The sequence below is a fragment of the Pongo abelii genome, chromosome 9, assembly GCF_028885655.2.
Source record: "Pongo abelii isolate AG06213 chromosome 9, NHGRI_mPonAbe1-v2.0_pri, whole genome shotgun sequence".
Lineage (NCBI taxonomy): Eukaryota > Metazoa > Chordata > Mammalia > Primates > Hominidae > Pongo > Pongo abelii.
This window is the reverse complement of record NC_071994.2, coordinates 131,460,570-131,532,658: the sequence shown is the minus strand read 5'-3', so window position 1 is coordinate 131,532,658 and position 72,089 is coordinate 131,460,570. Positions and strand designations below refer to the sequence as shown.

Here is a 72,089-nt window from a genome sequence, read left to right as displayed (position 1 = left end):
CTGAGGCAGCTAAAGGACAGCATTTAGAGGCTACAGTTTGTTTTTGAGAGGATGAAATGTTCAAAAACGGACTGTGGTGAAGTTTGCACCTATTGGTGATTATGCTGAAAGTCTACTGAATTTTACATTTTAAATGGGTGAACATGTGATATATAAAATATATCTCAATAAAGCTGATAAGGGGAAGAATGATAGGAAATGTTGCAGGGGAAAGAGACTTATGTTTAGGTAAGGCCTCATTGAAGAGGAGACCTTTAGGGAAAAAGATGAAGAGGAGGAGTGAGATATTTAGATATCTCTGAGAAGAGTATCCCAAGTGTAAAAATCCTGAAATATGAAGTAAAGACTGTTACAAATTATCTGTGTTTGTAAACTGACTTTAGTTTTACCTTCTATGTCTGTGTTTAATGTGCAGCATATCCAATTAACAACACTGTTTGGGTGATATTCATTCCCAGACTAGAAATGAATTGCATTGTTTTAGTTGCTAAGGAAAAAAAATAATGAACTAAATGCACATGATCTTTATCCAATAAGGAGAAAGGCACTATTTAAATGTAGTGGAAATTTGTTGGATGCCTCCTTAGCAACCATTCCTTACTTTCCCATTACCAGAGCTCCCAGTCACTGTTTAGAAATCCGTTTGGTTCTGGGTAATTCGACCATACCTCCAGATCCACAGACGTACCCTATGACCTGGGATAAGCCAAGCAATACAATCTATTCCCTGTACACAAGAGCAGGTAACAAGGTGGAGATGTAATTTAAGTTGTTTAAAGAAAGTGAATCTCTGGATATTTGCTGGTAATGACTGGCAAAGGCTCACTATTATGCAGAGCCAAGCAACAAAAAAAATGCAGCCCCAGCACCTATTGGCAGTCATTATAAGACCTCCAGAAAAGCCAGTCTTAGGATAAAGCCAATAATGCTGAAGGCAAAAAAAAGTCAGGTCCTCATTAGCGGCTGAATCGAGCTACATTTAAAGCCAGTATTATCTTTGGAAATATACTTACATGAATAACAAATTAGTTTTGTGTATAAGCCACCATTAGTTGGCTTTTTCAACATGTGCAACCAAAAGAAGAATAACAGTTTCAGAATTTTGTGCCAGGAGTGGGGCATTATAATTAACAGAGAAGTGTGAAATGGATCTAGTCAAAGAGGTAGGATTGAAAGCAATAGGAAACCTTGTATCCTAGTCTGGAAAGTATACAATTCTTGTTATATAGAATCAAAGCAACTAGTTAAACTGTGAACTATTGTTTCTTGGCATTTAATCTTTGCTTTCCAAGGCTGTAGTATTGGTTATTTAGTAAAAAGTAAAACTGTATTGGAGAGTGCTGGCTACATTTTGCAGAATTGTGGGCTTCTGGGATATCTGAATGCATAAAAGAAAGAAAATATGACCTTCTGAAAGAGGCTCTTTCTGCCTGTCAACTACAATATAAATTTATTGAGAATATAGTAATTTGAAGACTTGCAGGCTAGATGAATGTAAATTCTATGCCTCAAAGACAGAAAAATAAACCCAAGGTGGAAATAATATTGAGATTTCTGAGTCTTCAGGTCTCCCCCAAATGCCTCTTATTTGCTTTATCTCATGAGGAAGACAGTTCCACCCATGTGAAGGTACAGCAAAGATGCATTTTGGGGGCAAGGCAAATATAGTCAGTGCCTTGGCCACTGAGGCCATTGTCGAGAGATAGAAGTATCCAGGTTTGTCTTGAAACTCAGAACTATGAATTTGGAATGTATGTGGCTTTAGCTGCTGGATTACAGATCCATATAGAAACTACTTTATTTGAAGGGAGTTGTGAGATGGCTTATCATGGAACTATATAACAGCAAGAGCTAACTAATACACTTTTATTTTCATTTTTCTCATCTTCTGTTCAATAATTTATGTTCCAAGTATGAGAAACTACAAATCTGTTCATTGACTTTCTCTTGACTGTAACTATGGAGGCTCATGTGAAGGTCCTTTTAGAGGAAACCCTATTGTTCTTTTTCCCCCACTAAAATTATCTAAAAGAAGGAGAAGTATTATTAACGTGTAATTCTAAAAACATATTTAGAAATTCCATAGAATCATTGTTGATTATTTTATTTAAAACATGCAAGAAGTATTTTTGTTCACCCACTTGACTGTAAGCTCCTTAAAGCAAGGTTGTGCTTTGTGTGTGACCTTCTTTCCACATTCCTATTCCTGTTATATCAATTTCAACACTATAAAATCAACTGCAATCTTCTCATAATAATGCTAAGTTATATAATTGAATAAACACAGTTGGACAAGTGACTGAGAATTGACGATTAGAAGGGATAAAGGAGTTAACTTCTGTTGAGCACCTGCTATGCTAGATACACGGCACATTTAAACACCAATCCTGAAAGGTATTATCTTTCCGATTTTACAGAGGAAAAAACTGAGCATCAGAGAAATCAAGTATGTTTCATATTCAATGGCAGACTTATGTTTTTAATGTGAATTCATCCAGCTTCAATGCCAAAAAAATGTGCATTTTGCTATAGGTATAAATACATTGGGGTTGTGATGATCTATGAGTCTCTGCTTTGATACTGCCTCTGAGATTAAACATCCTTATACATGTTGATGCTTCAATCGCTATTTTTTTCTGTTTTTTTTCTAAACTTGTATAGCAATTATAACAAGAAGGCAATTACTTTTCACCCTGGGGAATAGATATTGGCACTAATCATGCAAATTAATTCTAAAGGTCAGATGAGAGTGTCAATGTGGGTCAGTACAAGCTGTAAAGCAAACATTTTGGCACTGGAAGAGGCAAATAAATTAGTGTTAGAGAATAGAGTCTAAAAAGAAATCTGAAGGTACATGAGAAATTAATATGTGATAAATGTGTCTCAAAATCACTGGGAAATATATTAAATAATGTTGGAGATATTGGAAATAAATTTAGAAAAATATATCCTTAGGTTTTGATATTAAATGCTATACATAAAGGAAATTCTGGTTGGTTTATAATTTAAATTAAAAAATCTATAAACATAAATAAAAAAATACAATACATTTTTAATCTTGGATAGAAGGCAAAGGGGAAGACAATCTTCCTGCATATATGATATTCTTATATCTATTTTCCTATTATTCATCTATCTATCTATCTACCTGCCTACACATGCACACATTAACATTTGTATGTGTTGCATCTATATTCATATTTGAAATTGGATTATTGGTGGCTTATTTTTTGTGTGTATTTGTACCATTTTTTAAGATAAAGTTAAATCTATTCTTCATCTATTTGCTCTTAAAAATTTTATTGTTTAAAATATAACAGTTATACATATTTTGGGGGATAGATGGTATTTTGATACATGTATAAATTGTGTGATGATCAAATCAGGGTAATTGGGAAACCCATCACACCAGACATTCATCTTTGTTGCAATGTGGATAGACCTGGAGGTCATTATGTTAGAGAAAAAAGCCAGGCACAGAAAGACACATACTGCATGTTCTCTTTCATGTGGAAGCTGACAAAAATGGATCTCATGGAGGTGCTGAGTAGAATGGCGGTTACCAGAGGCTGGGAAGGTTATAGAAGGGGAATGAAGAGAAGTCGGTTAATGAGTGCAAAAATACAGTTAGTCAGAAGCAATATGTTCTAATGCTCTATAGTACAGTAGGGAGACAATAGTTAACAATAGTTTCTTGTATATAAATTATCTGTAATATAATTGTATTTGAATTGAAATATTCTCAACATAAACCTATATTTTTAAATGAACAAAAGTCATCAACAATATTCAGTCTGTGAACAGGTACCATGTCTTTATGTGCAGCTATTAAAAGTGGCCATATATGGAGCCTCCTTTTGGACTGAGGTGATATTTTCCACAAACTGAAAAAGAACAGATGGCCCCGGCTTTCCTGCAGCAATTGAGCCCATTTCTGGACACACCAAGGGTGTTCCTCTGCCCACCTTGTTCTGTGTTCTCCATCTACCATCCCCGCAGACATAGCCGGAGTGGGATTCGCCAGCGCAGAACCTGACAATGTGCTTCTCATCAGTTAAAACTCGTGCAACGGCTTCTTTTCCGTCTCTCTCCTTCCCCATTCTCTACTCACGTTTTCTCTGACTTGGCACTTTCATGCATAAAACACTGTAATAGTAAGCTCAAGCTTAGTATACCAAATCTGTTTCTAAGAAGTGTTGAAGCTCAGTTGGGTGGGTTTATAAGCCATTTCTGAAAATCCAAATCTTGGGGCTTAGAATGTATTCATTCTGTCTGAAGAGAGTTCATTTACCCCTTCTTCCCTTTTTCTCTGTCATTAGCCTTCCTTCCTCTAGCCCAGCCCCCCTCCCTATGTCCTGTTTCTCTTCACCACCTCTGCCCCCACTACTCTGCATACACAGAAATAGAAAAAGATGATTGTATTCACGTGGCCGGCATAGTCTGTTATTTCTACTGTGCAAAAGTCAGGAGTGAGAGATTGGAGTCCAGCAGATCAGAGGATGCACAGAGAGAAGACGGTGACGGACTCATATTTCTGGACAATGGAAGTGGGAGATGGAGAATAAGAGGCATAGCACAGCAGACAGGAGACAGTTTTGGTTTGGATTTAGGTCAGGATTTAGGCATTTCACACAAATGGGAAAGGGAAGACATTCTAACAAAAAGGATTCATTTAGATCAGGATTTGATCTTTTGGGTTGAGAATCAAACGAGTCAAACTGTAGTGGCTGCCTGAAGGGATAAAGGGAGATGCAAATAAAAGCACTTTACTCATTCCTGCCACTGAAATGTGGTATTACTGTTTTTTCCCCATTGAGCTCCTGTTTATTTCCTCTCAGGTGAACCTCTTGCGCTACCTCTTATCCAATGATTGTCAGCTTCTTCAGGCTGGAAGTGTCATGTCAATCAGAAATAAATGGGGGTGGATGAAAGAAGAATTTGAAGCAGAGTTGTTTTAAGCTTTACTTAAGCCGGACAATGTCCGAATCACTGTGATTTTTTTTTTTCAGAAGAGGAAATCTCAGCAATAAGTGGAAAAGGTACAGCAGTACTAAACAGGAAGGTTTCTTGTTATCTTTTCTAATGAGTTTCTTTGATCCCTGGCTATGCTCTTTCCCGCTAAAACCTGCTACTCTGAAGGAACATGAGCTGTTGCATTTACCTCCTTGTTGTCCCATGGCTTCACGGCCTGCAGTGGATGGAGCTAATTTCATTTCTTTCTTCTCAATGCTAGGGATGATTTCTATTATGTACTTCTTGTGAAGTCTTATGCCCTGATGGATATCATGTATTTTCAGAAGTCTTCTGGGAACATAATTCCATATCCTACTGATGTTGCTGATACAAACAGAAGGCAGGGAGATACTGGGTAGATGAGGGCAGTTCCCCAGCAAAGCCTCAAGCCTGGAAACCTACGGCCCTAAATGGGAACAGGCATTCCTGTTTCTGCACCCAAATGTTGCCTTTTGGCCTGCCACGCCCCCCTATCCTGTACCCACATAAACTCCAAACCCCAGGCTCCACGAGCAGAAGAGCAGAGGAACAGAAGAGTGGCAAGACAAAGAAGGAGAGAAGAAGCATCTGAATATCAAGAGGAGTTCAGCTGGGGGCAGTTGGAGAGAAGATCAGCCGCAGACTGGCTGAACTCCAGGTGAAGATCATCTTCCCACTCCATTCCCTTTCATCCCACTGAGAGCCATCTCCATCTGGCAATAAAATCCCCCACATTTACCATCCTTCAATTTGTCTGTGTGACCTGATTCTTCCTGATTGCCAGACAAGAACCCGGGTACCAAGAGGGGGGCACTGAGCTGGTTAACGTTTAAGGTGTCTGTGGACGTCAGAGCTAAAAGGAGCACTGTAACAAGCCCATCGAGGTTTCAGGAGTTGCAGGTACTCTCCCCAGACGCTACTGTGGGGCTGGAGCCCAAAAGTGCTCATCCGGGCTCCTGTGCCTGCCTGTCTGAATGGTCCCCCTCCTGTAAGGGGTTTGAGCATGTGATGGCCAAACAGATAAGCCACACCCCTCTAGCACTTCCTGAGGGGGGTCAGAGAACTCTCCCATCTCATTGCTTCCTGTTCAGGAGATCTTCCATATGTAATTTGAATTCTACATTTTTGGAGTAAGCGCAGATCATCTTAATTTTGCTTTTGCTCTAGAATATCTTCCGTTTCCTATTTATGTGAGGAAACATTATAGCGGAATGTCCACATTCTAGACCTAAAGTATCTCCTAGCTGGTATGCCACAGTGGCTCATTTTCAAGAAGCTGAGTTACAGATAGGAAAAATATTGCCTGACTATTACACCTTTCTCGTAAAATCTAAGCATACCCTGCCTGGCCCTGTTTTTGTGGGAATGCAGCAGCTCATATGAATATCATTAGAAAAATAATAAACTGTCCCTACATCCCTTTCACTCTCATGGCATTAAGCAAGACCAGGCCTTGATTATAAGGCACGGGGGCTTTTGTCCAAGGAGCAAATTAAGTAAGTGACCCTTTCAAGGAAAAAGAGGAATACAGTAGTACTCAATGACATCACAGTTTCTGAGAGCAGCCTGTGATCAAAAGTAAAGGTGGATTTTGAGGAAAAAATGATGCAATGAATGTGTGAATAAAAGTAGTCAGAAATTTGATCTAAGGTTTCAGATAGTAAATCAAAATAATTTGAGTCTCTACATGATCTCCTCTGTCTCTGTCTCTCTCTTGCAGTTGGAATTAGATACTTGGATTTCATTAGTTATTTTATTTTCTTGTTTACTCTGTGGCCTTTCCCTGTAGCAGGACAACTCAAGCTATTCAAAGAAGAAGAAGTCAAATAAATCAAATTCCTTAAGTCACAGCTTAGAGATACTTGCTTGTTCCTATAGAACTTGAATCTCCAGAAAGATCTGGGATAATTTAAATGTGAGAGTAAGAGAGATTTAGAACTTTGCAACCATAAAACTTATATTTGACTGAAGATATGGGCCAGTGGATACAACTTCCTGAGGAATATAAATATGTCAAATATGCAAAAGAATATTTGATCACCCATGACTGGGGGAAAGCTACTAAGTGACTCTGTCAGGCCACACTGTTGACTTATTTAAAAAAGGAGGAGGCTGAAAATATGAAAGACACCTTTAGAATTAAGTGAGAGTCAAGAAAATACAACAAGAGAGGAATGTATTCTCAACCACTGACTCCCATAGCACACAGACTTTGGAGTCAAAGGGCTGAGGGCTGTGTGACCTTCTCATAGTTGTTAACTGTTCTGAGCCTTCGCTAACATGATTGAGAATGAAAATCATCATAGACTAGTTTCAGTGTATTGTTGGTGCCCCAAAGCAACAGAATTCTAGGTGTACACAGGCTGCTAGATGTGCCCAAGTGTGAGCATGCTGGAAGTTAGAAAGCTGATGAAACATTTTAATCTGAGCTTTGTGCCTTGAATGAGCTCTGTGTTCCTCCTGGTAGCGTACTTTAACTTAGGAATCAAAATAGAGCTTTGAACCATTCTCTTTATAAACTGTCCTCCCAACTTCCATCCCCTGCAGTTCTCACACACACTGAGGCCAGCTTTGGCCCACTGTGCCTTTCCCAGGCTTCAGGAGCCCAAGAGACACTAAAACCTGGATTTGTTGGAGTCGTCTATCCTGCAATTTCCCCAAACATGTACTGAATAAAGAACCCTAAAACTAGTTTTCAAGGGCTATTTGTTCTGTCTTCCCCCAATCTCTTTATACTTAAATTATGACTGAAGTCAGCTCCAAAGCACTTAAGTGCCAGTGATTTTGCTATTCGTATGCTATGTTTCTATTGACTTTAAAACTAATCTGATCATTCAAAAAGCTGCCAAACCCAGCCCGGAGGAATAAAGAAATAAGAGGCAACCTTTAAATAGGGGAGGGTGGGCATCCATGGCTGCCGGCTAAGAGAGCACTTCCCACAGGTGTGACTATATTAAAGCCATATTTCACTTTAATGGGAAAAGACTGGAGGGGAATTGGGAGAAGGTGACCCCTCCTGACGCACGGGATTCCATTTGGGCTAATAAAAGACCACTTAGCTATGAGAGCTCATTACAATTAAATTGTCTCTAAACAGTTGCTTGCTTGGTAAACTTCAAGAGTGGAACAGCTGGGGCATATGTAGGTTGGGGAGCTGAGGTCTGTCCCTGCCCTGGAGCCAGCAGTGGATTTCAGGGGCCCTTGTAAATCTAACTGCATAGGAGGTGCTGTTGAATGTCCTTGTAGTCCTTTTCTCTCAGCAGAGGACTCCCAGCCAAGTACCAAATCTGCCCCAAACCTAATATAAACTTCTTCATTTCTCATGCTACCCTACTCTAGTTTGGTTTCAAGATAATATTACCCTTGTTAAATGATTTGGGGATAGTTCCCTCCTTTTCTATTTCCTGATACAATTTATAAAATAGAGACCATTTATTATTGGATAGTTAAATTGAACTTGCTATAAAACCTTAACACAGTGACTTTGCTTGTAGACTTTTATTTTTAATGTAAAATTGGAAAAGTTTTGATATATGTGTATACTTGTGAGGCCATGACCACGATTAAGATAGTGAAAGCGTCTGTAATCTCCCCAAATTTGCCCTCGTCCCTTTGTAATTTATCTTTCTGGCTTCTCAAATCTCTACCCTAACCGAGGCCCCAGAAAACCGTTAATCTATTTTCTATCATAGTTTGCATTTCAATTATACATGCATTATAGACTTTATGTTATGTTTTCATTTGTCTGTTTAAACAACCAATTATCTTTTAAAAATCTTTAAGTAATAAAAAATTGAATATATTTACCTATGTAATTAGGATTAAATAGTATTCTATTGCTTTGGTTTATCCATATATCCATATGCTATCATTTTTCATCTGCCTTAAGGACTTTTTGTAACATTTCTTATAGTTTAGGTCTTTTTGTGATGCATTATTTTAACTTGTAATGATACATTACATTACAATGATACAATACATTGTATCATTTTTAAAGATAATTTTCTAGACACAACATTCTAGGTTTAGAGTATTTTATTTCACTACTTAAAGGATGTTGCTATACTATCTCCATGCTTGCATTGTTTCAGACAATAAATCTGCTGTCAACCTTATGTTTTATGTAATGTTCCTTTTGCTTCAGGCTCCTTTTAAGATTTTCTCTTTATCACTAGTATTGATCAATTGGATTATGATAAGTCTTGGTGTAGTTTTCTAAATAATCCTTGTGCTTGAGATTGATTATGCTTCTTAGATTTGTGGATTTGTAGTTTTCCTCAAAATTTGAAATGTTATGACTATTATTTTTAAAATATTTTTTTCTGTCACTATCTTTCTTATTCAGGAATTTAAGATACATGTGTTAGCTTACTTGAAACTGTTTCAGAGCTCACCGATGCTTTTTTCATCTTTTAAATTATTATTTTTTCTTTTATGTGAATCACTTGGATATTTATAACGTCTTCAGGTTTACTTATCTTGATATTTAATCTGTGTTAATCTCATTCAGTGTATTTTTCAATTGATACATAATATTTGTACATATTTGTTGTTCCCTTTTACCTGAGTCCTCACCAGCATCTGTCGTTTTTCAGTCTTTTCAATAGCCATTCTAACTGAGTTAGGGTGATATCTCCTTGTGGTTTTGATTTGCATTTCCCTGACGATTAGTGATGTTGAGCATTTTTTTCATATACCTGTTGGCCATTTGTATGTCTTCTTTTGGAAAATGTCTATTCAGGACCTTTGCCCACTTTTTAATGGGATTATTTATTTTATTTATTTATTTATTACTATTGACTTATTTTAGTCCCTTGTCAGATGAATAATTTGCAAATATTTTCTCCTACTCAATACATTGTCTATTCACTTGCTGATTATTTTCTTTTCTGTGCAGAAGCTTCGTCATTTAAAATAGTCTTATCTGCCAAATTTTTTTTGTTGCTTATGTTTTTGAGGTCTTAACCATAAAATATTTGCCTAGATAAAAGTCCTGAAGTGTTTCCTCTATGTTTTCTTCTAGTTTTATAATTTCAGATATTACATTTATCTTTAATCCACTTTGAGTCCATTGTTTTATATGGTGAGAGATAGCAGTCCAGTTTCATTCTTCTGCAGATGAATATCCAATTTTCCTGGCACCATTTACGGAAGACGGTTTTTTTCCCCAATGTATGTTCTTGGCGAGTTTGTCAAAAGTTAGTTAGCTGTAAGCAAATATGTGGATTTATTTATGGGTTCTCTATTGTGTTCCATTGGTCTATGTGTCTGTTTTTGTATCAGTATCATGTTGATACAAACTATGCGAAGTTACTACAGTTTTGTGATAAATTTTGAAGTCAGGTAGTGTGATATCTCCAGTTTTGTTATTTTTGCTTAGGATTGCTTTGGGCATTGAAAATCTTTTTTGGTTTGCTGCAAATTTTAGGATTTTCTTCTGGTTCATGAAAAATGACATTGGTATTTTGATAGGGATTACATTAAATCCATAGATTGCTTTGGTTAGTTTGGTTATTTTAACAATATTAATTCTTCTGATCCATAAGCATGGAATGTCTTTCCATTTGTGTGTGTCCTATCCATTTTTTTTTAAATTAGCATTTTGTAGTTTTCCTTGCAGAAATCTTTCACCTCTTCGGTTAAATTTATTACTATGTTTGTTTGTTGTTTTTTGGCAGCTACTGTAAACGGCACTGTGTTCCTGGTTTCTTTCTCAGATAGTTCATTATTGGTATAACGGAAATGCTACTGATTTTTGTATGTTGGTTTTGTATCCTATAACTTTAATGAATTTGTTTATCAGGTCTAAGTGTGTTTTGGTGGAGTCTTTAGTTTTTTTCTAGATCATCCTGAGACTTGAGATACTTGTGAACAGTTTGATCCTTTTATTTCTTGCTTTGGAGATTTGTTGGGTAGGAAAAGAAAAGCATTTATTTAGCCTAGGCCTAGTTATGTTCCACTACTGAGGTAAGACTTTCTGAGACTTTTACCTAATGCCCTATAAATTATAAGGTTTTTCTCTCTGGTCGGAACAATCCAGGCAGTGTTACCACACAGTGAGAATGTGAGCTACTGTTTCTTCTCATCATTTTGGATGCTCTTTCTCCTGTGTCATGTAATTTCCTCATACACATATACTGATGAGTGCTCTGTTGAATAATCAAGGATAATTTTCTGCTTGTCTCTAGTTTTCTCTCTGTGTGGCTCCCTCCTCTCTGGTATTCTGTCCTGGGAAGTCCAGCCATATTGATAATCCCAGATTTTCAGTTCTGTCTTCTCAACTCAGGAGTTTTTCAGTCTTCATCTGGATTGCCTCTTCCTGAATTAAATCCTGGACAGACTCTCGAAAGAGTAAGGTGGGAAGGTCTTAGGCTTCAGCTCATTGCTGTCCTAGATCCCTCTGACAGATCACAATCTTTTGTTGCCTGATATTCAATTGTTTCTGATATTTTGTTTTATTTTTGTTTGTTTGCTTCAGGTGGCTAGGCAAAAATGACTTCTGTTACTTTTTCTTGGTGGAAAGTAGAATCTACATTAATTCATTTTCTCTAATGGCTAACGAGTATATTTTGTTTTGTCTGTTAAATTTTTTCTTGAGTACTTTTAAAATAATTTTTTAGTAAAAGTTTCATTACATTTAAGTTGTCAAATTTATTACACGCCAGTGTTCTTTATATTGTCTTTTAATTTTTAAAAGCCTATGTCATCTGCAATTACATCAAATTTTTACTCTTAGATTAATTACTCGAAAGTTCCATTTGCATTGACCAACCTGTCAGCATTTTATGTCTTTCATTTTCCTACTAGTCTTTTCTGTTGCTTTTGATGGTTTGTTTTGTTTAATGTTTCATTAATGTATTCTTTCATGTTTATTATTTTCTTCTTTCTATTTTTCTTGGAATTACTCAGATTTTCTAAACTGTAGAAGTAAAATTTTAAGAAATACTTTTTACTTCCTAAAATGGACACTTAAGACTATATGTTTCATTTTAAGAACTTTAGCACTGCTTTTATTACAATTCATTGTGGAACATGTTATCAGTTCTCATATGATTTCTATACTGACCTATGAATTACTTTAAAATATTTTTAAATAACCCAAATACAAAGAGTGAAGATGAGAATACAGTTGTCTACCTTTCTTGAATTTGGTAGCTTTATTGTCTTATGATCTGAAAAAAATCTAAGCTTAAGGTTAAACATATATTGTTGTATAGTTTTCTTAAATCTTATCAATTGTTTGGTTAATTTAATCTGTCGATTACCAATATAATTTTTTTCACTATCTTCTTACCTTCCTTGTTTCTGATGAGAAGTTAATAGTTATTTGAATCATCATTTTCTCTCTGTATGCAATGTGTTGTATTTCTCTGACTGCTTTCAAAATATTGGTTTGTAGCAATTTTTGTGTGATATGTTGAGGTATGAGCATCTTCATGTTTAACCTCTTTGGGTGGCTGAATTTCTTGATTCTTTAAATTTCTGAATTGCTTCAAATTTGTAAACTTCAGTTGTTAATTCTTTGAAAAATTTTTTTTGCCATTCTGTATCCTCATTGTCTGAGATTTCAAATAATCATATTTTTAAAAATTTAATATTGTCCCACAGGTCTCCGATACTTCCCCCTCTATTCTTTTACTCTGGGTTCTTCAGATTGGATACTTTCTATTGATTCACCTTGATGTTCTTATGTTATTTTCATTACTTAGTTCAAACCACCTCGTAATTTTTAGAATTTTTGGTATTGTATTTTTTATTTTTATAAATTTAAGCAGGTACAAATGTAATTTTGTTCCATAGGTTTATTGCAAAGTGATGAATTCAGAACTTTTAATGTATGTGTCACCCAACTAACATACATTGTACCCATTAATTAATTTCTTGTCATCCACCCTTCTCCAACCCCCCCAACTTTCCTAGTGTCCGTTATCTATTATTCCACATTCCGTCCATGTGTACACATTAGTTAGCTCCCCCTTATAAATGAAAACATGCAGTATTTGTCTTTCTGTTTCTAGTTGTTTTACTTAAGATAATGGCTTCTTGTTCCATCCATATTGCCACAAAAGACATAGGTTCATTTTTTTTTTATGGCTAAATAGTAGTCCATTATGTATATGTACCACATTTTCTTTACCCAATTATCCATTGATGGACACTTAGGTTGATTCCATATCTTGGCTATTGTGAATGGTGCGGTAAGAAACATGCTAGTGGTGGTATCTTTTTGATATAAGCAATCCTTTTCCTTTGGGTAGATACCCAGTAGTGGGATTGCTGGATTGAAGGGTAATCCTATTTGTAGATGTTTGAGAAATTTCCATAGTGTTTTCCATAGAGGTTGAAATAATTTACATATCCACCAATAGTGTATACATGCTCCCTTTTCTCTGCATCTTTGCCAAAGTCTGTTATTTTTTGTCTCTTTAATAATAATCATTCTGAGTTAGGATGATATCTCATTGTGGTTTTGATTTGCATTTTGCCGATGATTAGCAATGCTGAACATTTTTCATGTATCTGTTAGACATCTGTATGTCTTCTTTTTAAAAATGTCTATTCATGTCCTTTGCCCACTTTTTAATAAAATTGTTTCTGGTTTTTGTTTGTTTGTTTTTGAGTTGTTTGAGTTCCTTGTAAATTCTGGATATTAGGTCCCGGTCAGATGCATAGTTTACAAATATTTTATTTTGTTGTGTAGGCTGCCTATTCACCTTGTTAACTGTTACTTTGCTATGCAGAAACTTTCTAGTTAATTAAGTCCTATTTGTTTATTTTTGTTTCTGTTGCTTGTGTGTTTGAAGTCCTAGTCATGAATTCTTTGCCTAGACCAAGCTTGTTCAACCTGCAGCCTGTGAGCCACATGCAGCCCAGGTCGGCTTTGAATGTGACCCGACACAAATTCTTAAACTTTCTTAAAACATTATTATTTATTAGTGACTTTTATGAGCTCATCAGCTATTGTTAGTGTTACTACATTTTACGTGTGGCCCAAGACAATTCTTCTTCTCCCAGTGTGACCCCGGAAAGCCAAAAGATTGTACACCCCTGGCCTACACCAACATCCAAAATATTTTTTTTCTAGGTTTTCTTTTAGTATTATTGTAGTTTCAGGTCTTACATTTAAGTCTTTTATCCTTCTTGAGTTGATTATTGTATATAGTGAGAGGTAGGGGTCCAGTTTTATTCTTCTGTATATGGATATCCAATTTTCCAATTTTCCCAGAATTATTTTTTGAGAAGGGTATCTTCTCCCCACTGTATGTTCTTGTCAACTTTGTCAAAGATCAGTTGGCTGTAGAGATATGGCCTAATTTCTGGTTTCTCTGTTTGGTTTCGTTGATTTATGTGTCCAATTTTACACCAGTGCCATAGATAGCCCTGTATTACAATTTGATGTCAGGTAATGTGACAACTTCAGCTTTGTTCTTTTGCTTAGATTTTCATTGGGTATTTAGGCTCTTTTTTGGTTTCATATGAATTTTAGGATTGTTTTCTCTAATTCTGTAAAAAAAAAAACACTGGTATTTTGATAAGGATTGCATTGAATCTATAGATTGCTTTGAGCAGTCTGGTCATTTGAATAATTTATGAACATGGAGTGCTTTCTACTTTTTGTGCCATGTACAATTTCTTTCATCACTGTTTTGTAGTTTTGCTTGTAAAGGTCTTTCACTTCCTTAATTAAGTATATTCCTAGGTATTTTATTTTATTTTGTTTTGTTTTTGTAGCTATTGTAAATGATACTGCCTTCTTGATTTGCTTCTCAGCTTGATCATTTCTGGTGTGCAGAAACGCTACTAATTTTTGTCAGTTTATTTTGTATCCTGTGAATTCAATACATTCACTTATCAAATCTAAGAGGTGTGTGTGTGTGTGTGTGTGTGTGTGTGTATGTGTGTGGAGTCTTTCCAGGGAAGAGCAAGTACAAAAGCTCTGAGGTGGTAACACGGATGGAAGACCAGAGGAACAGCGAGGAGTCAAGAGCAGCTGAAGCAGACGCAAAGGGAAGAGTAGGACAGGAGGCACTGAGCAAGTTTCGGGGCCATTCCTCTGGGGAGGCAGGAAGCATGAGGGATTTGAACAGGGACAGTTTAATATATACAAATAGGGGATTAACAGGAGACTGGAGTGACAAGGGATTGACTAGTACGGGGAAAAGAGAGGCTAAAGAACACAGAAATAGTAGCTCCAGGGAGAAGCTACTGCCTGTAGGGCTGAGACAGTGTACCTGTATTAGTTCATTTTCACGTTGCTGATAAAGACATACCCAAGACTGGGCAATTTACAAAAGAAAGAAGTTTAAGGGACTCACAGCTCCAAGTGGCTGGGGAGGCCTCACAATCATGGCAGAAGGTGAAAGTCACATCACACATGGCAGCAGACAAGAGAAGAGAGCTTGTGTGGGGAGACTCCTCTTTAAAAAAACCATTGGATCTTGTGAAACTTACTATCATGAGAACAGCATGGTAAACAACTGCCCCCATGATTCAGTTAATTCCCACTGGGTACCTTCCACAAGTGGGAATTATGGGAGCTACAATTCAAGATGAGATTTGGGTGGGGACACAGCCAAACCATATCAATACCCAAGGGAGGAACAAACCTAGAGAGGGGCCTTCCTCGTAGGGCTGAGAGCTAGATGTCGTGGATTTGCAGGATTTCTAGTGTTTCTAGATGCTCCTCTGTCTAATACATTTCTATGGTCAATGTAAAAATGCAGTCCTCTACAGCAGGATTTAAATAGCAGACCCTGACCTGATTTGCCTGCATTCCAAATTGCAGATTCATAGTTTACTCCTTTCATTTCTTAAGCGTCTTGCACAAGATAGTTAAACTCTCCGTACTTCTGTTACCTTATCTGCAAATAGGGATAATAATATTAAATCACATAGAATAACTGTTGTGATAATTTATAAATTAATCTCAACAAAGTACTCAGAAGGATGCCTGTTGCCTAATCAGCATTCGTTCAGTGTTACTCTTATTAACATTATTGGACAGATTTCACATAATTTCTATGCCTCACAAAAATGAACAGATTTTTATGGTCATGATGATTAATTAGTTACGATAAATCTTTTGAGAAAAAATATCCTCCCCGTTATGTTTTGATGCAGAGACAAGTTCAAGTTAACGCAGAGTTGATTGAAAACAGTCACTCCCTCCTCCAACCAATTAGTGGGAGTGAGTACAAGAGAGTCTTTTAGGATACCCACATGTGAGTATTCCCCTAAATTTTTTGTGGGCGTGGACTGCTGGTTTCCAATTGTACCCACTGGGTTAAAAAGCGGGGAAATGGAGTGAGGTGTTATGGCTTGGTATCATTGGAGAAAAACTGGGGAATAATATCTATTTTAGAAAGAGGATGACTGCACATTCATGAACCCTGGGTACAGCCCCTTAGAAGGAGTAAACATTGAACCCAAGTGCATTAGCCCTTCTCCATGCACTCCCAATCAGTGCTGCAAAAATAAACAGTTTATACATTTGACGTAACCCTAGAAGACCTCCCTCACCGATTATTTTATAAGTATTCCCTGGAAGATAAACACATTTCTCTAGCTTTTCTGTCCCCAGCAGGAATTTCTCTGCTATCAGCTATGGAAGTGGGATGGTAGCCTGCTTACCCCGGCACCCCAAGGCCCAGAGCTATTTTGGGAAATAGGGTATCTATATATTTACCACCCACTGGTGAAGTGTTTTATCATCTTAAATTTCCATCTCTATAAAGCTCTCCTATCTTTCCAGCTGACTGAGGTTTTCTGTCCTGGAGCATTTGAGTGTGTTTGGTTGTCCATAGAGGGCACTGAGGTGGGGCCTAATGAAGCAGTGTTAGAGGTAATACTGGAACTTCTGTTCCATGGAAGTGATAAAATATCTACCCTCTGTTGAATACATACTATGAGCCAGAGACTGGTGTCATTTGATTTAATTCATATTACTGTCATGCCTGGTGGGTATTATTAGCCCCTCTTTAAAAAGAGGCAACTGAGTCCAAGATTACAGAGCAGGTCAATGCATGGCATGTCTATGAAACTCCACCTACCTAATTCCAATGCCGTACTCATTGTGCTGTGACATGTGGATTTCCTATGAGGATAGGTAGCATGCATTTCGTAATTCTCATGTGCTGGGTATGGTTCACAGAGATTAATGAGATCAATTGCCAATCGTTGCAAGGAGCCAAACAGGTGGCATGGAACAAACAGGGAAGATAAAGTTCATTTTATTAGGCGAGTGACTCGAGGTCACGTAGTTAGTTAAATACAGATCTGAGGTTTGAACTCAGGTCTGTTTTCCAAAATGCACTTGTCATATTGCTGCTTTGCTCTTTGAGTCAACAATCTTTTAACCCTGTCTGATCTCATTTTCTTCAAACTTACCATGATCAATAGCTGTAGGTCTGAGCACATTACTTTTCCCCCTATGAGCCTGCCTCATTGGGCAAATTTAACATGGTCTTGTTTCCCAGTATTTTTTCCTTTCATTATCTGGGAGGGTTTTGTTTTTTTTTTAACTTTGCTTCTTCTTAATTAAAAAAAAAAGATCATATGGAAGTTTTTTCCTTTGAAGAACTCATTAAGCAACTACAATTTCTTCAAGGACATTTTGTCCTTTGTTAAGAGATTCTTTTAAAGTATATGGAGTTTCAAAGTTCTATAGACTTTATGGTGAAGAACTAGATTTATTTTATTAAGTCTTTGGTAAATATGAGTTCTGGGATAAGATGCCAGAAGCTAAAACAGGCCCTGGGACTGAAAAAAATATTTTGTTTTTCATCTGTACACCTTTGTACCCTTTACCCTCTGGATCATTTGTAGGTTAAAGTGAGCAGGGTCTAAGAAGGGGACTGAGATTATCAATAGGTGAAATTACATCAGAAATTATATCTGAGTTAGTTGGGAAACTGAGTGAATGAAAATAAAGTGACATTTATTTATAGAAACCTGACCTATGAGCTTTTTATTTGAGAGAAAGAGGCTTTCTTGAATCCAATCCAAGTTCCAACCAAAAGCTGAATTAAGGTTGTGGAGAGTCTCCTTAATAAAATATTTAGGCTTCAAATTTAATACCAACCTAAAATTAAGTTAAAACCTTTAGAGTCGACACTACATAAAATTCTTTTTGTAGCAGCTTTACATGTAGGGTTTGTTGTGGAAGTAGTAAATCTATTGGGTGATACTTTAAATACCCAAATCCCTCTTCTCTCAAAACCTGCTAACTTTGGGTGAGAATCAAGCCAATTACATCCTCAGATTGATGTAAAACCAAATAAAAAATAGAGAAAGTTGATAATAATACTGGTTCTTGATGTCAACTCAGTGGTAACTCTACTTCTCAATAAATAGGAATCCTTTCTTGAACTCTCTTGTAAAAGAGTCTGGGGATGGAAAGAAAGCTCCTCATCTCCTTCCTCCATGAGTGGCACCTACTACTTTACCACTTATTTCACCTTCTTCACCCCATTTTAGTGCTTGTCTCCCTCACTAGACCATAAGTCTAGCATTGCCCAGATGGAGCACATAACTGTTAATGTTGATCAAACTCTAACCATATGCTAGAGTTTTCTAAAGAATTTTTCAGGGATTAACTTATTAAAATCTCTTACGACCCCTTTTGGGTAGCTAATATCATTATATCTATTTCACACATGAGGAAATCACGACCCAGCTAGGTGAAGTAACTTGCCAAGGTCACACAATGATTAAGTGGATTTGAACAAGATTTGAACTTGAAAAACCAGGTGCCAGAGCCAAAATTCTAAACTACCAAGCTACAGTGCCTTAAATCGCTGTTGAATGAATGTCAGTAGTATATATGAATCTATTATATATTGATTATTCTATACATTCTAGAATATAATTTTACATTAATTTTATATGCATCATTTCAACATGTTTGTATATATTTACATTACTCATATAATATCTACATACTATATATAGTTTATTATATATTAGGGTTATTATTAAATACTGTCTCAATATTTGTTGAATAAATGTGTGTGTGTGTGTGTGTATATATATATATATATATATATATAACCTGTAAGACATATGAATGTATAATTATTCCACAAATATTTGTCAGGGTGGGATATTACATATTGTTATATATAAGGTACATAATAAATGAATGTTGCATTATTGATATGGAATATATGAATATTAAATTAACATGAATACTTCTTGAGTGAATAATTCTCTTCTCCTTGTACCTGTGACTTGGGTGTTCATCAAAGGATTCAGGGGCAAACAACATTCAGGCTGTTTTTGGAGAAGGGATGAAATAAAAGCATTATATTCTCCATTATGACAAATAAACAACCTTTGGTTCCCCAGTTCCTGAAAGAACAAGTTCTTTTTATTATGGTAACTTCCTATCACTAGGGCTTTTTTTTTTTTTAATAACAACACAGCTTGTTTTTCCAGGATCTTCTGGACTCTGAAGCTTTTTAAATTAATTCTTCCCACAACTTAGCAGTGACCTGTAAGATATAGGTAATGGCTTACTCATTATGGTAAAATAGACTTCTCTCAAGAAGAAGAAGGATATTTGGCTGAGGATGTACCAGCACGTCTCTGTAGAAGATCATCGTGTGCTCTGCTTGAAGGCTGAGCATACCACTAGTCTTCTCTGCTAAAAGACACCCACTGTCTATTATTCATCTTTTATTTTGACAATAAACTGAGAGATAAATAATGAAAACAAAATCCCCTACATAATTATTTTTCCAATGGGAAACAAAAAAATCTACTGTTGTGATCAGACAATAAGCTGAAGCCAAAGACAGGAGTCTGAGAACATCTACTCTGTTAATTCAGATTGTGGATGGAATTCAGGCAACATTCCCACATTGGAAATTGGGCAAAAGATGACCATCGGAACTAAGAATTAAGGAATTAAGAGTCCGTAATTATATATTGCCTCATCCAGGAACCAGTGTAGACACAGAGATCATCCATGAAATAGCTCCAGCTTGCATGTGGAAGGATATATATATATATATATATATGTATTTCTTTGTTGGTCCAATGAAGTTGTTTGCATTCATGCTGTTGCTTTAAGACCCTAGCCTTTAGTGAGAGCCTCCATTTTCCCAGAACAGTTCAAATGAACATGGAATTGAAAACAGATGTGGGCTCCAGCATGTTATTGCACAAGGGCAAATGGGGCATAGGGAGGGAAAGGAGGGGGAGGTGGCAGGGACTGCGTGAAGGGACCTTCAGCAGCCTCAGGACTCTCATCACTCGAGGGGGTCTGAACTCGGAATTCCACCAGCCTGCACTCTGAAAATGAACTCTTAACAGAAAACAGATGGGAGTGGACCTGGAGTTGGGGGAGGGGAAATGGAGGGAGGCCTGAGGAGGAGAGTGTGGTGAGGAAGGCTACAGAACAAGCAGAGTCGAGCAGTGTAGAGTGTGGGCTTGTTAACATTCTTGGTGTAAGGACTCAAAACTGCTTGAGGAGGTGATGCGCATTGGGGGCCACTTATGCCTGGGACACCTACAGTCTCCTGCAGATAAAATGCCTGTTGTTTTCACTCTGCTGAGAAGCATCAATGACATTCAGAAGTTCCAAGAGCAGTGAGAATCCGGCCAGATTTTTTTCTTCGTTTTGCCTGGGAAACATCTCATCCAAACAGACCACTTGCTTTTGCAAATGCCAGTAGTCCTGATAAATCAAACTCACTGGAGTCAGCACAATCCTCATGTTACTTTCCATAAGGGCTCTGTCTGAGCCGAGGCATGCCAAGGTCCTCAGCAGCGGGGGAGGAGGGAGTGGGGCTGGAGCATCGTCTAGACAATACCTCCTAGAGCTTCCCATCCTGGGAGCAAGAGCTAGTTCACTTCTGTCTCTTTGGACCAGCTTATCAGAGATTTGACAGTTCCCAGACTTGAATGAACCTTTCCACTTTTTTTTTTTTTTTAAAACAGCTTGAACCTCCCTGCTCAGTAAGTGAGAAGAAAAGGCAGATTGCTATAGGACTGTGGTTAACCTAAGGATAATGTCATTTTGGGGTTATGCTATGTTAGAGTTTGAGAGTGCTGCTTGCAGGTGGTGGTGGTATTTGGCCCTTGATGTACTTGTTTGGCAAGACAGCTTAAATACTCTTGGACAGATGGATACTGTATAATGACAAAGCAGTGGTTCTCAATGGGAGAGTGGGATTGGAGAGGAAGATTTTGCCCCCTGGAGTTTGGCAATGTCCAAAGACATTTTTGGTTGTCATAACTGGGGAGAGAGTACGACTATCTTTTCATGGATATAGGTCAGGCTTGCTGCCAAATATTTTATAATCTACAAGATAACACCCCACAGCAATGAACTAATTATCTGGCCAGAAATGTAAATGATGCTAATGTAGAGAAACTGTACTATAATGTAATTTTTAAACCTTGTGATAATTTGAGACAAGGATGGTATAGATATATAAAATTCAATGATTATTCTTGAATACCATTTTAAGGACATAATTTAAGATCCTACCCCACTAAAAAAAATTCTTTATGATGATGCTCATACAATAACAATAATAGCTCTTAATTATATTGTGCTATATGCCAGGCACTATTTCAAGCAATTTACACATTAGTAAACTTGTTTTCACAACAAATTTATAAGATAGGATAGGTAAGATCATTTTCCTAATTTGCAGAAGAAGGAACTGAGATACAGAGAGGTTTAGAAATATACCTGAGCTCCCACAATTACGGCTCCCGACTTTATGAGTGTTTAGCCTGTCCAATCACACAGGGCCCCATTCTCAGAAGGGTTGCATGTTTGGTCTAATGCTCCGCTGTTACTGTCCTGGAAGTCATAATAATTTTATCTTTGAATTTGTGTTTTATAATTGAAGCTCGATGTGACAAGAATGTGTGTGTGAGCAGAGGAAGTATGGGCAATGTGGATGTCCGCTGTTTTTTATTGCTCCATCCACATGTAGTGTTGATGATGTTCCTTGAACACAGAACTCCAGTGGATCCCCAATGCATGAGAGTGCAGAGAGACTCAGAGCAAGTACAAAGTAAGCATGTCATATCTATGACTAAGCATGGGCACTGCAGCCCTACGAGGCCACACTTTCTATTCAAACCAGAACTTGCACTGGACACAGAAGGCAGTGGCATATCTCTAAGAGACATGAATGCCAAGGCACTTTATCACGTCCCTGCTTACTCATGTTACTTCCCTGTATTAGCCAACTACTTATGCTTGTAATGATGACATAGAAGGAAAGGGAAAGATGGGGTGAGCCATAATTCCTTTTTCTTTTCGTCCTTCCTTACTTATCAGTAAGCCAAAGATAGAGAGTGTTGGTAGAATGTGCACATATCGAGAAGTACAGTTGAGTTAGTTAAGTGCAGTTTCCACTGTTCTGGAAAGAAACAAAACACATATGAATATCTGAATTGTGGAAGACAAATTGTGTAATTTAAGTAATTCTGCACACAAGTTGAATGGTCTTAGATTTGCATTTAAACTGGTATGCACAATGTAAAGATGAATGGTAACATTTGTGCTAATAATTTACAATTTTAATTTTTTTCTCATAATGACACTTTACCCCTGATTTTTGGACAAGAGACCCTGCATTTTCATTTGGAATTGGGCCCTATAAATTATATAGCTGGATCTGAGGAAGGGAGCCATGATTTGAATTTTGGCAGTGCGGACCTAGCATCAATGTTCTTATCCACAAGAATATCCATTTCCATTCTAGGATCCAATGTGATAAAAATGAGCTAGACTTTAAGAGAAATTTCTCCATCTGTGAACAGATACCTTCCAGGATACAACCATCACCCTTCTGTTGGAGGGGTGAGAGTGGGGTCAATTTTCTCCCAATTGGAATTGTTGGTTTTTATGTGTCATGAGTCTGCTGCAAGGATGACCTCTGGAGCAGCATGCTAAAAACTGTCAAAAGCAGCAGCTGAACTCTTATGTGCTACCCTCCAATTTGTGTGTTTTAGTATCACACTTTCTATTGGTCTAGAACTCTAGTTGGTCATAGTAGTACATTTAATTTATACATCCATGTGATCGATGTGCCAGGCATTTTACATATCTTATCTCAATTTAATCTTCTATACATTCTTAAAAGTTGATCTCTGAGTCAATGATGAGCAGAGGTCTTACAGAAGGCAATTGTGCAGCCATTATTGGAACCCACATTTGAATGATTTTCGTAGCTCATTTAGTCCTGACAAGCCCTGCCTCATCTCCCCTCTGCTGTAAAGCTGTCCATGCTTGGCTATTTTCCATCAGGTTTTTAGTTGAACATCTTTTGCAAGTTGAAATATTATTTAGAACATTTCCTTTGAGTTTAAACATACCCAGTAAAATTTGACATCTTTAGAAATTTGAATTTTTAAAAGCCTTCTTAACTTATAGCATCTTGATTTAAAATCAAACCTTGTGAAACAACTTAAAGAGCCCATCAGTTTTACTCAGGAACGTCTGCTGAAATAAGCATAAACAAAATGTTTTCCTCTGAAATACATGAGGGTTAAAAGTTTGTGGTAAAAGAATTCTCAAATGGAACATTGCTGGGGACCATTTTGATTGTGTTGGTGATGCTACTGGTCTTATCTTGGATGAGAGCCGGTATAAAATTGTTTAACTTTTGCTTTGAACTCTTAAAACTCCAAGCATAGGTTTTAAAAGAGAAATAGCTAAAGAAAGACAACCCTAAGCAAATTTGATCTTCATCCACATTCGTACACATCAGCATTGCTAAGATGATCATATTTGTCTTTAGGAATGATGTTTACAGCCTTTGATCTAGCATGTAAAAGAATGGATACATCGGCACACAGCCTCCTTAGGGTCCATGATATGAATGTGTGTTTTACCTATAGACTTAGCTACTCAGAAGTCTGGTTCAGGATACTCACCTCAAAACACAAGACACTAGAGCAATGGGAGGGAGGAGAATGGTAAAGATTGGTGGCACATTATACCCTTCAAAGGATACATTTCCATCAACTCTTCAGGAAAAATACCTGGAAACATATGGCCTTTTAGTGTATAATGATTCCTCAAATATAGGAGTCTATGTGCACATCTTGTGTGCATGAGATCTCTTTGTTTTAGTTTTGCTCCTTTTGTTTATTTTTAGCCAGCTCGTGCAAATGACAATAGCAGAGAAGTTATCATAGTCTAAGAAGTCATATGCAGCTGGGTTTCATTCTCAGAACCTCTACTTACTATACTTACTACCTTTTTTCTTCCTTTTTAACTTGAGTACAGTTAGTTACCTTACCTCTCCAAAACTCACTTTCATCTATAAATGTAAATAAAAATAATCTGTCTACACCACAGGCATGTTAAAAGACTACGTGACAACAGTGTCAATTGACTGGCACATGGTAAGTGCTCAATAAATCAATTCATGGTACTTATTATACTGAGGCTTTTCCATGCTGATAACAAGAAAAATGGCATTTTCAGCTAATTTTTTCTTAAATGTAATGAACTATAATAAAATGTAACAATGTGCTGAAATCTGCCCAATCTCTTCTGATACCCATGCATTACAGTACTGAAACACAATTGCCAAGATACTACAACTGTTTTTGCAACACTGTATTTTATTTTAAAATGATAAACATGCTTGGCCAGCCAAAACACAGAATTGTGAGTTACTGGATTTATTTTTTCAGTGTAGGATTTCTCTTTATTGGGAAACTAGAAGTTGTTACATTAAAAGTAAATTGTACACAAACAAATATGCAGTAATGTAGTTCTGTGATTTCTTTTTTGTGTATGTGTGTGTGAGACAGGAAAAGGAGAGGGTCTTGCTCTGTTGCACGTGCTGGAGCGCAGTGGCATGTTCACGGCTTGCTATAACCTCCACCTTCTGGACTCAAGCCGTCCTCCCAGCCTCCTGAGTAGCTGGGACTACAGGCGTATGCCATCACGCCTGGCTAACTTTTGTAGTTTTTTGTAGAGACGGGGGATTTCCCCATGTTGCCCAGGCTAACTCCAGGGCTCAAGTGATCCACCTGCATTGGCCTTCCAAAGTGCTGGGATTACCGGCATGAGCCACCACACTCGGCCAGTTTGTGGTATCTTGAACTCCTGAATTAAAGATTCATGAATATAAAGCATCCCAAATCTCTGCTTAGGGATTTTTTTTTTTTTTTTTTTTTTTTTTGAGACGGAGTCTCGCTCTGTCGCCCAGGCTGGAATGCAGTGGCACGATCTCGGCTCACTGCAACCTCCGCCTCCTGGGTTCAGGCAATTCTCCTGCCTTAGCCTCCCAGTAGCTGGAATTACAGGCAGGCACCACCATGCCCGGCTAATTTTTGTATTTTTAGCAGAGACGGCGTTTCACTGTGTTAGCCAGGATGGTCTTGATCTCCTGACCTCGTGATCCACCAGCCTCGGCCTTCCAAAGTACTGGGATTACAGGCGTGAGCCACCGCGCCTGCCCAGGGATCTTTGTAACTGACATTAAAACGTAAATACTGACGTTCACATTGAGGAGCGTTTTGCATATCATCATTACTAATGTATATTTTGCCCTTTGATTTGAAATCAATGAGTTGTAAAAGCATTTGTGTGTCTCACAGGGTAGTATCTATAACAGCATGGATTAACTCTTTGGGGTAAAACAAGTATGGAACAGTTTTTATGAGTTCTTTTTTTCCTGTTAACTAATATTCACATCAGTGAAAACATTTGAATTCTCATCAATCTTTTTAAATTTTCTTATTATAATTAAGCCCAACACATTTTCCCTTTTTTAAATTGACGTATAATAACTTTACAAGGTACATAGTGATATTTTCGTACATATCATGTATAGTGATCAGATCAGGGTAATTAGCATATTTATCATCTCAAACCTTTATTATTTCTTTGTGTTGAGAACATTTTCTTACAAACAGTTTTTCATGAGTTGGCTGGTTTTCTAGGAGAGACACTGAGTTTAGGCAGACCCGAGGAAAGTAAAATGAAAAGATCAGGAGTAGTATCTCTTGATGAGGCTGAAATACAAGCATAGTGAAAATTTAAACATAAGGCATTTTATTTCTTTTGATGATATTACAAAAAGAAAATCATGAATGAGTGATTCATAAATGAATAAACATTATTTTATTCACTTTTTTTTTCTGTGCAAAGTCCTGATTCCTGATTTTCCTATGACCTTATGTTCTTCAGCAGCACTTGTTTTTACAGTTAAGAGCTAATTACTATCCTGGACCCCTGGAGACTTGTGAACTTTCCAAAGGTCATTATAACTTAGTATCTGCTAAATGCAGCTCGAGAAGGCCCAAATGAAACAAAACTTAGAAACTGTGTTCTTAATCTTGTTTATCATTAATCTGGAGACAAATGGCCTTTATCTAGTTCATAGGAAAACTCAGGCGCTGGAGTCTGTGCACACACACACGTGCACATTCATGGTCAAATGTTTTGCCGAATCAGCTGAATTAAATGATTCATGGGAGGCAAACTTCTCTGTCAGCTACACATCAGATAATTGATGCTATTTATAATAGAAATGAAATAGGAGGCTAAAAACTAACAAAGAAAAGAATTCCTTGGAATTGCCGTTGTTTTCTTTGGAAGAAGGGAAGGAACCAGTGACTCAGTTTGGCAATACATTGATCTCATTAGAGAGAACAATGCCAGAGCATGGAGTAAAGCTGAATATATTGCAAATAAATGTGACATTGAGACATATTTCACAACGGACTGTTTCCTAGCAATCAGATTCAGTATAGGGAAAGGGCTGTGATAAATTCAAACGGGAGAAAAGAGACCAAACACAGAGTGAATCTCTTCTTTTTTTTTTTTTTTCTTTTGAGACTGAGTCTTGCTCTGTCGCCCAGGCTGGAGGGCAGTGGTGCAATCTCAGCTCACTGCAAGCTCCGCCTCTTGGGTTCACGCCATTCTCCTGCCTCGGCCTCCCGAGTAGCTGGGACTACAGGCGCCCGCCACCAGGCCCAGCTAATTTTTTTGTATTTTTCGTAGAGACGGGGAGAATGAATCTTTTCTAATCCCTTTTAACCAAACCCAAGAATCATGCCAATATTAAGAAAATGACAGAATGCTTTCCAGGTTATTAGAAATGTATCGTGAAGACGACATTTTTGTATGACTATGCAATGCAGATTATACAATATTTACTACACAATGTAGTCATAAGACTAAAAGAAAAGTTAACTATGATAATAGCTTTTATACATTAAGCACCTTTTATTGTTTTAGATATCTTATGTAACCTAAGCAAATTAATCCTCACAACAGACTTGAGAGTTTGCAGTATTACTTCTTTTGCAATTGTTGTATAGGAGGTTTGGAGATGATAAGGATAAAAGGAAAATAATGTAATCGTTAATTCACAACACACCTGAAATGCAAGGGATGTGGTATTCCTTACAAATACCCAGATGACCATAATGAAGACACATGTATCTGAAATAACTTTGGTAGAGGAAAAAGTTGTTTCTTTGTCGATGAAAAATATTTTATGGAGACTTAAGTTTTCATCCTGGGTTCATTCATTTCTAAACCTGCTTTTCCATAAAGTCTGTGAAATAAGAGACATAGGAAGCCTCACGTCTACCGTTCAGTGTGCCTTTTGACCCCTAGTTCTCAATCCAGTGCTGGATGGGTGGGGTGTTCTGAATCAGAACCGCCTACAGGAGCTTTTTCAAACCACACAGTCCCCCCATTGGTAGGAGAGATTCCGTGCTCTGAGAGGAAGACAGAACCAGCTGAGTTATTGTATCAAAGGGGCTTCAGAGGAATATGAGTGTGCACAGCAAAGACCTCTTGTTCTTCATAAATAGAACAGAGTGCTGATTCACTTCTAAGTGCCCCTTCTGACATCAGAAGGTGAGCTTTGTTTGGGCCCAGGACGAGTCTCTCAACACTAAAGTATTTCCTTAGTGATCTCATCACTCAGGGCCACCAGAAGACCCCATTAGAAAAGTTGAGTGGCATATTCTCACTGAAAAAGCCACAGGGAACTGCAGGTGGGGCACTCAGAAACATTCGGAGAGAGATGACAGACAATCTGAGACTATATAGAAGGGCTAGAATTCTAATTTGATACATACATCACCTGGAATTAAGTGTCCTGTTAATAGAAGACATTTGGAAGTTTCAGAGTGAGAGAGAGAGAGAGAGAGAAAGAGAAAGAGAAAGACATAGAGCAAGCAACTGTATGTAGATGGCAATTATAATCTTGATTTCAAAGACATCTTCCTTGTTTTATGACTGTTCCTTATTCACAGCTTCCTGTCTCTGTTATGAGTGAAATATGTATACTTTAATTTTGAAGATCTTGATTTGAATGATCTTAAATTCCTTTCCTATTCTTGAATTAACTCTTTTTTTCTGTGTGTATTAGGTACCTGCATGTGTGTATGTATATGTTTGTACAGAGATATTATTTCATTAGTCAGAAAACCTGATCTAATTTAAAAGCTAAATTGCCTCTTTATAAATGCAAGGACCAGTGATGCTGATGGTGCCCCTTTCACAACTGGCTTCTAGTTTTTCACATGATCTTTGTCTCTGGTGTTAGCTGGCTATGCAAGGTCTCTTCAGCTCACTGTTTCTTGGTGAGCTCTTCTATATAATGTGCCTGGTGAAACCTCTTCTGGATGTAAATAACTAGGATGTCTCTGAAACATGTGACACTTCCCCACTATTAACAAGGTAACAGTCTGATATTAACATTTATTTCTTAGTATTTGTGGTATTACTTTTATCCTGTCCTGTTAAATCTGGGTATCATTTATATACATTATAGTTACTGTGGGATGGAATGACCACAGTTCATGATCACTTTTATCATTTACTGAGCTTACATTTCATGAAAAATATTTAAGAACACATTCTATTTAATTTAGTGATCTTTAAAGTCATATTGTGTCCGGAATTGGTGGGTTCTTGGTCTCACTGACTTCAAGAATGAAGCCGCGGACCCTCGCGCTGAGTGTTACAGCTCTTAAGGTGGCGCGTCTGGAGTTTGTTCCTTCTGATGTTCGGATGTGTTCCGAGTTTCTTCCTTCTGGTGGGTTTGTAGTCTCGCTGGCTTCAGGAGTATAGCTGCAGACCTTCCCGGTGAGTGTTACAGCTCATAAAAGCAGTGTGGACCCAAAGAGTGAGCAGTAGCAAGATTTATTGCAAAGAGAGAAAGAACAAAGCTTCCACAGCGTGGAAAGGGACCCCAGCGATTTGTCACTGCTGGCTCGGGCAGCCTTTCATTCTCTTATCTGGCCCCACCCACATCCTGCTGATTGGTAGAGCCGAGTGGTCTGTTTTGACAGGGTGCTGATTGGTGCGTTTACAATCCCTGAGCTAGACACAAAGGTTCTCCACCTCCCCACTAGATTAGCTAGATACAGAGTGTGGACACAAAGGTTCTCCAAGTTCCCACCAGAGTAGCTAGATACAGAGTGTCTATTGGTGCATTCACAAACTCTGAGCTAGACACAGGGTGCTGATTGGTGTGTTCACAAACCTTGAGCTAGATACAGAGTGCCGATTGGTGTATCCACAATCCCTGAGCTAGACATAAAGGTTCTCCAAGGCCCCACCAGAGTAGCTAGACACAGAGTGTAGACCGGTGCATTCACAAACCCTGAGCTAGACACAGGGTGCTGATTGGTGTATTTACAACCCCTGAGCTAGGCATAAAGGTTCTCCACCTCCCCCACCAGATTCAGGAGCCCAGCTGGCTTCACTCAGTGGGTCCCGCACTGGGCTGCAGGTGGAGCTGCCTGCCAGTCCGGCACCGTGCGCCCGCACTCCTCAGCCCTTGGGTGGTTGATGGGACTGGGCGCCGTGGAGCAGGGGCCGGCGCTCGTCGGGGAGGCTCGGGCTGCACAGGAGCCCACGGAGGGGGTGGGAGGCTCAGGCATGGCGGGCTGCAGGTCCCCAGCCCTGCCCCGCGGGAAGGCAGCTAAGGCCCGGCGAGAAATTGAGCACAGCAGCTGCTAGCCCAGGTACTAAGCCCCTCACTGCCCGGGGCCGGTGGGGCCCGCCGGCCGCTCCAAGTGCGGGGTTCGCGGAGCCCACGCCACGCCCACCCGGAACTCGCGCTGGCCCGCAAGCGCCGCGCGCAGACCCGGTTCCCGCCCGCGCCTCTCCCTCCACACCTCCCCGCAAGCTGAGGGAGCCGGCTCCGGCCTCAGCCAGCCCAGGAAGGGGCTCCCACAGTGCAGCGGCGGGCTGAAGGGCCCCTCAAGTGCCACCAAAGTGGGCGCCCAGGCAGAGGAGGCGCCGAGAGCGAGCGAGGGCTGTGAGGACTGCCAGCACGCTGTCACCTCTCAATATGAGGTAACTGTTCAAGCCCAGTTTTATAGAAAAATAAACTAAGATTTAGATATATTGAACTTTCCTAAGACAGCAGAGCTAGTAAGTGACAGAACCATTGAGTCAAATTGTGATCACATGAACCAAAAAATTCATACTGCTCAGCCTTAGAAAATGCAGGTCATAAATTTTATTAATCATTCATTCAACAAGTATTTGTGGAGCACAATGCCACGCAATAACCATTGTTCTAGGCACTAAATTACAGCAACAAATAGGAAGAAGCAGCAATGAGGATTCTACTCCCTACCTGAATTGCCTGATCAAAACTCTCTGCCACTTTGCCTCTGCTGTCCCTGGGATGTTGCTAAGCAGTGTTCAGCTTCTACTCAAAATCCATTATTAAGGATCAACAGTCGTCTTTAATTTAAATTCAGTAGCTGTGATTTCCTATCAGCCCCTTCAGAGGAGGATACTATCATTCCCACAGGGTCCCTAGAATTTCCCATTTTTACATGCCCTGTGATTGCAACTTTCAGTTCTGCACAACCAGAAAAGCTATGAATGGTGCATTTTCTCCATTCTTTTCACTCTTTCCACCTCTGCCTCTCAACAGGGACATCTGTTTTCTATTACAAAACAGGCTGACAAGGTGCTGGTCTGGAGCAGAGTCTCTTTGGCAGGTAATTTTGATGAGGCCCAGAGGTAAGGGGGTGGGTGTTTCTGATGGGTTTCCGGTCCTGTTATCAGCCACGTCCAGCAACCCCAGACATGGCCGCTGTCTGTACATAGGGCTGATTTCTGGCTTGGAGCCCATGCCTGCTGAGAGCCTCAGTCATTCATCAGGGCTAATCCATTAACTTTTTCTACTTAGGCCGAGGAAGCCTGGGAATGAGGCAAACATTCAGTCTCCCTCTGGCAAAGAACTTGGTCATTGAACACTCGGTAGTAACCCTACCAGTTCTGACTGGGCACTCATACTTTGATTTTTTGGTGGTTGTTGTTCTCATTTTAGAAAAGTAAGGTAGCAATTCTAAATACTAACAAATAGACTTAGTACAGAGAGAAAGTAAATACCATGTGAGAAAATACTCCCCTCGACAGTGAGCTATCTGCAGAAGAGAGGATCCAGTGATATTTTTTGCACAGGGAAGTTTTCTCTATGGCTTCAAACCAGACTTTATATTGCCTTTGGTTTTGGGAAAATACAGGTATCTTAGCAACAAGGCCCAACTAAAACCTACTGAGCTTTGTAACCTGAGTCCTGTTCTACTTACTGCCCTTCTAGTGGGTACTTCCAGAAACTGGCTTTCCCCTGCACTCAACTTTACTGTTTAGATGGAAAAACACAGCTGGAAAAGACCTAGTAAGATTTGTCATTAAGAAAAAAATTGTTCTTAGCCTTAATTGGCTTTGCTACATTAGAACGCCTTCTTTTTCTGAAGAACACCAGATGTCAGGAGACTTGGTATGTAGTCCAACTCTGTGATTAACAATAACATTAATAACAAAACATAACAGAAGCATTTAACATTCAATGACATTTAACACTAACAATATCAGGCTATTACTCTGTGTTAATATGGACTAATGTATGCATGTAACATACATTGTGTGATTTAAACTTCATCACAGCTCTGACAATGTAGTTGTTATCAGCATTGTCTCTTTTTTACAAATGAAACGAAGCCTTAGAGAGGTGAAATAACTTGTTCTAGGATAATACTTATTAAAATATGAAGGTAGAATTTATACCTAGCTTTATCTGTTTCCTCATGTGGAAAGTAGGGATGGGGACAGGGATTAGAGCGTGTTTGTAAGTTTCCTTAAAATGCCATCATCCTTAAGGAAAAAAAATGACAGGATATTGTATCAGGCTCTAACATATTATATGAAGCTTACATTAGTAATGGTGGTGATGATACCAAGTGGATTTACAGAGTTCTAAATAACTTATAAAACTTTCATTTTATTACTGATATGAACTGAATGTGACCCCCTCGAATTCATATGTCGAAGCCCTAATTCCCATCGTGATGGTATTGGGGGGTTAGGCCCTTCAGACATGAATTCAGTTCAGGTAAGGTCCCAAGAGGAGTCCCATGATGGGATTAGCACCCTTATAAGAAGAGGGAGAGTCTAGAAGGAGCGCTGTCTCTCTGCCATGTGAGGCTGCAGCAAGGCAATGGTCGTCTGCAATCTAGGAAGAGAGCCCTCACCAGAAACCATGTCACTGGCAGCTTGATTTGGACTTTCAGCCTCCAGAACTGTGAAATATGGGTAAATGTCTTTGTCTAAGCCACCCAGTCTATGATATTTAGTTGTAGCAGTCTAGGGAGAACAATGCAATTACCATATTTGATTGCCACAATTAATCACCTTTCTAGGACGGTTAGAGTAAGTACGACTCTTTCGTTGTTACAGACAAGAAAATTGAAGCTCAGAGGTTTACTTCTTCCAGACGCATGCCTGCAAGTGTCTTCACATGTGGCTCCTAGCCTTGATATTCTCCCATCGCTGTCTGAGTTTACCGCCTGTGTGTACAATGTATTCTATACAGGAGATATTCTAATGGGACTTTAACCACAAGCATGCACCCGGTCTCAGAACTCTCCTTATGTATGCAAATATCATGATGCTGATTTCAGATGGAGCTTACCAGGGCCCTCAATTCGTAGATGGGTTGTAACAAAAAATTACATAGGAATTTGTACTTTTTTTTTTTTTTTTTGCACAGGGAAGTTTTCTCTGGAATGAATAATGACATAGAGCTTTGTACTTTTATTTTACTTTATTTTTTTATTTTTTGAGACAGAGCCTTACTCTGTTGCCCAGGCTGGAGTGCAGTGGTACAAGCTCAGCTCACTGCAACCTCCACTTCCTGGGTTCAAGCAATTTTCCTGCCTCAGCCTCCCAAGTAGGTGGGACTATAAGTGCGCACCACCATGCCTGGCTAATTTTTGTATTTTTAGTAGAGATGGGGTTTCACCTTGTTGGCCAGGCTGGTCTCGAACTCCTGACCTTAGGTGATCCACACGCCTCAGCCTCCTAAAGTGCTGGGATTACAGGCATAAGCCACCATGCCCAGCCTGGACTTTGTACTTATAATTCTGTAATTTTGAGAAATTTGAGTAGAATCCTTTTCCAGAATCAGAAATTTAAGCTCCTGCCAAGAACGCTTTTCTCTCTCAGTCGCTCTTGCTCAGATGCATAAAATCTCCTCAGTACCCAGCCCTGATTGCTCTCTGGGCTTAGTAGAAATCCCTGCTGAAGAGCCATTTCGACCATGAAGGCAGCAGAGTTGTCCCGGACAGAGAAGCCCAAAGGTCCAGAGTGCCCTGAACATTCTGCACAGCTACCTCTCTGGGCTCTGACCAACTGGCTTCTTTTCATGGCTGTCTGGAGATATACTCCTTGGAGACCAAAACTTTGGGTTCCAATACCTACCCTGATTATATTTCCATGCACATATTTGGGGGAAATTAAGTCTTCATTAGCAAAGTCATTTGAATGACCTCTGACATGCTCAGCATCCTAATCACGGTGGAGGTGAGAGAGAGAAAAGGAAGGAAGGCAAGAGAAGCAGTGCTAAGGGAGCTTCTTGCCTGCAGAGCTGCAGAGGTTGTGTTTGCTCCCATTTGTCCTCCTTCAGGCTGTCCCAGAACACTAGTGATGAGCTTTTCACTGGATGTGGTTGAGACACAGCAGCACCCACATCACCCCTTCCCACCATTTTATCTCTTACTGCACAAAACACATTTAGTTGTGGGTCTGACCCTTGACCCCAAATTCTGAACCAGAACTCACTGAGTCCTTCAGGTTCTCTTTGAGGAATCTGCATAGCCACAAGGGTTCAATGACAGGTACTTTTTGGTCTGGGCTTAATTTTCTTGTAATTTGTTTCCTCTACCTGGACACAATATTCTTGGGGAAGTGCCCTTCTTAACCAACATAGACACGGAGGCTAAGTGGACAAATTCCATGTCATCCCCAGAGGGTCCCCCCGCCTGGGGGAGTAAGCAAAACTTGGTGTTGCAAACGCCTACACTTCTTTCACACTATAGGTTACAATTCTGGAATATTTGACTCATCTACCTCTCTCTTATTCAGATATAGATAAAATGAATGCCAGGCAGGTAGCTGTGTGGGAAGGGTTTGGTTGAGGCTATGAGAATATAGAATATTTCACAGATTTTTCAAGTGATAAGGATTGAGCATATGACAGGAGTAGAGTAAGGGGTACATTGAAAATGTGGACTGTGTAGGGTCATTGGATCATTGAATGGTGAAACACCCACACCCACAGACACCGAATGTCTCAAGAACTGGGCTTTGTACTTATTTCTTCTTTTGTACAAATCCCTCTATCATTGTGTCAGATTTTATTTATTTATTTATTTTTCAACTTCATATTATGTTGTAGAGCCATTAACATTCATAGCATTAAAACTAGACTTTATGAGACCAAATAGTACCCTGTGAAGTTTACTTCTAAGTGGTTTGCCTTCAGGGACTCTGAATTGGCCCAAACATCTTCAAGACATCTAACCTTGGTGAACCTTAAATTTCACAACTAGAAATCTAGTTCTTTGATTTCATAAATCTTGACATTCTAGTGGTCATAAGGAACTTAATGACATGTTCAGGCCTTAGAGTCAGAACAATCTGAATTCAGATCTCTACCACGCATGTGATATTCACCTTCATTTGTAAAATGAGAATAATGAAGTACTACCAACCTCTAGTGTGATTTTAAGAATTAAGTAAGGGAGTTTTTGAAATGCTCTGCAAAATGCCTTGTTATTGGAGTCAATTGTGTTATCATGCTTGCCATTCTCCCCACAGCCAAACCTCAAACTGTGGCAAGCATTACTCAGCTCCAAGAACTGTGTTCATACCAGGTTGTATCCACACTAGATTTGACTAACTTCAGTGATAGCATCTTACTGCCTCCTGAGATTGCCAAGTAATTTTTCAAAATTGTAATTGCTAGAGAATTCTTTCTTAATTTGAAGCTAATCTTCTAACGTCCATATATGGATTTTCATTAGAGACCTTGGAGCAAAAGAATGCAAGTCAGTGACAGCTGTTCTAGTATCTGAGAGAATTTGTGTTGATGGCCTCCTTTCTTCCTTCTCCTTGTTCTCTCACTTCTTCCAACTATGATGTGGTTGGGTGCCCTTACCATGGTAGCTGTTCTGCTTATAAATATGCTACTTCTTCTTTTTTGTTGTTGTTGTTTTTTGAGACAGATTCTCGCTCTTGTCCCCCAGGCCTGGAGTGCAGTGGCACGATCTCAGGTCACTGCAACCTCCGCCTCCTGGGTTTGGCCTCCCAAGTAGCTGGGATTACAGGCGCCTGCCACCACACCCAGCAATTTTTGTATTTTTAGTAGAGATGGGGTTTCACCATGTTGGCCAGGCTGGTCTCGAACTCCTGACCTCAGGTGATCCAGCTGCCTTGGCCTCCCAAATGGCTGGGATTACAAGCATGAGCCACCACACCCATCTATATGCTATTTCTTTAAGATCCTTTTTAAATTCTCTAGGTTTGGAAACCCTGTAGCCCTCACTAAGCTCCTGAATTTAGGTATTTTCCCTTAATAAAAGAAAAAAAAGTTAATTAATAAATGCTCACTTATCCATTATCAAAATGGAACAACTGTTAATATTTTTCCAGTTTTCTTTACACTTTTTTGAAGGCAAAGAACGTAATAGGTAAAATTGAGACCCCTGTGATGTCCTTCCTAATTTGCATTCCCTTCCCTTCCAGAGCTAGCGATTAAGAAGTATTTGATGTGCATCCAGTTCTATATATGTACCCTTTAACTATAACATATGCACATATATAAAAAATATATAGTTTATACATATTTGCAAAGCTATATCATTCATTTGCATTATTTAAATTAAATACAGTACATGTAAAGTTTTCTAACTTGCTTTTTCATTCAATATTATATTTTCAAAGCAGATTCATGACGATACATAGTAGGTTATTCTTTTTAACTGTAGCATATTTTATTATATGAACATATCACAATTTATCCATGTATCTAACTATGTATCTTTATTCACTACCACTTGACTTTTGCATTATTTCCCCTTTTTGCTACAACATTGTTGTATGGGACATCCTTGTATATAGTTATCTTTACTCTGTAAGAGTTCATAGATTTTCTCTAGGCCAAACACACACACAGGGAAGCATTCTCACCTTGGATGGCTGGGTTACAGAGTATAAACGTTTTGGGGTGATGCCACTGCTCTTTGTGATGGTTCTATTAGCATACTCTCATCAGTATTAAATGAGAGTTCCGATTTGCTCTCATTCTTGGCTAAACATTGATATTTTTGCCTGTCTGGTGGATTTTAAAGTGTGTCTTACTTCTTAAAAATGTTCCTGATCATTTTTATAGGTGAGCATGTTTTCACTTGCATTTAACATATGCAGTTTTCCATTTCAGTTTGTCATTTTCCATGAGTGACACATGAAGATACTTAGCCCATTTTTCTATTACGTTCTTTGATATTTTTGTATTGAATATATTTATTTTCATATTCTGAGTGTAGACTTATATGTGCTGAACATATTTCCTCTCAGTGGCCTTTAATTTTGTTTTATATACCATTATTTATGCATAAATTTTAAGTCTAAATTGGTCGGGTTTATCAGAGTTTTTCTTTATGATTTTGTCTTTTTGTGTCTGCTTTAATAAAGCTTTCCCTACTCTGAAATCTTAAATATGTGCACCTATATTTTCTCCTAATAAAGTTTTTTTAACATTTATATTTTAATTTATTTTATTAATATGAAATAAAAAATCATTTATGCATACTATATATTACATATAATATATGCAAAATACATATTGTGTATATGGATAGATAGCTCTCCCAGTGCCACTTACTAAATACTTCATTCTTTTACTGTGCTAATTATATCTTCACCCATGTCCAATTTAGACTTTGTTCCCTCTATCAAGTTTATATTTTAATGACTGTATTTTTCACTTTATGATTTGGGATTGGTTGGTTTTATTATCCACCTGTGTTCAGTATCTATGTCTGTTGTTCCATAACACCATTTTTATTTCATGATTTTCACCTCCAGTTTTTAAGGATCTTGAAGATTTTAATGTCAGTATTTTCAATACTGTCAGGAGTGAATTTTTGTCTGAAATGTTTTATTTTGTAGGCAATCTCTTCTGAGTCTTTTTCTTTATGTACTTTGTAATTTCCATTTGCAAACTCTTCTTGTGTAAGGAGATGTTTTTCCTCTGCCTCTCTGTACTTTCACTTCCCTGCTTTCCCCTGGGACCCCTTTCCCATCCTCAGAAGGGCAGAACCATTCTTTCCATCATTGCCCATTCTGCCCTGTGACTGGGATGGCAGGAGCCAGGCCATGGGCCGGCAGACCAGCACTTGAGTGACACAGCTTTGTGTAAACTGTGGGCTCAGCCTCCTCTCTTTACCACTGCGCCCTGTGCCAATGAATTTTGTTTTTGTCCTATACAGTGTGTGGGTTGTTTTGAACACCATGGTCCCTAAGAGTCAAATTTATTGCTTATGTATTTTAGCTATTTTCTGGCTGACGAGGAGGTTTCTTTCATTTTGTAAAACTAGTGTGGTTTTTCTTTTCACTTGAAATATGATTTTGCAACATTACATATTCAGAGGATATGCACTGACCAGAAATTGGGGTTCGGTGTGTTTTTCCCTTTTTTGACCATTGCCAAAAAACTGTCTTTCAAGAAGTGGAAACTACTCTGACTAATCAATCACAGTGAATGAAAGGATGAGTAGAGCGAAAGCATCGCATTTCCAATTCTGGTACAGTGGTCTGGAACAGACCAGAGCAGTGTGTCCTCAGTTTGTTGTACAGAATGACCTAGAGATTCAGGGTTGTTTTTTTTTTTTTTTTTTTTTTTTTGAGACAGAGTCTCACTCTGTTGCCCAGGCTGGAGTGCAGTGGCTTGATCTCAACTCACTGTAACCTCTGCCTCCCGGGTTCAAGCGTTTCTCTTGTCTCAGCCTCCCGTGTAGCTGGGATTACAGGTGTGCACCACCACGCCCGGCTAATTTTTGTATTTTTAGGAGAGATGGGGGTTTCGCCATGTTGGCCAGGCTGGTCTCGAACTCCTGATCTCAGGTGATCCACCCGCCTCGGCCTCCCAAAGTGCTGGGATTATGGGCATGAGCCACTGTGCCCAGCCAATTCAGGTTTTTTTTAAGGGTTCCAAAGTTGATTCTTATGCTCAGGAAGGCTTGGGAAGCACAGATCTCAAGGAATGTGCTCTGGGTGAGGAAGTCAGAAAGCATGATGTTCAGCTCTAACTCTTTTTCTTAAAATCTAAATTTTATTGAGCCAAGTCCTCTGTGGGCTCTGATTCTCTCACATGTAAAATGAAAGGGCTGTATTGTACAGTCCCTGAGAACATTTTACATTCTGAATACACTTAATTCTTATACTAGTGAACCTTTTTTTTTTTTTTAAAGTAATTTTAGCATCCACACTCTACTCTTGACTTGGGTTGAGATTGTAGTTAATTAAAACCTCAGGCCTTTTTCCATGTGTTATTCTCAAGCCAACATCTCTCCAGTCTGCAATTAGTTTTTGCATGCAGCTAAGGACTTACTATATTTTTCTGCCTAAATTTACTTTAATATTTGTAAACATTTTTAATGCACTGTAATATGCATAAAGATAAATGGGCATATTCCAGGAATATATTTGCTAATTTTTTACCAGCTACACCTGTGCATCCAGCACCCAGCTAAAAGAACAGACTATTTGCACCACCCCAGAGCCCTTCTTTGTATTCCTTTCCAGACATTACCCATCTCCCCGTGAGAAACCTCTACTATGGCTTCTAACACATTTGTTTTGCTCTTTTGGGATGTATATAGAATCACAAATATATACTGGCTTCCTTTGTTTAATATTATGTTTTTGACAGTTATGCATCTTGGTACATAGATTTATAGATCATTAATTCTCATCGTTGTGTAGTATTCCATGGTGTAAAATACACCATGCTTATCCGTTCTACTGATGGTGAGCATTTTGGTAATTTCCAACTTTGGCTACTGTGAATAATGCTGCTATGAAAGTTCTAGTAAATGTATTTTGGTGAATATACGTTTGTACTTCTCTTGGGTATATAACTAAAAGTGATATTACTAAGCAATAGTTCACTTACATATTTAGTTTCAGTAGATACTGCTACACTGTTTTCCAATGTGGCTGACTCAACTAAACCTCCCACTCACGGTGTATTAGTCTTCCAGTCGCTCCACCTCTTTGCCACATTTAGAATTTTTCATCGTAGTTATTGTAGCTTGTGTGTTGTGGTATCACATTGTGGTTTTAATTAGTAATTACCAATGATTAATCCAGTTGAATGATTTTTTTCACATGATTATTGGCAATCTTGATGTTATCTTTTGTGAAGTATCTACTCAAGTCTCTTGAGCATTTTTTCAATTGGGTATTTGCCTTTGTCTCATCAATTTGTTTTAGTACTTCATCTATTTTAGGTATAACTCCTTTTAAAGTATATTTATTGTAAATACGTTCTCCTGCTCTATGGATTACATTTTCACTCGGTTGTTTCTTTTGAGAAACAGAATTTCTTAATTTTTCTATAGTTTAATTTATGATTTTTACCTTTATGTTTGATGCCTTTGTGTCCTGTTTAAAAATGGCTATTCTGAAGTTACAAAGGTGCTCCTCTAGAATGTTTATTGTTTTACTCTTAACATTTAGATCTGTAATCTGTAATCCATCTGAAATGAAATATTTTGTTTGTTGGTTGCCTAGTTGGTATGATATGAGGCATGACTGTCTCTCTCTCTCTGTATACATACTTATGCATATATATATACACATATATGCATATATATGTACACACACATACACATATGTACACACATACACATAGGTGTATGTACATACATACACATGTACACACATATTTTTCTTTTGCCAGAATTATTTTCTTACAGTCTAACATCCAAATTTAGCAATTACTCCCTGCCTCATATCTCCTACAAATATAATTAGCATGCCATTAATACCAGCACAATAACTTTTTGTTAAATAATTAAAATTAATTTAAAATTGAAGTAGACATGTATTCTTAGGAGTCTTCTGTTGAAATGCAAATACATTTGGAGAGGTAGCACACTGAAATTTTGTAACACATATACACCTATTAGTGATTTATAAATCAGAAAGTCAGGTGCTTTTAGCAGCCCTATGGGAATTAGGTGAGAAATAGTTCTGAGAAACAGGATGGTGGTGAGGGTTAGCCAGTATGTGGTGCCTGGCTGGAAAGCGCCGGCCTGGGCAGGATGCTGAAGCCAGGGCAATGTGCTAACTTAAGGCCAGAAGTGTCAGCGAGCTCTGAGAAGTGGGATGGAAAGGCAGGAAAGAAAAATATTGCTTGCCTTTAAATTGCATGCAGGGCTGACTAAGAGTAACTAACTGTGATAATTTGTTTTTCCATAGAAGTACTAGCAAAGGACAATGAATGTTTCCATTACCCTCGCCCCCTCAACTTGTCATGCCAGTCCCCATGAGTCACCCGGCTTTCCCCAGTCTCAGTTTCTCCTCTTCATAGAGGGAGATGGGTGGATGGCTGTCTTATCACTCTCTGTGCTGGAGCCTACTGCAGTTGTAGGGTTGCAAGACTCAAATGAGACTCCATAACCAGAAATAAATGATCTTCACTGCATCTCAGAAGACTACTTTGTTACCCACTTCAACCTCCACCCCTTTATGTGTGAGGCTGAATGCGAGAGTGTGTGTGTCAGAATTTAAGACCAATCTACCAGAATGCAAGCTTGGCATTTAAGGATATTCTCTGGAGAGAGGATCCATGATAGTGGAATCACCCCAGCAGAGGCTGAGGTGACAAACATTGAGGGGGGACATAGAAGAAGCATCAGGGGAGGTAGTATAGAGTCTACGAAGGATGTTTCGACTCCTGGTTTTATATAAGAAGTTGGGTCTGTGCTCACTCCACATGGGAAGTGCATCTGGCCCTTCTTGCACCTCAGTTATTAACATCTGCCTGTTCTTAGACTGAATATATTTTAACACTATATTTACATATACTAGTGCTGATAATTTTTTAACTGAAAAAAAATTTCTGGAGAAAATGACATTAAGGTTATTTAATTCCTTCATCAATTTGGTATCCAGAGTTAAATCACCTCAATTTTTAAAAAAAAAATTATTTTACTAAACTTGTTTTCATCTGGGCAAATCCCTTTTAGTGTAAATTTTATAAAAAATGTCTCCTTTGAATTTAAATCAATTTTTACCCATATGCAATTGTAAACTATCTTTTGTGGCCATAACTCCTACAGAGTCCAAATTTCATGTCTAAAAATGTTAGATCTAAATTTCTGAGAATATTTTGATATTTTAACAAATATTGTCATCAATATTTACTGTGTATAATTTTACTTATTTTCAGTCTATCTAAAATGATTTCTATCAAGTTTATTTTTTGTCTGTTTAATCATAAGGTGATTATTTGCTCAATGTTTCACTTTCAACAATTTTACTGTGTGGAGTTTTAGCTATTGTTAATTTATTTTTGTGTTGATTGCTTCTACTATGCTTGATTTTTTTTTTTTTTTTTTTTGAGATGGAATCTTGCTCTGTCACCCAGGCTGGAGTGCAGTGGCATGATCTTGGCTCACTGTAACCTCTGCCTCCCAGGTTCAGGTGATTGTCCTGCCTCAGCCTCCCAAGCAGCTGGGATTACAGGCATGCACCACTACACTCGACTAATTCTGTATTTTTAGTAGAGATGGGGTTTCACCATGTTGGCCAGGCTGGTCTAGAACTCCTGACCTCAGTTGATCAACCTGCCTTGCCCTCCCAAAATGCTGGGATTACAGGTGTGAGCCACTGCACCTAGCTGCTGCTTGATTTTTTAATAATGTGTCAATCGTGTAAATGTTTACTTTACCAGCTAGTTATGATTCTTGACTTAATTTTTTATCTGTAATGGCAGGTTCAAAATGTTCACGAGTAAGTTTCACTTTTACTTTTCTAAATCTGCATTAAAATGGCCTTGTACTTGAAAAAAAATCTTTTTTTCTTCTTTAGAAATACATGTTCCATATTTCTCTACACAGATACAGAGGAAGGGGAAAATATATGTTCCTGTGGTAAGCAATCCCTTACACGTGGAGCCAAGGTAGAAAACAGGCAGGAATGATAAGAAATCTGAAGTGAGGACTGGCTCTGAGAATAGCCATATCTAGTGGCAGCTGTGAGAGACCTATAACCAATGACAAGTGATGTCTTGGCTTGTAAAAAAGTCCTGACTTTTTAATAATTGCCATTCTGACTGGCATGAGATGGCATCTTACTTTGGTTTTGATTTGCATTTCTCTAATGATCAGTGATATTGAATTTTTTGATATTGAATTTTTTTGCATATGTTTGTTGACTGCATAAATGTCTTCTATTGAGAAGTGTCTGTTCACATCCTTTGCCCACTTTTTAATGTTTTTTTTTCTCATAAACATGTTTAATTTCCTTATAGATTCTGGATATTAGACCTTTGTCAGATGGATAGACTGCAAAAGTTTTCTCCCATTTTGTAGGTTGTCTGTCTGATGATAGTTTCTTCTGCTGTGCAGAAACTCTTTAATTAGATCCCATTTGTTAATTTTTGCTTTTGTTGCAATTGCTTTTGATGTATTTGCCATGAAATCATTTCCTGTGCCTATTTCCTGAATAGTATTACTAGATTTTGTTCTAGGACTTTTATAGTTTTGGGTTGTAAATTTAAGACTTTAATCCATTTTAATTTAATTTTTGTAAATGGTATAAAGAAGGAGTCCAGTTCCAATTTTCTGCACATGGCTAGCCAGTTCTCCCAGCACCATTTATTAAATAAGGAATTATTTCCCCATTGCTTGTTTTTGTCAGGTTTGTCAAAGATTAGATGGTTGTAGATGTGCGGTCTTACTTCTGAGTTCTCTACTCTGTTCCATTGGTCTATGTGTCTGTTTTTCTATCAGTACCATGCTGTTTTGGTCACTGTAGCCTTGTAGTGTAATCTTAAGTCTATTTGTGAGAATGTAAATTAGTTTAACCATTGTGGAAGACAGTGTGGTGATTCCTGAAAGACCTTGAACCAGAAATACCATTTGACCCTGCAATTCCGTTACTGGGTATATACCCCCCAAAATATAAATCATTCTGTTATAAAGATACATGCACATGTATGTTATATTGCAACATTATTCACAACAGCAAAACTATGGAATCAACCCAAATGCCCATCAATAATAGATTGGATAAAGAAAATGTGGTGGCCAGGCCCAGTGGCTCACGCTTGTAATCCCAGCACTTTGGGAGGCCAAGGTGGGTGGATCACGAGGTCAGGAGATCCAGGCCAACATGGTGAAACCCGGTCTCTACTAAAAATACGAAAAATTAGCTGGGTGTGGTGGTGTACACCTGTAATCCCAGCTATTCTGGAGTCTGAGGCAGGAGAATCACTTGAACCCGGGAGACAGAGGTTGCAATGAGCCAAGATTGCGCCACTGCACTCCAGCCTGGCAATAGAGCGAGACTCCGTCTCTTAAAAACAAAATAATAAAAAATAAAAGAAAAAGAAAATGTGGTACGTGGTACATATACACCATGGAATACTATGTAGTCATAAAAAGGAATGAGATCATGTCCTTTGCAGGACATGGATGGAGCTGGAAGCCATTATCCTCAGCAAACTAACACAGGAGCAGAAAACCAAACATCACTTGTTCTCACGTATGAGTGGGAGCTGAACAATGTGAACACATAGACACAGGAAGGGAACAACACACACTGGGGTCTGTCAGAGGGAGGGGGAAAAGCATCAGGAAATACAGCTTATGCATGCTGGGCTTAATACCTAGTTGATGGGGTGACAGGTGCAGCAAATCACCATGGCACGCATTTACCTATGTAACAAACCTGCACATCCTGAACATGCACCCAATAACTTAAAATTAAAAAAAGAGAAAGAAATCACAGCCAGTTCTCATTTGTGCTGAGGGGAATTCAGCAGGGGTAACCAAGCAGAAGCCAGGGCTCCCTGCTGAAGCCACAGTGCAGGTGTTAGATATTTGGTGATTGCCCTAGTAATGCACTGTGTGGAGAGGCTAAAAACTGCTTTCTCCTTTGAGATCCCCTTGATGCCTTATCTTTCCAGGCGAAGTCAATCCCCCATTTCCTCTGAAATGTGTGTTATATTCTGAAGTGGAAATACTCTGAATTCCAGTTGCAGCTAAGGGCTTACTTGAGCATAGAAGAGGTTAAGTCTTCCGACTTAGGTCTCCTTTGTGGCTATTTGAAAAAATTCAGAGATGAGGATCTCCTTGAGCTCAGGAGATTGGTTTCCCAGGGGGACACCCAGAATCAGATTCCTGCACTGAGCAGACTTTGCGTGGCTTCCCATGACCTGCTGCTATCTAAAGAATTTTTAAGTACTCAGAGAATGCCTTCTTGTTTATAGTGAAAAATAATTCAAGGTTTGAGGGATTTATTACTCAAGGCTGAAGGATAAACCTCTGCATTCTTCATTTTGGACCAAGGTGGCTCTCCCTAGAGCCTCTCAGCACCCTTGTTTCTTCTGGGCTGCACACTTCTTTTTTCAATAAGCTTCCGAGGCAGATAAGAAGAGGTGACCTCTGTCTCTACCCACTCTTCTGAAAGGTGGACTCCAGAGAACAAGTCTTACATTTATATGAAATTGAAATCATTCATTGTTTAAAAGGCATTTATTGAGCATCTGCTATGTGTGAAATATTGTTCTTTATGTTGTGAAAAATACAAAAAGTAAAAACTCAAAACAGAAAACAACCAATCAGAATACATTATCTCTTTCCTCAAGGAGACAATACAGGAGAGAGGAAAAAGATGAATAATGTTACATCTCAAGCCAAAAGCCTGGACACTACCTTGTGAATTCCAAGGGAGACATTCAAGGGTGTGGAGAAAACCCAAACATGCGAGGGCAGAATGTATACTTTATTTATCTCTGGGGTAAACAAAGACATGGAGGCAAAGATATTTTGTAGGATAGTTCAGCTTGAGTCCACAGCACACATGTTGTGGAGTGCTGGGAAATGAGATTGAAGGTTGAAATGGTAGACTGAGGCTATGCTGTGGCATGTTTTGGATACAGAATAATACTGTCCTGCCCAAAATCAGCATTCTTTGATTGCATGAGGAAAGTGGAATTTTATGATTAATCTGGTACAGTTAGTAGGAAATCAGAAATAGGAAACCAACACAGCATGGTCAGTGATGATAATTTTAATACACATATTAAATGGTTAATCTTCCTAAGTCATTTATAATATATAGGGAAGACTTTATTTTCTGCACTTTACAGATGAATACATTGAAGGTCAGAGGGGTTAAATGACTTGTTAAAAGTTACACATAAGGGCCAGGTGTGGTGGCTCACACCTGTAATCCCAGCACTTTGGGAGGCTGAGGCGGGCGGATTGCCTGAGGTCAGGAGTTCAAGGCCGGCCTGGCCAACATGGTGAAACCCCATCTCTACTAAACACACACACACACACACACACACAAATTAGCCTGGTGTGGTGGCACACACCTGTAATCCCAGCTACTCGGGAGGCTGAGGCAGGAGAACTGCTTGAGCCCGGGAGGTGGAGGTTGCAGTGAGCTGAGTTCATGCCACTGCACTCCAGCCTGGCCTACAGAGCGGGACTCTGTCTAAAAAAAAAAAAAAAAAAAAAAGTTACACATAGATAAAAGGACCAGCCCTCACTTAGACCCAAGCTTCTTTACTCTCTGTGTGTCTTTGGTATACCAAGTCCATCTTGTTCCAGAAACAACTAATCAGACCTCTTCTAAAATGTTCTGTAAAATTTAAGTTTTTGCAAACATAAGGTGGCTCTTGATCCACAAAGGTGGGAAGTGGGCATAATTATGCAAGATATCTTTGCAGAGAGTTTTTAAAAGCAGAGGAAATATATGCTGACTTTCTAAATTCCACCTTTTTATTTTTTAGGCAAGGTCTAATTCTGTCGCCGAGGCTGGAGTGCAATTATATAGCTATCTGTAGCCTTAACCTCCTGGGCTCAAATTATCCTCCCACCTCAGCCTCCCGAGTAGCTGGGACTATAGGCTTGCACCACCATGCTGGCTAACGTTTGCATTTTTTGTAGGGATGGGGCCTTACCATGTCTCCTGGGCTGGTCTCTTATTCCTGGACTCAAATGATCCTCCTGCCTTGGCCTCCCAAAGTGCTGGGATTACAGGTGTGAGCCACTGTTCCCAGCCTAAATTCCACTTCTTGAACAGTCCTGTCCATTTCAGTGTCTTGTGATGAAGAGATTTTTTTGAAGACTAGTGAAAATATAGCGAAATTCATTCAGTGCTGAGATACTCCCTGCTAGTGAGTAATTCATAGAGGCAAGTTATTTTTCTTAGGCGAATAGGGTGTGGCTGAACAATTATTATAACACTTCTGTGTTCATAGGTCCAAGGCTACAGCTTTTCTTATTGCTAGAGGTGGGATGTCACATCATTGTAACGTGGCAACTGATAAATTTACCAAGTTCTATTCAACATAACTTTTTTTTTCTGGCTTCATTTATGATGCAAAGGACTGTTGGGACTCCAGGAGGGAAAAGACTTTTTATCTAGATAAAAATTTAGCTTATTTAGAGTCAGTTCTCTCTGGGGTTTTAGGAAAGACATCCAGAGTTGCCAAGATTTGCCTCTTCCAATACTTCCTGGTTGTAAAACTTTCTTTTTAAATAATCTCTTCTACTCTTCCTCTTCTCACCCTGCACTGTGCCCACCATTACAGATATACGGATATAAACTCAAGGCGCACATGAGCTGCTGAGATAGGGAGAGAATTCTATTCATTTGGCAGAAGTGGATTAAGGAAGAGACAGGGGCAGTTGGTTCCTATGACACTCAGCAGAGGCTTGTTTTCTGGTTTTCAATTTCCCTTTCCTTCTTGTTTTTTTTTCTTGGCCCTTTCACCCCCTCACCAAAATTATTTTCGTTTCACACCATTTTGGATATTGTTCCCTCTCTGTATTCTGGTATATTCCTAGATCAAGGCAACAGCTAAGAAAATATCTTATAAGTCATTTTCTCCTTATTGTGAATTCCAGGGACTGAAAGACCAACATGAAAGGGTTCCAGACACCAGGAAGACAGGGGCTCTACTTGTAATTCATTGTTGATAAACTTGTTCATTGAAGACCTGAATTCTGGCAGTAAAAGAAATTATTCTTCTCTATTAACTATTTTCAGACATGTTCTTTTGTATCTTCCTTTCCCACTTCTCATCACAGCTCAAGCATATTTCATAGATTTGTGGTCACATTCTGGGATTGCTAAATCCATTGAAACCTCAAATCTCATATGCAATACTATTTATCTGCTCTATCCAAATTCAGATTTAACTCATTGTTCAGGGATCGTTTGTGTGTGTGTGTGTGTGTGTGTGTGTAGGGAGGGAGTGTTTAATTTTCCATGATTCCTTTACTTCCTCTCTCTGCTGCTTCCGACTTCCCAGGGAGAAGGAAGGGAAAGGGATGAAGGTTTGGAGACAGGTGCATAGAAGCTGTGCTGGCTACTGCTGCACTCTCTCCTTTACAATGGTAGCTACTCCAGACAGTCTCCTGCCTTAGGAATGCACCATAAAAGAAGCAGTTATTGGTTTCCATTCTAGCCTATAACCTTTAAACCCTAGTGCATGCTTGTCATACCTGGGTGAAATTTCTCAGCTCAGCAGCAGTACTGATTTAAGCATAAGTGATTCTGCAGCTCTGCTTCATTAGGCTGGTGAATAAGTTGCCAATCTTCTCGAGGCACTTCAACTCCATCTCTGTGGAGACCCTGTTGAAAAATCCCCCCAATGGGAAGGAGAGGAGAAAGGCCAGAGTGTTTCTCTCACGATCTTCCTACTCTAACAACTCTCATTTATGAATTCCTTTTAGATTTCTGGCCTTGCTTTGTAGAAGCTGGTTGCTTCTCCAGAAGCTACCTGGCTTGAGGGGCACAGGACTAATCCTACTATTTTTTATTAAGCCCTAGAAGGTATGTGTTGTAATTCCAAGATATTGTCTTTAGGAGAAAGGGGCAATTATCTATTGCCCCTTAATTTGGAGCTGATAGAAAAGGAAAATTCTATTTAATATTCTGTTTAACATTCTTGTATTCTCAGACCCAATATAACGTATGGCTTATAGTAGAGGTCTATTCAATATTTATTTACTGAAGGAATGAATAAGTGAATGAATAAAAGAAAGATCAAATAATTAAAACTGAAGAAAAAGGAAAATCATTCTGGTTCAATGGTCCTAAAATTATATTAATGGCAATCTTATTAGTTATCTGTTGTTGCCTAATAAATTTCTCCAAAACTGAGCAATTTAAAGTAACATTTATTATCTTAGAATTTGTGAGAGACAGGAATTTAAGAGGAGCTTAGCTGAATGACCTGGATCGTGGTCCCTCATGAAATTGTGGGCAAGATGTTGGCCAGAGCTGCAGGCATCTGAAACCTTGACTGGACTGGAGAATCCATATCCAAGATGGTGCACTCACAGAGCTGATGTCTCCACCACATGGCTTCTCCATAGAGCTACACACAGTGTGGCAGCTGGATTTCCTCAGAGCCATAGTCAGAGACAGAGACTATACCAGAAGCTGCAATGTCTTTTATAACCCAGTGTTGGAAGAGACATAATTGCCATTTCTGACATAGTCTATATTTCACACAGGCCAACTCCAGTATAATGTGCAAGGTGACTACACAAGAGTGTGAATAGCAAGAGGCAAGAATCATTGAGGCTCATCTTGGAGGCTGACTATACCACAGCAGACTATTCATATGTTTTAACCCTTTGAATGCTCATGAATTCAATAACACAGGAAAAACAGACCAATTCCTTGAAAACCACCAGCCACCCAAACTCAGCCAAGATGAGTTTGCCAATCTGAATATTTCTATAACCATTAAGGAAATTCAATTTGTAATTAAGATGTCCCGAAGAAGAAATGTCCAGGTCCAGGTGGTTTCACAGGAGAGTGCTACCAACTTTTAAGAAGGATTGACACCAATTTTAGGTAATATTTTTCATCTCATTTTTTGAGACTAGAATTACTCTGATATCAAAAACTGAAAAGAAAATACAAATTTAAAAAAATAAAACTATAGGCAATTATTCCTAATAACAAAAATCCTCCACAAAATATTCGCAAATCAACTACAGCAATATATAAAATGAATTATACACCATGACTAAGCAGGCTTTGTTCCAACTATGTGGGGCCGATCTAACATTCAAAATCAATCAGTATAATTCGCCATATCAACATGTTAAGAAAAATCACATGATCATATAAATCAATATAGAGCAAAGCATTTGACAAAATTCAACATCCATTCATGATTGAAAAAAATAACTCAGAAAAATAGGAATAGAAGGGAACTTCTTCAACTTACTAATGAGCATCTATGAAAACCCTTTATCTAACATCACACCTAAGTGTAGATGACTTTCTCACCAAATTTTCTCCCTGAGATTAGGAACGAGGCAAGGATATCTATCCACTAATCTTAATCAACATAGTACTAAAAGTTTCAGCCATTACAATAAGGCAAACGAAACAAACAAACAAAAAGGTTGGAAGTTTGTAAAGTAAGAAATAAAACTGTCCCTATTTTCAGATGACATAATTATTTACATAGAAAATTTCAAGGAATCTGCCTCCCAAAAAGTCCTCAAGTTTTCAGAATACAAGATCAACACACAAAAATTAGTCACATTTCTGTGTACTAACAACAAATACCTGAAAATCAAAATTAGACACACAGTTCAAAACCAATCTTTTACAAAATAACTCTAAAGAAAATGAAATACTTAGCTATAAACTTAACAGAATATGTACAATCTCTTTATGCTGAAAATTATAAATGCTATGATGAAACTTAAAGAAGAGCTAAATGGGAATACTGTCTTTATTAATTGAAAAGACTTAAAATAATACAATTCTCAATTCCCCCCAAATTGATCTATAGGTATAATATAATTCCTATCTAAATTTCAGCAAGACATTTTGTAGACATACACAAGCGTATTTGAAAATTAGTATGAAAACACATATAGCCTAGAAATGTGAAAGCAATCTAGAAAGTAAAGAATAAAGTGGGAAGAGGCACTCCACTTGATACAAAGGCTTACTAAGGCTGCAGTAATCAAGACAGTGTAGAATTGGTGGAGAGACAGACATAGATCAACAGAAAAAGAGCAGAATAGATAATGCAGATGCAGACCTAAATATGCCCATATGATTATTTAAACTTTTGATTTTGAGATAATTATAGATTCACATGCAGCAGTAAGACATAATAGAGAAAGATCCCATGTAAACTTTACCTAGTCTTCCTCAATGGCAACATCTTGCAAAACCATTGTATAATATTACACCAGGATATTGACATTGATACGGTCAAGAGATAGAAGAGTTCTGTCATCACAAAGGTCCTGTATTGCTCTTTCGTAGCCACAGTTTCCTACCACCTCCCTCAGTCTTTAAAAATCACCAATCCATTATCCATTTCTCTAATTATGTCACCTAAAGAATGTTGTATAAATGAAATCAAATAGTATGTAGGCCTTCAGGGCTGGCTTTTTTTTTTTCTTTTATTCAGCCTAATTCCTTGGATACAAATTTTTGCATGTATCGGTAGTTTGGTATTTTTTTTTTTTTTAATTACTGGGTAGTGAGTGTTTCGTGCTGTGGATGCAGCACAGTTGGCTGAACCATTCATCTGTTGAAGGACATCTGGTTTGCTCTAGTACTTGGCCATTATGGATAAAGCTGCCCTAAACATTCATATACAGGTTTTAACCACCATATTGATTTAGGTTGAACAAACACGTCTAAGGAAATGTTTCCATTTGTGGAAATATCTTCAGTAATTATAAAATATTACTGAGATATTTAAGCAATTACGGGGAAGGGAAGGTGTTCCAGAAGACTGTAAGCACTCTTCTCTTTAGTCCTTGTGAGAGGTGACAACATGCTGGCGGCCCGCACTCGCTCTCAGCGCCTCCTCGGCCTGGGCGTCCGCTCTGGCCACGCTCGAGGAGCCCTTCAGCCCGCCGCTGTACTGTGGGAGCCCCTCTCTGGGCTGGCCGAGGCTGGAGCTGCTCCCTCTTCTTGTGGGGAGGTGTGGAGGGAGAGGCGTGGGTGGGATCCTGGGCTGCACATGGCACTTGTAGGCCAGGGCAAGTTCCAGGTGGGTGTGGGCTCGGCAGGTTCTGCTCAGAGCCAATGGCTGGCACCGCCAGCCCTGGGCAATGAGGGGCTTAGCACCCAGGGCAGCAGCTGCAGAGGTGGTGCCGAGTCCCCCCAGCACTGCTGGCCTGCCCATGTGGTGCTTGAATTCTCGCCAGGCCTCAGCTGCCTCCCCGTGGGGCAGGGCTCGGGACCTGCAGCCTGCCATGCCCGAGTCCCCCTGTGGTGTGCTCCAGCGCGGCCTGAGCCTCCCCGACAGGTGCCGCCCACTCCTCCTCGGCTCCTGGTCCCATCCATCGCCCAAGGGCTGAGAAGTGCAGGTGCACGGCAGGGGACTGCCAGGCAGCTCCATCCGTGGCCCTGGCGCGGGATCCACTAGGCGAAGCCAGCTAGGTTCCTGAGTTGGGTGGGGACATGGAGAACTTTTTTGTCTAGCTGGAGGATTGTATATGCACCAATCAGCACTCTGTGTCTAGCTCCAGGTTTGTGGATGTACCAATCAGCACTCTGTATCTAGCCAATCTGGTGGGGACTTGGAGAACTTTTATATCTAGCTAAAGGATTGTAAATCCACCAATCAGCCTTCTCTGTCTAGCTCAAGGTTTGTAAACACACCAATCAGCACTCTGTGTCTAGCTCAAGGTTTGTAAATGCACAAATCAGCACTGTGTCTAGCTCAAGGTTTGTAAATGCACCAATCAACACTCTGTATCTAGCTAAAGGTTTGTAAACACACCAATCAGTGCTCTGTGTCTAGCTAATCTGGTGGGGACTTGGAGAACTTTTATGTCTAGCTGGAGGATTGTAAATGCACCAATCAGCACTCTGTGTCTAGCTCAGGGATTGTAAACGAACCAATCAGTTCCCTGTCAAAATGGGCCAATCAGCTCTCTGTAAAATGGACCAATAAGCTCTCTGTAAAATGGGCCAATCAGCAGGATGTGGGTGGAGTCAGATAAGGCAATAAAAGCAGGCTGCCCTAGCCTGCAGGCAACCCACTGTTTGTTCTTTCACTCTTTGTGATAAATCTTGTTGCTGCTCACTCTTTGGGTCCCCACTGCTTTTACAAACTGTAACACTCACCGCGAAGGTCTGCAGCTTCACTCCTGAAGCCAGCGAGACCAGGAACCCACCAGAAGGAAGAAACTCTGAACACGTCTGAACTTCAGAAGGAACAAACTCCGGACGCACCATCTTTCAGAACTGTAACACTCACGGCAAGGGTCCATGGCTTCATTCTTGAAGTCAGCGATACCAAGAACCCACCAATTTTGGACACACTTGTGCTTTTCCACAGGCCTCTCCTTTAAACTTTCTTCGTTCAGATGTCCCTGACACCCCATCCTTACCCAACGTTCCTTGAGACACCTTATCTCTTTCCACCAGATACTGAAGGCTGCGTGTTTAGGTCCCTTCTCATGTCTCTCAAATTCCAGTTAGGAAAAAGAAGGACGGATTCTGATTCTGTTTGGATTGATGAAGAAGAAAAGGAAAAGAAAATGGTTAACTTCACAAGTTATCTGATTTCCTACTAAATTCCTAAACTCAAACATAGTTCACCAACATTGCTATTAATTTCCTTCCAATGATGCATATCTAGTTTGCATAAAAACATATTATCCATTTATTAACATGGCTTTTGCCTTTTTAGTTGTGAAGGAATAACCAAGATTTAGTTATTCTGAAAGTATGGATACCTATATCTTGGCCTTAAATTCATTTTAAGGCTTTATTACATTAACTAAAAATGCCTTTGTCTGAGTTTTTTAGATAAATGGCACAATGCCAAAACTTCATCTAGCAACTTACATATAGATTCAACTCAATAAACATCTGATGAATTAATACTCCATTTTTTTTATTTTTAGAGTATAGTGGGGATTAGGGAGATAGTGAAAGTAATTTATAGTGCCACCTGAGGCATGGTGAAGAAAGCAGAGAGCTGTTTACAAATGTTTTAGAGATCATATGTGAAACTAGGATTGGATTTATAGAAATGATAGATTATCATACATGTCTTTACAGAGCAGAGAGATGGTCAATGGATGGAACTATCAGGTTGATAGACACAGGCCATCTTGTGAAAGAGCTTTCCAGTAATGAGCTATTTAGAACTGAGAATCCACTGATATTTGAAGTAATAATCTACCCATCATCGGGAATATTCCAAAAATTTCAACATTAAGGAAGAAGATATTGTGGCATTGAGTGAAAAGTAGAGCGACATAATCTTGAAGGCCCATGCAGTTCTAAGATTCTACATGGTTATGCCCATTGATTTAAAAAATTCTGTAAATATTTTAACATTCAAAAATGTGCATAAATGTAGACTTGTGAACAAGTTCCTATTAAAATATTCCTATACATAATGCCATTGGCAACAAAGTCATGTACTCAATCACCAAGTGGTTTGGGCATCTTTAACTAAATAAACTGACAACTAGATGCATGAAGAAAATATTGACATGGACTGGCAGAAATGTAAAATCTGTTACAAACTCTGACAAATTTCAGAGCATTAACTCTATTTGGCGGAATCCCTAATGTTTTATTGAAAAGAGAATATTCTTTAACTCAACACTAGTTGTTATGGTTAGTCTTCTGAGTTAACTCAGCTAAAAAGCAGGTTATTTAATCAAACACTAGTCTGGGTGTTACTGTGAAGGTATTTTGCTGATGCAGTTGTCTTTAAGTAAAAGGTATTACCCATGATAATGTGAATGAATGTCATCCAATCAATTGAAAGCTGAACAGCACAGTAAGCTGAACCATTCATCTGTTGAAGGACAGCCTAAGGGCTATCCTGGAGGAGGAATTCTGTCTCAAGGCCATAGCATCAAATCTGTAGCATCAAATCCTACCTGAGTTTCTACACTGTGAGCCTGAGATATGGGTTTCAGACTTGACAGTCCTCACAACTGTGGGATGAGGCAACTACTCAATCAATCAAACAAAGGTGGATTTACATATTCTCTTCGTTCTTTTTCTATGGAGGATCCTGACTGATACACTAGTTCTCTTATGTCCACTACTGAAATGCCTGCCTTAGGGAGAAGATGTTGTAATTTGACTGGTATATTCCAGAGTGTACTGAAGTCAAAATCATGATTGCATTAAAATGGTATAGCTCTCTTTACCTCCATTTATATTTCTTTTGTGGCATACCTTCATTTATGCAAGCATTTTTTTGCATTAATTCATCTTTATATGAGCCAAATGATTGTAGTCATTTGTGGTGGCCTAATTCAAGAACTTGATAAGATTACTCACTGTCGGACGTAGAAAAGATCTTAGAAATCAACCAGGCCAAACTCTCACTTAATAGACATGGAAGAAAGATAGCAAAATGATTGCTATTGCTAGTACTGGGCTGAGCAGCCATGTTTCACACACAATTTTATCATTCTACTCTGCCTTCCTCCGCCTCCTGCCAGTAGTCTCCTCTCCCCCCGAAAAAATGAAAACTGACTGATTTTGCTACCATAGGGTAAACCAAACTAGCGTCTGGAACGAGGACAGATGATTATGGATGGAGTATACAAAATCATGAGGAACAGAAGTTGCTATGTTCTGTTCTGGATTCTTACTATGAACAAAGGCATTCAAGTCTCCAAAATTAGGGTGACCAGCCACATCCTTTGGTTTCTGGAGCCCTCTAGGAACTCTGGCACAATCAAACTAATACATTAGACTTGAATTCACATATGGCTCAAATATGTACCTTTCTCTGTCCAAATATAAAGCATCCAAGAATGAAAAAGATCTTTTGCTTCCAACAGCAACTGGTAGAATTTGTTTCCTCTCTAAATATAGTTTCATTTTTGAAATAAAACCAAGAGATTAACAAACATTATGATATTGTACAGAGAAAGTGAAATGCAGTGTCTTAGATTTGATGCTGAAGTGGGACATCGGCTTTCTTCTTGGAAGTGTGACTCTTCATTGTATATGGTTGTGAATACTCTTGCAGCTGGCATTTTATACCCTGATGTTACTCATTTTTTATTGGGGAGCATGAATTTGGGTTATGAGGTAAATAAGTTCTTAATGCCTAGAAACAGATTGAAATAGTGTTATAGATCTTACAACATTTTCCTACAGAAGTTAAAAATATTCAGAGATTCCTGAGTTTTAGTCACATGAAATTTTGTGCTTATGCCTTTTTCTCAATTTTGCACATATAATCCAAAGGATAAATGAATGACTCTAAATTAATGTCTCTAAAAGGTTGCTAGACATAGTACCTCATTGGATCTTGATGTTAACCCTATGATGCACATTAGGCTGAAAAAACTAAAGCTGCAATAGAGAGTTTTGTTATTTCCCAACATCAATTAACTAGTGATCAGCAGAGTAGGATCTTAAATCTATGTTTTTTTGTCTCTAAATGTCATGTCTTTTGATTAAGATTTTTGGCCATATAGATTATGAAAAAGAAAAGTTAAACAGTGGAACCACTCTATTTCTTATTTATGATTTGATAAAGATTGGCTCTCCTGGAATTTAATTCTCAGTGTCTAAATTTAATATCAAGTTTTCTAATGAACTTTTATTTTTATATCTGTGGAATGCATGTCTGCCATAAATGTTGAGCAATTTCCACACTGTTGTAAGTAATGAATGTGAAATTCAAGTGCTTCTGTGATTTATGCCAGGTTGTTGGCATTCAACCATGACTCACAGCTCCAAGCCAGCAGTTCTAAATCTCTCCAGTCCCACCTTTCAGTTGGGGAGTTCCCAGGGTTAATGGTCTTTGGAGCCAATATGCTCCCTGAGTTAGCTTTGAAGGTGATTCATTGCTCTGGTATGAAGTTTGAGGACCAGCCAGTTTAGGTGGATTCCATTCAGCACCCAGTTCAACAGACAACACAAGACTGATTCAAACCCTGGCTCTCCCACCTACATAAATGTTACAAAATCAACAAACATTCACTTTACAATAATTTGATTTGCATTTTTAATTCAGTCACCAGTTATCTACATTGGACAATGTGGAAAAGAAAAGTTGACTTGCTTATTACTGTTGGCTTATGCTGGCAGGAGGGTTAATCTTTGCCCAGAAAGTGTACACGTCACAGCTGAGTCAGTCTATCTGTCTAGAACACTCCTCAACACTTACGCTGTTACTTGTCTGAAGAAGTCTGTTTTTCATCCTCTGCTGTGATGAATGCCCATATTTTTACTCAAACTTGAGTCTTTTTTCAACCAGTAAAAGTAAACCTTCTTGTCCTAAATAAAAAAGACTACCTCAAAAGATGGTTCAAAAGGCATCTTGGAAATCAAGTAGCACTTACGCAGCATGATTTGCTTGTATTACTGTAAGTGACAATGACTCAAAATCATATGGATTAAATTTTCTTACAAATAAATACAGGCTCACTAATATAGAGTTTGGTTTGTATTTTGCCAATACTACAACAACTTAATAAGGATTTGTAGCCTTTCTTGAACCAGAAGGATCTGCTGTTCAACAGTAGAAAGTAAAATGGATCACAAATATGTAATGTTCCAATAGATATCAAGGCATTCTAAAGTCTTTTTTAAAATTAGGCTAGCTGTTGATTTTGGTTGTAGTTAAGAATTTGCAAATGCTGTAATTTTTAAGTTAACATAAACAAATACTATTGTGGTTAATTAAAACATTTCTTTTTTCATTAAAAGGCATTGCCAGTAAAGAAACTAGGGACAAATATTTAAGATGAAAAGGGACAAAGAGCAAGTCACTGACAAAGCAAAACAAGAATTGAAAATTTCTTCTTCCAAGCCCCTTACTCAATCATTTTTTGCCTTCCAACTTCATCTAGTGATTAAAGATAACATACTATTAACAGTAACACATAAGATGAAAATAGTACTAAATGCAATAATGCAACCTTAACTAAATGTAAAAAAGTAACTTAATATCCATGCTTAGAAATGGATTACTTAATGATTCAATAGTTGGACTCGTCCAGCTAAAATATATGCAAAATATGGTTCTAAACTGGAGAAATTATTATCTGAAGATAATTGATAAGATCCTCCTTTTTTCAGCCATGTCACCAGTTATATGCAAATAACTATAGGTTATAGTGAGTAACTCAACTTCATCTGGATAATGCTGAACAAAACTCTAGAGAGGAATTGTAAAAAACAAATGTTTTTATTTTTATAATTTTGACTCAAAGCCAAGTCTTACAGGATTTTGCTTGGAATTATATTCTTTTATTTGCAAGCAAAGAGTTCCCTAGGCTTTTAGATTGGCAGAGCTAGTAAAATACTGTTCATCTGAGGCTATTGAATCTTAGCATTCTAAAAAGTTCCAGTCTACTACTGCTGCTAAACTTAACCTCAGGTGAGCCACACCACTGAGGCATGAGGTTCACTATTCTTTCCAGTGTACGAAGTGAAAGTTCCTTCTGCCTGTAGTTTGATGAACACACTCAGACAGGATCAACCTGAGTAAGGCCAGTCCTTTAGCTTTTCATTGCTTTACCAATTATTACTTTAGTGCTTACCAGGTATTCAGGTACAGCATGAGGTCCAAGCAATATTTTTAGTTGCAGGGAACCCAAAGTCTGGTAGTGCAGAGAAATGTTGAAATAAATAATTATGGTCGAATATGAATCTATAATAGAAGTAGACATAGAGTGCTGTGGTCTTTCAGAATTCAGAATGACTAGTTATTTGAGGTTGGAGTTGGGGTGAGGCTGTATCAATTGTCTAGTACTGTGTAACAAATCATTCCAAAAAAGAACCTTCAAACAAAAGGTATTGTTCATGATTTTGCTCTGGGATCTGGGCTCAGCCACACAGCTCTTCTGTTGTCATCTCTTGGGATTACTCATGGTGTTTTGGCTGCAGCCAGAGGATCCAAGAAAGTTTCCTTCACATACTTGGCAGTAACATGGAATTTGCAGCTGAGTGTCTTGGCCCTCCTCCATGTGGCTTTTCCAGCATATTGACCCAGGTTTTTAATATGGGGGCAGCAGCTTTCCAAGAGAGTGAGAACAAAAACTGCAAGGCCTCTTGAGTGAGACTGGACAGTCACACAGTGCCACCTCTACTGCATTCAACTGGTGAGAACAATTAACTGGACCATTCCAGAATCAAGAATGGGGAAAACTGTCTCCACCTCCTAATGCAAGGAGCTGAAAAGAAGTGGCCATTCTAAATCACAGGGCTTAGTTAGGGAATATGTCAAAGCAAACACTTTTGAAGTGGGCCCTAAAAGATTTGTATGTGTTTTCTGTGCTTGAGTGTGTGTGTGTGTGTGTGTGTGTGTGTGTGTGTGTGTGTGTTGGGACAAGGGATATTCCAGGAATGGCAGAGGAAACATTCTAAACTTAGTGATTAGCAGGAACAATGGGTGGTGCAATATTTGTGAAACTGCAAGTAAATGTACATGGATGAATATAGAATGCATCATATCCTCTGGGGTAAGGGTAACCTGAAGAAGAATGATGGTGAAAGGAGTAAGAAAAAAAAATAGGTCTAGAGAGGCAGGTTGGGCAAATATTGTGAAAGAGTTTATGTGAGCGACTCAGTGATTTGGAATTTATCCTGTAGGCACTGGGCAACCAGGAATAATTTTCACAAGTTTCAGGACTTTCAGGGAAGGCACTGACTAAATATTTGTCACATAAATAAAACCAAGTTAGTGACAGAATTTTATTTGCTATCCTTGAAAAACATTGGATAAGATTAAGAAGACCTTATAATTCTCCAGCTGACCTCTGTGTCTTCTTCCGTCTGGGTCTGTGAACTACCAATAGTAGCCCTCAATCTAATGGTGGCTTCCAAAGTGTTTCAAGTAGCAATCTAACTAGGGAAGGATGAAGACTAGAAAAGATCTTGAACAGGATACTTGGCTTTACACAACTGGTGTGCTTATTTGGAGTAGGTCTGGAGGTCTGCTTAAGATTAACAGTAGGGGTGCCAAGAAACAACACGTTGGCACCAAGACTGAGGAGCCCTCTTCTCCCAAGCTGCTCACCCCTGTGGTAATGTAGGTCAACAGTTGAAAGTTAATGTTGATGTTGATTATTGAATGAAAGAAACTTTTCCTTAGCTTAAAAAAAAACTTTCAAAGTAATTATAGACTCAGAGTGTTGTGCAAAAGAGTACGTAGGAACCCCTGCACCATTCACCCAGCTTCCCCCAAGCATGACATCATATTATAATGGTAGGACAACATCAAACAAAGAAATTGACATTGGTACATTGTTGTTAACTGGACTATAGATCTTATTTAGTTTTCAGTACTTTTACATGTATTCATGCATGTGTGTATGTATGTAGTTCTATGCAATTTGTCCGATATACAGATTCATATAATCATTATCACAATCAAAATACAGAATTCTTCTATCACCACAGAATAACTCCTTCATGCTAACCCTTTATGTTTGTACCTCCTGTATTTGTTTATTTGTGTTTCTATAAAGGAATATCTCAGGCTTGTTAATTCAAAAAGAAAAGAGGTTTATTTAGCTCATAGTTCTGCAGGTTGCACAAGAAGCATGGTGCCAGCATCTGCTTCTTGTGAGGGACTCAGGCTGCTTCCACTCATGGCAGAAGGGCAATGGGAGGCTGGCATGTTCAGATTATATGGCAAGAGAAAAATCAAAAGGGGGAGAATGTGCCAGGCTCTTCTTAACAACCAGCTCTTGAGCAAACTCTTTCAGGAAATAAGAGTGAGAACTCACTCATTACTGCACAGATAGGATCAATCCATTCATGACTGATTCATCCCCAAGAACAAACACCTCCAATTGGGCCCTACCTCCAACACTGGGGATCAGATTTCAACATGAGACCTGGTGGGGCCAAGCAAACCATATCTAAACCCTAGCACCCCCATTCCTCTGAGTTTGATTTCATAAATGTGATGGTGTCCAAATGATTGTATTGGAGAAGTATGCCTTAAGACACTAGAATCTGTTTTCTGGGAGCTTTATGGGTTACATATTATGAGTTACAGGAAGTTTTGTTTTATTTTCAATCCTGAGATCAGCTAGCTTAATGTGTGTGGGTGAAGAATTGGATAATTTAAATTGGTTCTAAGTGTAAAGACTTGTTTTGCTTGCATGTTATTCTGTTGCTTAATGAGAACTACCCTATAATCCTTTCTGCCCTTCCTTCCCCCCTACTCCACCAAAAAGATCAATCTCAAAATTTACTCTATCTTCTTTTGCAGAGGTCATTACTTTAGGTGTCACCAGTCTCTTCTGAAAGCCCAATTAAATACATACATGTGATATGGTTTGGATCTGTGTATCCGCCCAAATATCACATTGAATTGTAATACCCAGTGTTAAGGTGGGGCCTGGTGGGAGGGAGGTGATTGGATCAGGGGGGTGGTTTCTCATGAATGGGTTAGCACCATCCTCTTGGTGCTCCTTTCATGATAGTAAGTGCTCACGAGATCTGATTGTTTAAAAGTGTGTAGCACCTCCTTCCTCCCTCTCTTGCTCCTCCTCCAGCCATGTAAGTCACCTGCTCCAGCTTTGCCTTCTGCCATGATTGTAAGTTTCTTAAGTTTCTTGAGGCCTCCCCAGAAGCAGAAGCTGCTATGCTTCCTGTACAGCCTGAAGAAGTGTGAGCCAATTAAACCTCTTTTCCATATAAATTACCCAGTCTCAGGTATTTCTTTATAACAGTGTGAGAACAGACTAATACAAGATATATTTATACAATATGTAGTGTATTTGAGATACAATCATAATGACTTTAGAGGTTCTCATCTATTAATTAAAAACTAGTGGAAATAGAGTAATTAAGTGATTTAAGGATAAGAGAGAAAGTGATGACAGATATAGTGATGGTAGTGATTAAGGATGATACAGATCAAAGTCTAGTTTAGTATCATCCAGAAACAAAATAATCCTATATATCAAAGTTATTTGATATGGATTTTGGCTATTATGGAAAATATTTGCTTGTGAATTAAAAATATAAAGGGCCTACCTTTCATTATTTTTGTCAGCATCTCTCTTGTCTCTCCATTAATCTATGGGTTTATTGACTGTTAATGGAAGAATATATTCCAAGAGGAAAATAGCACACTTTTTTTTAAAGAATATCTTAGATAATTGAGACTTGACTATTCCTATTGTAAGATAGAATGCTATGTGAATTAGGATGCTGTAAGGGAAAGAAGAAACACTTAAATGTTCTGGTATAACATTTGTATTTCATAGTCTACAGAGATAATGTGACTGTGCTGGTTACGAATATTTTAGCCAATTTTAGTATAAAATTCCTGTTTCAAAACCCTGTGAATCAGTCATAGTCTGACTTATACACTCACACAAGACATGCTACAACTATATTTATTTTATTTATTTCCAATCAATTCCTCAAGAAACCACCAGGAGGCTTTTCATTTGAAAATGTTGAAGTTGGCATCATCTTCAGGACAGAGGTAAATGAGAAGTCTCTCATTGTAATCAGCCCTATGCCTGGACATTTTACTGGCTGGGGAGAAGTACGGATTAAAACTCACTCACAATGCCATGGTCAAGACACAAATTCTTCCTGGTACGTAAGTAATCCTGACTTATTACCATAAAACTTTCCCCGAAATAACTGTTTTGGCAAAAGCTTATTTAATTCAGGGATGAATAATTAAGAAGAACCAGTGCAACATATATAAAATACCATTATAAAACAAAGAAAATATGGAGCAACTGGTGAATTTATAATGTTCAACAGAAATACGTGGCTATAGATCAAAATCATCTTCAAATATTTCTCATGAATTTTTTTTAAAAAATGAATACTGTAATGAAGCAATTGAATCTATAAAATAAGAATACAAAGTAATGCACAAAAGTCAGGTGACTACACACTAGAAAGAAGTGAAGTTTGAGTATTAAAAATTTTTTAAAAATACAAACATTTAAAAAATGTAAACATCACAGAAATTAGCGTGAAAAAACAAGGCACACAGGGGAGAAAAGTCGCTTCCAATAAGGCAGAAGACAGGAATCGTAGATGTAAATACAGTAAAATGAAACTAACATAATCTTAGTATGAATGATAAAAAATGACATCTAGAGAAGGCAGAGAAAGCAGATTCAACATACACGTAATTAGGAGTCCATGAAAAAGTTCAAATAATTAGTTTCAGGAAAAAGTTCAAAATGAAGTCTAGCATATTTTAAAAACTAAACAAAGGTTTAAAAAGCACAATTTTTTTCAGGACTGTCAACATTGAGAGAAGTATCATTAAACTTGATTTGGAAGAGATTTTTTTTTTTCTTTCTAGACATAGCCTCGCTCTGTCACCCAGGCTGGAGTGCAGTGATGTGATCTTGGCTCACTGAAACCTCTGACTCCGGGGTTCAAGTGATTCTCCTGCCTCAGCCTCCCCAGTAGCTGGGATTACAGGCACCCACCACCATGCCTGGCTAAGTTTTGTATTTTTGGTAGAGATGGCGTTTCAACATATTGACCAGGCTGATCTCGAACTCCTGACCTCAGGTGATCTGCCCACCTCGGCCTCCCAAAGTGCTGGGATTACAAGTGTGAGCCACTGCACCCGGCCTGGAAGAGAAATTTTTTTGTACAACTATATAAAAAGACTTGTGTATTCGTATGGGAAAAATAAAGTTAGAATATTACCTCATGAATTATACCCAAAACTGTATTAAATATTTAAATGTAAGATACTAAATTATTAGATGAACCATGGAAATACATTGTAATATTGTGGTTCCAAAGGCCTTTTTAGGGAATTAAAATTAAAAAGACTAATACATTTAAATACATTTTAAAAATCACTGCATGACAAAAATCACCAAAACAAATAAGTAAATAAACCTACCAATCAAGTGAAAAAATGAGAGAAACACATTTTGATCTCCGAACTCAGAGAAGAATAGCATCTCTTAGTCAAGAAGCAACATAATGGGAAAATGGGAGGTAATTTAAATAGACAAGTCACAGTAGAAAAAAAATATAAATGGATATTCAACCTAACCAAAAATACGAAGTGTTACTTTGAATAAATTAAGTAAAAATTCAAACCTAGGGATTCAATCTTTCATCTATTAGACTAGCAAAATTTAATAAGGTGTGAGGAGACAGGCAACTATGGCTTATACATTGTCGGTAAAAGTATAACTCGAAAAGTTAAAAAAAAATTCAAAGCTCAAAGCACAGAACAGTGTGTAGAATGCTGTTTGTGTGGAAACAGAATAAGATTATATATATGTATATAATATATAGATTATATATAGAATATATATATGTGTGTGTGTGTGCGTAGTTATAATGCATACCATATCTTTGGAAGCACTACCAAAACTCTAATAATACAATAGTTTCTTGAGAGTGAACCTGGGTGGGTTGGAGAAGGGGTAGAGTTAAGACCTATTATAATATGTTCTTTTGAAATACTTTAATTTTTCTCTCTGTAAATTTATTTCTTATTAAAAATATGTTGTATTTATTTAAAAAATCCCACTACTTCTCTCTTAAGCCTTCTCCTGTCTCAATAACCCGAGAGGCTTACTCTTCCCTAAGGCTGGAGTCGGGGTTCATGCCTGTTGGGATGAGGGTAGGTACCTGCTTCTAGTGGCAGCTGTAGACAGAACGGTCAAGCCAGCTCCGTCCTCTACACTCAATGCCTAGTGTATGCATTGAAGATACGGCACCTTCCCCAGGGTGCACTTACTGACTCACATATATCGCAGGGCATTCGTGGGGCTCAAACTTGTGCTCAGGGTTATAGCTCTCTGTAGTTCACAGTCACCATGCTCAGCCTTTATTTTTCAAGATGGATTTATTGATGTTGAGGCAAGGACTAGAAACGTTTCTAGTATCAGCCACACCAAAGAAACTTGAAAGCTCCCTCAAAGACATAGACGTCTAGACCCGGCCTGGTACAAAGACTCAACACCCACCTTTATTGATGTAAATTTAATCCCCAAACTTCAATGTCCTGCCTGCCCCTGGGCTTTGGCCACAGCCCCTCAGGTGTGACCTGGTCTGTTGTGACCAGTCTGCCTAGGCTGTAATTATGAGAAATGATGCTATGCTTTTCTGTCCAGAAAACCTCAGCCTCTTTTTGCTAACTAGTTCATTTTATCCTCCAGATCTAAGCAGTGTGTATGGAGGGGCCAGGTAGTATTTTCCAACTCGCCCAAAACAAGCAAACAACAGGCAAGTAAACAAACAAAAAACTCCAACAATGCCAGTTGTCAGATTATTGTTTCTCAACAGTTGTCAAATCCACCTTCATTGACAGCTTGTGATGCTGGAGCTGGATCGTGTCAACGTTTCTACTTTTCCACTGGAGAGTGTTGCAGGAGTGTCTGTTCTCAGCCTTCTCCATGGCCAGCCGTGTGGGGCACGTTCAAGCTGCCAGACCCAGGCCAATGATTCCCTGACCACAAGCACCAGCCAGCTGCCAACTCAGGAGATTATTTCCTGCTTGTTGTTTTCTACCCACTACAGTTGGCCTGGCAACTGGCATCACCTCTGGTCTGGAACAACCCGGCAAACTTTCCCCCCATCCAGCAGGCTTTGGCCACACCCTCAACAACAGGCTCTGAAACCCAGCTTCGGAGATGGGATTTTCCTTCCTAGTTTGTTGCTTCCTGGGGAGGGGGGCTCTACCTCAGCCTTAGAATATTCTTCAGAATTTTCCTTCTTCCTTTCTTAGTGGCTAATCTTCTACTAACAGTTAATACTTTGCTAAAATTCGCAGTGCAAATTGCTATATGATTTCTGTCTTCTGACTGCATCCAAGGTAATATACAAACTAACTAGGTGGAAGGCCTTTGTGCATTGTTCTTCCAGGACATTGAGCATCAATTTGCTTTACATTTGCTTAATTCAGTGGGGCCTTCAAGGTTTATCCCAGGTTGTCCTAACTATATTGTGTAAAGAATGGTGGTTAGGTACTTGCACTAAAGAAGAAAGAAAGAAAAATACATTACAAAGAACTTAATTGTTTTATTACAGGGAATTTAACTATATTAAGTTGCTGGGATTTGGCAATATGTACATTAGGAGGAGCTTGGGGATAGGTGTGTGGTGAGTGAGGGTCAGAACTTTCCGCTGACTCTTACCAGCGGCAGCATGCTATTTTGTACGCAGGACTATCTGCTTTCCATTCATTTAATATGACTACTAGGTAAACTTTATCTCTGCAAGTTTTCATATGAATTGAATTAGGAAAGTAATGTGTCACTTTTCAAAACCCCACAATAATGGTGACGCGTGCCTGAGATGTTTGATTCATCTTGTGAGATAAAATACAGAACTGTAGCCGTCCCTCTTGGTGCTGTTAGGAGCAAGGCGAAATGAGACCACAGATTTGAAAACAGTTGAAAAACAAGTCCTTTACCTGCTGTGTCTAGTGGTTTCTAACATATCTGGAAAAAATATAAACACTTTCTGCTTGTTTCTTCATTGCATATTCAAGGTGGTCCCTGAATAGAGACTTTAATGAGACGTTGAAAAAGAAATAGAGAGTTTGAGAGACCAATGCCATAACGAACACTGGGGCCTTCCGTTCGTCAATCTTCCAAACCTAACATAACGTTTTCACAAGCTTATTGAACTATCTTGCACTGGTTAGAGCTGTATTCTCACAGAAAACCTTGCCATTGATGACCTTAGTTTGGAATCTTGCCAAGACTTGACACCTATGTTTTTTCTTTTTTAACAAGACCCTTGTCCATGGATCAACCAACCATGGGCTAGAGAGGAGGCTCTGAGACATATTGTACTTTCAGCCAGTGGATAATTGAGATCACTTGTCTATTTGTGGGGTGAACTGTGGGTTTGTTGGCCGAATATATGCCAGCCACGTGTGAAACAAGATCTCCCTGCCAAACACCAACCACAGGAGGTTGTTGTTAATAATTTCATGAGTAGACAATATGGTGAGATGAGTCCCAGCTCTGCATGCACGGGATTTCAGGAGCAGCTCTGGACAATGGGAGATGTATTGGAAAGCCTCACCCTGCCCCTAGATGTTGTCATAAACTGTATGCAATGGATCAACAGCAGCTGTGAGGAAGATTGAGTCCCTTGTCAGCTGTTGGCAGGGAGATCTATGTCTACTTTTCAAGCCTGTGAGCATGACATTGCTCAAAGGCTAAAAGGCAGGTTTTGATCTCACTGAATGTCCCAAGTCCTCCAGTGATTCAGGAGGTGTTGCAGAAATGGGAGTGGCTCAGGCAGGTCTCCTAGGCTTTCCTAAGCATATCGATCCATCCCAACCTTCCACTCTCATGCACTGTTGTTGCTGTGTTTGGCTGATTTCATTTTGATGGAGTCTCGGCTCACTGCATGCATTCAAGTGTGCAGCAAAATGGCCTAAATTTTATCTACTTAATTTAAAAGAGAATGATATGAGAATGAGTATTGACAGTGAGAGAGCAAAAAAATCACCCTGCAAAATGTCATCATCCTCATTCCCTTCAACTCACTTTTAAGAGGCAGAGAACACAGAAGTCTTCACTGAGAAATTTCCCCAATGTCCATCATGAGTTTCTCTTCAGTGGGCTCATTTGTAACTACGTGATAGAGACCAGATTCTTGGCACAGATTAGCGTATTTCACATAGAGACCAATTCTTCACCAAATTTTGTCTTCCAGTTTCAAGCAAAATTAGTATGGTTTAGCTGAGTTTTCCTAGCAACTTGCCTGTCTATCTACTTCTGTTCTCTTAATGACTAAATAATAGGGCATTCCTTGTTTAAGCTTTGTCATATTATTTTCTGAACACTTATATCCATATCCTGAACCCCTAGTTGGCACTTAGTAAATGCTCAGCAATGTCTATTGGCCTAGTGAATGTTAATATTGACACTGAGCAATGTAAGGACCTGCCATTCTGCTCTTCCAACTTTCTGATTGTTTGCAATATCTCTTGAACATATCCTAATAAAATGTAAGGAACAAAGGACTTCATATTGCAAAGTGGTTAAGAGCACAGAGGTTTCAGGATTAGGCCTAAGTGTGAATCTCTGGTACGGTCTTCACTATACAACCTCTGGTAGGTTATTTAAAATTTAAGTGTCCCCAGTGTCCTTATCTGTAAAATGAGTTCAATATAACAATAGATCATAGAACTTTGTGAAAATTAGATAACATAAAGTGCCTGACATATAATAAACACTAAGTATATATGAGCTGTTAGAGTTGTTAACATTTCATCACTCATCAAGTGTAGGATACCATATTCCAGTCATTTTTACATTGATGTCATAGAAGTCTGCCATGCCATGTCACCCACGATGCCTGGACATGAGAAAAGATGTGGTATACACTTTCCCCAACGACACTTATTTATTTATTTATTTATTTATTTATTTCTGAGATGGAGTCTTGCTCTGTTGCCCAGGCAGGTGTGCAGTGGCACTATCTTGGCTCACTGCAACCTCCGCCTCCTGGCTTCAAGCAATTCTCCTGTCTCAGCCTCCTGAATAGCTGGGACTACAGGCACACGCCACCACGCTCAGCTAACTTTTTTTTTTTTTTTTTTTTTGTATTTTTAGTAGAGACGGGGTTTCACCATATTGGTCAGGCTGGTCTCGAACTCCTGACCTCAGGTGATCCACCTGCCTTGTCCTCCCAAAGTGCTGAGATTACAGGCGTGAGCCACTGTGCCTGGCCCCCAATGGCTTTTATTGGTAAGGACCTTTGAACTCTTTAAGGAAAGTACATTATAAAACTGAGGCATTCCCATCATTTGTGGCACCAGCAATAGCAGCAAAAGTCAAAATAACTAACAGGGTTCCCGCCACATTTTAACAACCTTTAGAAGGCAGTATTTCTAGACAGTTGTCACGTCACCAGGTTTTTTTTTTTTTCAACAGAGTATGGTAATGTACTTAGCTGTAAGGCTCTTATTTTCAAACAATTTGCATCATATTCATCTGTGTTAGAAAAATGGAAATAAAAAAATTTGAGTCAGCTAAAACTGATTGTCTCCTTTCATTGGCTTATGGGATTCCACTCCACACAAACAACTACAATGCCAGCTGGTATTTCAGCTAGAAACATCTGCAGGACCATAAATCCTTTCTTGCATAATTTTTTTTCCTGTTAAACTAAGTCCCCCCTTTCTGTTAGTAATTTTACTCATTGAAAAAAAATGTGCTCTGGAGAGTGACAGTCATGAACATAGATGGAACAGAATATTAAATTACAGAATAAAATATTGAAATAAGACAATTATTGGATAATTAGGGCAAAAACTAAATGTATTTGTAACTTTCAGGTAATTAGAGCTAAAAAAGCATAATACAATCAAATCAGTTTTTAACATATAGATAGTACCTCTTATTTTTGTTATAGTTTCCAATAAAATCTCCTAGTAGCACAAATTATTGATAGTAAAATCATTGATTAATGATAACAGATAAATAACTCGTAATTTTCATCTGACAGCTATTTGATACAACCATGCAAGAATAGCATTTTATCATAAGAATATCAAATTATTTGACATATTAATAGTAATACAACATTATAGTCATATAATAATAGGATTAATTTATCACAATACACTTATGTCTTATAATACATAATGCCAAATGACTTTATGGTAGTAGGGCATCCATTTCACTGATGACTCTCATCCTCCATCTAATTTATGTCTTAGAACAAAAAGAATGCTAATCATCCTTGGGTAGAGTAATTGATTAAGTACTGATTGAGCTTCACTGAAGGCTAACTTATTTTTTAAGGCCCCTAAATATGATGGGGCTATAGGAAGTGCTATTGAAGTGACTTACTGTCCAACAATCAAGAATAAGCATAATTACTGAACCCTCTCCCCCCCAATAGCTTTATGATTTTGGAGAAGACAGAAGATGAAGTAGGGAAATATCTCCGGAACAGCATTTATTAAAAGTGAGCTTTAGAGGTCATTTGCATCTGGATTATCCATAGGGTATCTCAGAATACCCTACGGATATCTCACAGAATCTCAGACTGAGATGTAGACTCCATCTTTGGGCATGGCTTGGATCTGTACTTTTCACAAGCTACTTAGGAGACTCTTTGGTACATTAATGTTTGAGAATTCCTGACCTAGAAAGTCATGAAATTGGGGAAAACAGGTTTATTAACCCTATAATTCATTAATCCTGTGAAATGCTTCCTGGAACCACTAGCATTGACTAGTAAACACAAACACCATGGGACTGCCAATATCTAACTGAAGATCTAATAGGGAAGGTAAGAATGGTACCATTTCTATTAGCACTATTACACCCTCTACCAGTCCCATTTGGTAAATGCTGTCCAGAAAACTCAAATCCTGGGGAAAGTAGGCATTATTACATTTAATCTCACTTCTTAAAATCACTGGGCAAAGTAATTTGGGATTAGTTATACTCTGGAGTGCAAAGCTCTTTATTTGGTTCTTATGTTTTTGAAGTCCAATGTTCAGATAGATTCCTTTTTCCACCCTCTCCCTATAAAGAATTCAAATCCTAAAGAAATGTGGAACACATTTCTTCCCAGCCTAATGAAAAACAGAATCTTTTACAAATTGTGAATCCACATGTGGGAACTCAGGAGTTTGTATACCGATGTGTGTGAATGTATGATTGTGCAAAGAATTAGACTCCGTTGCAAACACCATCTCAATAGTTCTGCTCACCAGGATCCCTAAGGCCTTACTTAACATTTCATTTTTAATTTACATTACCATTAAAACCTTTTATTGTGTTGTTTAATTCAAGAAGGTAGCTGAATCCATCAAAGTTTCTCATAGATTGACACATGCTCTGGCAATCCATGGAAGTATCCTTCATGAAGGTTTTCATTACCTTGTGTTTCTGTTATTGTCTGCAGACATCTTTTTGTAGTCTGTGATACATTAGGAGTTCAAAAAGAGAAGGTAACTGCAAATGTGCTTTACAGTTTGACCAGATGTGTAGCCAGTGTCATGAAATACATCCAATTATACTATAAATAGAGGGCAGAGGCTTACTATTTACCACTTGGTGATTAATAAAATGTGCAGAATGCTGAGACATATCTCACTCCCTATTACTTAATTACTATAACAACTCTTCTTCCAGAAAAAGACAAGTCTTGCAGATGTTAGAGAATGGATTTCATAATGGAAGTCTCTTTAAAATAGCCTGAAAAAAATGGAGCTTAGATTGCAAACCAGAAGAGGCTGGATTTTTCCTCTTTTTTTCCAAAAGTAATAAAACTGCAGACAATAAAGATATTCAAATAAATAAAACAAATCTCTGATTTCACTAAATATTCTCTAAATCTGAAGGTAGAAACCTACACATACATTGTGAAAAATTTGCTCTTGCAATTGGGCTACAGTATTTCCTATAAAATTTACAGCAAAAAATATATTAATCTGTAGTTGTTAAGAAAATTACCTGTCTTATGTGAAAAGTTTTCTACCTTCTTTCTCCCTGTGGTTTCAGGTTTAGACAGTAAGGACATTTCTCTATTTGAATTTCATGTAGGCTCACATCCAGTAGAAGGTGAATCATGTCTCCTATCATGTGGGAGAGCTAGTAAGTTAATTAAAGTGGTTAAGAACTTGGAGAGGGCAAGAAAAAATTTTATATATATATATATATTTTATATACAATATATTTATTTTAAATATATAAATGTAAATATACATACATTTATCTGATAGATACTGGAAATTAAAAATCCAGAGAAATATATGTTGCATTTTTGGGTGGCTGAATGAATGTATGCACTTTGTTGATGAAGTGCTTTCCACTGTAAACTTTAAACCAGGCACTAACCATTTGCCTGCTCCCACACTGAGACCCAGGGCAGGCATGTAAACAGAAGTACAAACTTCCCAAACAAAATTCCTGCTGAGGATGCGGGGATTATTTATCTAAATTCAAAATAAATCCAGAGTCTATGTTTGTCTAACAGCCTGGACAGACATTCACCCATTCTCTGCTCCCTCACCACCTCAGTTTTTTTTTTTCCTGGTAGAATTAAATATTGTCATTTTCTGAACATGATGATTGATGCTTGGGTATTTCTTTCCTGTGGCTGGCCTTGGCTGTACTGATCTCTCATTTCCCCAGCTGTTTCCTATGTAACTGTTACATAAGATTACTCTTGCCTCTGCTCACTCCTTTACTGGGGGAACCGTTGTGGTTCAGTTGCGTCCAAATGCATTTCAGGGCAAGGCAGTATAATAGAAGCAGGAAGAGATGGCTTTTTGAATTGGTGTACAGCAAAGCCAAGTGGAAAGTAAAGAAATTACATAACAGATTTGAAATATGTTGAGCAATATTTTGGAAAATTCTGAACTGGGGAAGACTTTTTGCTTATCTCCACTGAATTTCCACCACCATTGACTTCAAGTGTTGTTTAGACATCTCTGATATTTAAAGATGATATATCTGAGTACAAAGACTACTGTGATAAATTCATTGATTTACAGCCACTTTCTGTTAGCTATTTAATTATATCTTCCTACTTCTTTTGTGGGTTTCTTTATCATATAGGACATTTCTGAGCACTTGGATAT

The 72,089-nt window shown here is 38.5% G+C and overlaps 1 long non-coding RNA gene across 1 annotated transcript; it reads right to left on the bottom strand.

Moving 5' to 3' along the window:
• Positions 1–25,828: 25,828 nt before the first annotated feature.
• Positions 25,829–58,275, bottom strand: LOC112135539 (uncharacterized). Its single transcript, XR_002916816.2, has 4 exons — positions 58,099–58,275; positions 55,323–55,404; positions 52,951–53,065; positions 25,829–25,992 (listed from the first exon to the last, which is right to left on the bottom strand). It is a non-coding gene; the product is annotated as an uncharacterized LOC112135539 (long non-coding RNA).
• Positions 58,276–72,089: the final 13,814 nt, after the last annotated feature.